The sequence below is a fragment of the Silurus meridionalis genome, chromosome 20 (assembly GCF_014805685.1).
Source record: "Silurus meridionalis isolate SWU-2019-XX chromosome 20, ASM1480568v1, whole genome shotgun sequence".
NCBI classification, from domain to species: domain Eukaryota; kingdom Metazoa; phylum Chordata; class Actinopteri; order Siluriformes; family Siluridae; genus Silurus; species Silurus meridionalis.
The window spans coordinates 2,826,078-2,887,025 of NC_060903.1; the positions used below are offsets into that span (position 1 = coordinate 2,826,078).

A 60,948-nucleotide genomic window follows, 5' to 3' on the forward strand; every position below is an offset into this window, starting at 1 on the left:
AAAATACTTTAAAGAAACAGAAAAGAAGTACTGAAGAAGTGGGAACAATGGATATTAATTTTCTGGTCACTGGTGGTGATCATTGTTTATTGGTTGGGGAAAATAGTGATTAGTGATTGTTAGTTTCAAAAAATGGTGATCAGTGCTTAGACAATCAGAATACAATGGTGATCAGTGATTGGTAGTTGTGAAAATTTGAGATCAGTGATTGGTGGTTTCAAAAATTGGTGATCATTGATTAGTGATTGGGGTATATAGTGATCAGAGATTGGTGGTTTAAAAAAATGGCGATCAGTGCTTAGACAATCAGAATCAGAATCGAATTACAACGGTGATCTGTGATTGGTGGATTCAAAAATGGTGATTGGTGGTTAAGGAAAACGTGATCAGAGATTGGTCACTGGAAACAGTGGTGATCAGTTATTGTGGTTGGGCAAAATGGTGATCAGAGATTGGTCTAGTTGTTTCAAATAACAATGATCGGCCATTGGTCGATGGGAACAATAATGATCAGTGATTGGTGATGAGAAGAAGACAGCTCAATCGGGGTTTACTTTGGGAGCGAGTACTCGTAGGACCATTAAGTAATGACAGCGGCTTGCTAGTTATCCAATTGAATGCATTAATGCAGAATAAGGGAATCGTCATTCTTTGTGTTGAGATCTGTGCTTCCCATGAGATTTCACGACCTTTAGATTATTTCTCTTGCCATTGTGCTAATACTTGATAAACAAGCTATTGTTGTTCACATTGCTCTTGGATTACATTATGCTACCAGCTGGGATTCGACATTGAAATGGCGTTATTAAATCCATTATCTCACCTACAATTGCTGAGTTTGTGCTTTGACAAATTAGAGCAGGTAGGCACTTTTTTTTCGCCAGATGTTAGTGTTGGCAAGGATGCCAGGGCAATTTTGTAAAATGAGCATGTGACAAAGAGGCCGAGCGGAATAGAAACATCTGCCTTAGGCTCTGGAGAAGAAAAAACAATTTGGCTGCTCTGGAGTCCTTGTGGCATTTGTGTCCACTCAGAGGCACTCAGGAAGTGAGGCAGTAACAACAACTGCAGCCACGCAAATAGAGGTGCATTGAATATCCGAGGGTTTCGCTGGAACATCTTTCCGTGTAAAGCGCATGTGCCTTGCACACAACCAGCTCATTTGCAAGCGGGCCTAGCACGTGCCGTCTGCTTTGTTTAGCCATACTGAAATATTTGGGAGATCTGTCTTTAAACACGAGCGGTTTGTTAGGATTGGGAGAACACCGGTTTGGAGTGGACGCTGATCATTGCAGCCAGGAAACTTGACTTGTTTAATCTGCTTACCAGTTTCATCTTAATACAAAGCAACACAACGGGAAGAAAACCTGGGCAGTTTGTAAACTAAGACCAAAAAATTAAGACTTTAGCAAATCACATAGTCTAAGGTCAGTGCGAGAGAAAGAAGTTCTCTAATCCCTCCAAGTTGTGTTTAGTAACAGTGGCATCAAGCTGTGATGGTGGTTCGCATAAACTCCATAAAGGGCCTGGGTTTTAGAGCATGGCTTCAAAAAAGGTTACCGTGCTGACAAGCGCATTCACATAGCGTTAGTGTTCGAGCCAGGCAGATCTGCCTGATAGATAAAACAACTAAAGAATCGCCACACACAGAGAGACCATTAAGTGTCCATTAAACCCAAGATTCTGCTCATTATCGCAAAGATGTCCTTTTCATCTCAAGTATATAGCAATACACAATTAGTGTGTGAAGTTTACATTCAAATTTACATTTATGGTATTTAGCAGATGATCTTTCCGGGGCAAATTAAATTTGATCTCATTCATACAACTGAGCAGCTATGGGGTTAAGGGCCATGCTCAAGGGGCCAGGAAGTGGCAGCTTGGTGTGTCGCAGATTTACATTTTTGCTTACATTTATGGCATTTTGCAGAGCTCTTTTAGTTAGAGTTACAGCAGAGCAATTGAGGGTTACGAGCTTTGGTCGAGGACCCAGAAGTGACAGCTTGGTGATTTGTACCCATGACCTTCCGATCAGAAGTCCAACATCTTATCCAATGAGAGCTGCAGTTTTGGAGATGCTCTGACCCAGGCATCTAGCCATCACAATTTGGCCCTCATCGAGCTCAATTAAATCCTTACACTTGGCCATTGTCCATATATATATATATATATATATATATATATATATATATATATATATATATATATATATATGTTTATATGAAGAACAGGAACATATAGCAATAAATATAATAACTGTTAGTTGTTTAAAATAATAAAAATAGTTCCTTTTGGCCTGAATTTCTGAATAAGGGTTCAGGGACAAATTGTTGTTCTGCAGCTGATAAGATGGAGCCCAGAGGCTGAATTTTATCCCCAGAACAATAAAAAAAGGTAAAATAAAGAAAAGACTAAACAGTCTCCAGTCTCGCTTTAGTGCAGCACAAGGTTGACCTTCGGTGTGAAGAACATGGATGACTTTAGGGAGCATGAATGTCCTTGTGGAAGAGGTACACATTGAGTCTGCTTGTCTGTTCTGTTACAGAGCACAACAGTGCAAGTAGGACAAGCTGCTTTCCTTTCCGTACCAGTATGATTTAATTCATGCTATGATTTAATTCTACATGAATTCTACATCCATGGTGATCGTTCTCGGCCGCAAAGCTTTACATGAACTCGCTGAACTTTCAAACTTCTCCATCCTAGACATCCAGGACTTTCCTGTGAGGTAAGTTGAAAATCGTAGTTTTACTGTACAGTACCTTTAACTGTAACAAAGCGCTAACACTGGAGACTCCTTCCACAAATGTCTGCTTACCAAAAAAACCCTTAATGATCAACGTGATCAATCACAACACGTTTTTAATACATTTTTGTTAGGCGTAGACGACCTGCAATACTGTATATCCCCTGTGAATGCTTTCAAACAAGGGCATTAATATAAACCTGGGATTTGTTGTTCTTTAAAATTAATCCATACCTTCTGACCAATCAGATTAAAGAAATCAACACCAGGGTTTAGTACTATGGACCATAGGGGTTTGAGAAAAGGTTGGGTTTAAGAAAAGCCAGCTGCTTTCTAGTTCATGCATTTCTCATGTCCTTGTAGTAAATAGTTTTGACCTGAGTCTGTGTATCAAGGCAGGGTGTGTAGGGGGGGTTGTTCGTGTCGGAGCTGGTAGTGATTCAGCTAAGCTACTACAGTACATAGTATTAAGTGTAACCCTTTCCTGAGAATGAGTTTTTTTCAGGTTTCGTGTGCCTTTTTAAAAACTATTTCTAGGTATCACTTCATCACTTTAATACGGATTGTGACTTCCAATTTGACAACGCCCCGACAGCAGATGAATCCTGGAGTAAGCCCAACTAACCCTCGTCTTCATCTTCATCGTAGCTGTTTGTTGGATCGTTTCCTGTAATTCATTTCGGGGGGAAAATGTAACCTAATATATGCTTTTTGTATTTTTCCATTCCTTGCGTCATGTCAGAACCAGCTAAAGATTTCAATAATAAAACCCTCAACAATGGAGATTCTTTTTCTGACAAACAAACAAAGCAGGTAATTCCTGGCCTGGTTCGGTCTGATCTGGACTGAATTTCGCATCAGATTGGCCGGCCAAAAGGGGAAGCAGACTGTAATAAACTGATTTGTGTGCATCCCATCTGTCAATATTGGCACAGGCAACTGTTTACACACAGGACACCTCTCAGCTGACCCGACTAACATGCCGAATTATTGAGACACTCTAAACAAACAGCAGTAAACAGCATTACATGGGCCAATTAACAGCATGGACTAATATTTACTACTATTTTTTTTTCCATTTTACAGCGGTCACAGACTGTGACAGGGAACCTAAGGCACAATAATTAACCCGTACAAAAGTTTTAATGTCATGCTTTTATTTAGCATTTGTCGATTATAAAAAATCTTGTTTGTGTTCTTAAATCTCTGTCATGGCGTTCTCCTGGATTTGAGATTTTACTCATCTAGCACACCATGTCAGCTTAACAATACTTATCATAAGGTTAAAATCACTTTTAAAACAAGAACACACACACACACACACACACACACACACACACACACACACACACACACACACTAAGGGAAGATTTGCTGTGTACTAGCTACTTGCCTGACTAGCCTAACACTCTTCAGTGTGTCTGAGGTATTTTTTTTTACAAAATAGTCATGAATTATGATTTGAACAGAACATTTATTCTACAAAATATGATTAAATAAAATACAATTTCTAAAGGATAGTTAGTTTAGAAGTTACCCCTAAACTAGCATACTAAAGAGTACGTAGAAATATTAGCTTGCGTATCTTTTTTTTGCTACATAGCACAGTAATATGCTATTACCACATACATACAGTATCAATTCATGTTGTTTTATGGATGTCACGTTTTATTTGAAATAAATACATAAATATTTGAAATAGGTGATTGTATATCCAAGTGGAAATGTTATATAAAAACATGAAACTGGTAAATCAACGTAAGGTATTCTATAATACTAAAGGGACATTTGTGGTAAAACATCAAGACTTAAGTGTGTAGATGGACGGTGTGGGGGTGGTGGTGGCCTTCTGTCTGACAGTGTCGTGGTATCGTCATATGTGTGACGATCATGTTAACACGACTGCAAAACCACCAAGTCATATACGCCCTTCGTGCAGCATGTCTTAGACAAACCGCAGTCTCTGATTAGGAAACATGTTAGCCTGGCTCATTCAGAGTGAGTAAAATCACTGCGGCTCCATTTACAAGTCAAACTTCCGCGCTCTTCCCACGCACCCTCAGCTGCTCGTCATCACCGAGGAAGACTCGCGCTCAGCTACAGCATGTCGCACTTTCCCCCGCAGAGAATAAGCACTTTTGTGTCTAAAACCCAAGACCTTTTACCTCACGGTTTGACCCCAACACACTCTTTTAAAAGCTATTTAACCCGGGATAGGAGCGTATAGACCGTATCTATAACCTGAACACACACTTCTAGCAATATCACAAACCACACTGATTTCTATTACACCATTAAACACAAGCCTTTAAAACACATTTATCCCATTAGAACACATTTATAAAAGCATTTATAGCCAAAAAGCTTCAAAACATGGGATAACTTCTTAATACTTCTTAATACTCATTATCTACCTGGTGTACATTTATTCCCGACACAATATACATCCTAAATGCTGGTTTTAATATCTTAAACATTGATACCTATTTTATCACTTAAAAAAAAGGCTTTTATAACCCTGCTTGATATCCTTCCTTGTATTGATAGCCAGGAAACCCTGGTTTACATCCTCACTATGTATGTTTATATCCTAACAGATGTTATATAAGTCCTGAGCACTGATTCTGATATCCTGAATGTGGACACTTTGACCTTAACCACATATCTCACCACTTTAAATAACATCTTATTTTTCCTTGTGTTGAACACCAAACATCCTTCATTCATTTCCTCAGTGTGTATTTTTATACCCTACCATACACGATATACTGATTTTTAAATCCTAAACACCAACACTTACCACTTTGAATGAGATCCTATATACTTTTATAACCTGAATATATATTTTTCCATAATTTACATCCTCACTACATACATATATATACTCTACCATACATGAGATATGTCCAGAACACAGATTTTGATGTCCTTAACACTGACAGTAAAACTTGAACAAGTATTTAAACCCTGATTTATCGAATATGACTATTTGTAACTTTATACATTCTTATACACCACAAAACCTGAAATTGCACCCTCGTGTACTGTATATACCTCGAACCCATGGTAGAAAAACACTAATTTTCTTTAAGTTATAACAGCACCCTTAGGTCGTTCTTAGTCTCATTACATAAATATAACCTTAACTCTGATTTGCACACCCTGGAAAAAATCTCAACACAACTTTATAGCTTTGTTTCGTTGATTGGACTTTACAAAAGACTGATTTTATATCCTTAGAACATTAATTTATAGCTTTAACCACATGCTGTACATATTGGTGTTGGTGTTTAATTGAATGCTGGCAGCTTTAGATAGACAGACACAGACAGACAGACAGACAGACAGACACACACAGACAGACAGACAGACAGACACAGACACAGACAAAGACACAGACAGACAGACAGACAGACAGACACAGACAGACAGACAGATTTGGCACCAGCTCTGTTCATACCAGATCACATCGTGTGCACATTTTCAAGCACTGAAAAAACCCGCAACCCGAAAACACGCACTTTTGCGCGTCTTATGCACGCGCGCGTATCATCCACACACCTGAGCTCTTTTATTTATTATTATTTATTTATTTATATACCTGTTTCCAAATCACTGCTGCTCACACACTGGGCGCGCGCTTTTCTATTTCTATCAGCCCCCAGTACAGATGTTTGAGCCCTATCCAGATGTTTTTAAAATTGTTACGTCATAATGCACATAGTAAAGTCTAGAAGTTGTTACCTTTCTTTTCCGGCGTCGCGCACGAGCCCAAAGAGATCAGCAAAGAAAAAACGAATCCGGTCTTGACCAAAATCTCCATTTCTTTCCTTGTATGAACGTATTGTTGTTTTAATACGCAGTTGATGTTACTCCATATCTCTAACCCACCTTCTTTGGCGGACGTGTGTATGAGTGTGTGAAGTTTTTGCCCCAAATCACGGAACCTCTCCCAACTTAAAACTTTTGACAGCTCCTCCTTCTGCCTTCTGTACTAAAGAGTAAGAGCGAAAGGCTCTACTCTTCAGGCTCGATCTCAAATCACTGCTTCCACCCTATCCGAGTGCACTAAAAAGTGTTACTCAAGGGTTTCTGCGCTCTATGTGGTGCACTAGACTGTCCAATAGGGTTCCAGATTGGGGCTTTTAGGCATGACGTCATATAGGAGGTTAAAAAAAAAAAAAAAAGAGGCACGTATGCAAGAGAAATGAATCAATAAATCAACAAATCAATGAAGGTATGTTAGAAAAAGGTGGGTTCTTAGATCAAGACCTGGGAACAGCAGATTTTTCTGCTGCTGCTGCAGCTGCTGCTTCTGTAGCACACCTCACTGAAGTCATCAGCTCTTTAACAAGAATCAGATGTTTGAAGTGGAAACAATTTGGAAACTATTGCAGGACCAGTCTGAGAAGCAGGTTTGAACTTGTAGTGATGTCTACACTGTGCAAAAAAAAGAAAAATCAAGTCAAACCATTCAGGGTTCTCATTTCAGGAATGCGGCTACAGGAACATGGATTGATAAAATCAACCAAATCAATCCTTCCCATCGAATAAATGCAAAATCAATTTCCTATTCCTAAGTTAGCTGTGAGTTCCATATTCCTCACTTAACAACTGAAAATGCTGCATTAAAGGTAAAAAAATATACCTTCCAGAAGTTCACTATGAACCATAGAATATAGTCCCATAGTCCCAGTCCTGATCTTTCATCCCTGTGCACATTTAAAAACAAAAGCACAAATCTATCTTCATATCTGTATATCATCTGTTTACACACTGTGTATAACCTTCTACAGTTGTACAATGTACATATTCCATATTGTAAATGTACATACCCCACATTCTCTAGACACATTGTGCCTCTCACACATCTTACACTAATATAACTTCATATAGACAATATGATAAAAAAGTATTGGGACACCTGACCTTCATGCCATATGTGGTTCTTCTCCAAGGAACCATCTTCAATTAAACATGGAAACCCAATCCCCTGTGCACAAAAACAAGCTCTATGAAGATCTGGTTTGCACGCTTTGGAGAGGAAGATCTTGAGTGGCCTTCTATAGAGCTCTGATCTCATTCCTACTGAACACCTTCGAGAAGAATGTGAACACTGACTGCACCCCAGGTCTCCTCACCTACATCAGTAATTGTCTTTACTAAAAAAACCCTTTTGGCTGATAAACACAAATTCTGTATATTTTAATAATTGTCTTATATAATTCTTAATTAAACCATATACGCACGATTATAATAATATATGGTGCACTACTTCACAAATTTTCCTGCGTTATAGCAATAAAGTGTGATGGAGAATATTCCATGATTTCCTGACTTCCCAGGGTTAGTGTCCATTATACGTCTCATCGTAGCCATTACAGATTTTGCAGTTGAGATGAAAACTAACCCGCTGTAATTAAGCGTCCTTTTATTTCCCACTTACCAAATGAAATTTCAAGCTGAGAGGCATTCTCAGGTGCCATCACCTCTAAAAATCTTAATTCATGACTTTATTGAGCTAACCAAGCATGTCGTATTGACGTATTTAGGTTGTATGGACATGCTTGTCCTCTCACCCTGTTGTCTCTAATGTCTGATGATGTGACGGCATTCGAGTTTAGAGTTTCACAGCTGGCGCACGATGGTTCCGGGGTGATGGGATTCCAGTAAAGTTCGCAGTAGAATGCACTTGGGAAAAGCTTTTATTTGAAGCAACATCCAATTCAATCCAAGTGTAAAACGAAACTATTAAGTCAACGTGCTGGAGATCCCACCTCTCAGTAAGGATTAAAGCACTAAACGGTGTGCTTTTACCGGAAAATAATCAACAACGTGATGGTGAAATGTAGTGTGACGCAAAGCAGAGTTACAGTTACTGAGCCTATGATAATTTTCCACTTACTGCACATCCAACGTTTTTTATTCCTATTTACATTACAGCAATTTTACCAGGTACAATTTGTGTTACTGGAGAACATTTAGAACTTTTTTATCCATTCATAGTTCTGTTTAATGTTCTGAAGGCTTCCTATCCCACCAACATTTGTTTTTAATTTAACCGTTGGCACGTCATTAAGAACCCTCTTGCATTGTAAAGTCACTTTCCTGTGACTTTACCGATTGTTAAATAAATGCAACTTGCATCATGAAGACTTTCCTGTGGTGTAAAACTATCCAAATGTTACAAAACTGCTAAATTTAAACCATAACCAAATGTCACTTGCATTGTGAAGACTTTCCTGTGGTGGAGAACGAACCGAATGTTATGAAATTGCTAATATAAACCACAATCAAACGTCTCTCATGTCGTGAAGAATTTCAAAAATGGAAACCAATTAATGAAATGTCACTTAAATCATGAAGATTTCCTGAAGATCGTTACGAAATGGCTTATATAATCCATAATCAAATTGTGATCGTCTTTTTAATTTCTTTTTGGCAAAACAATGTGTATGATTTGTATAGAATCTTCATATAACAATGCCTATAAATAAGTTGTTTGATAACAACAATTTTTCTATTTATAGAAATTTTGCAATAGATTTTGTGATATTTTCTTTAGTCATGCTAGATTACGCTACATGGTTGCTTGGGAAATTCCTTTACGAAGTCCATTATGCAGAATTTGTAATTGTTATCTCCTGAAGTGTCAGTCTTCCTCAGCATGACACGACCCTCATGTCCATTTCCATCTCCTGGCAGCTGAAGGATCTGTACAGCAGTTCCTTGTGAAATCTTGTCAATGTGTCAATCTGTGATAATTTCACCAGACATCCTGTTGTGGATTCATGGCATTGTATATAATATAAAAGAACATTGTAAGCACCTTGCACAATTTGTAATATAAAGCAGCTGTGTAACTACATTAATAATTATTGTCCCCAGATCTGAGGCTTGTACTCTTTCTTAAAGGAAGCAGAGTTTTCAAAAGCATTGTGAGGTTTTGATCACTGATTTACTTTATACATTTATGACATTTGGCAGATGTTTTCATCCAGAGCTACTTACATTTATCTCATTCATACAACTGAACAGCTATAGAGTTAAGGGCCTTGCCCAGGGGCCCAGGAATGGCAGCTTGGTGTGGCTGGGATTTGAACTCAAGACCTTGAGAGAACAATGCTTTAACCACTAAGCAATTATAATCAAATTGGACAGAAAAAAAGCGTAAAATAATTTGTTTTTATTACTACTATCTACAGTAAGGAGCAGTAGCAATTATAAACTACTTTATGTGATTACTTTTAATAAACGAATCATTATAAATTATTGATCAAGAATTAAATTGGTCACAAGCTGACTTTAGGTGTTGCCTTTACATTATGAGGACTAACAGTTTGTAACCGTACTTGCAGTAACATTTTGATAAATGTTGGTACACCATCAGAAATGTTTCCAAAAAGAAATGTTATAGTTCTTCACTGGAAAATCAGGAATGAAATATTTTCAGTGTTTGAATTTCTTCATATTTGTTAAGAAACCATTTTTCAGCTAAAAATTTGCTCTTTTTTTGCTTGCGATTTGATTAGTCAAAAGGCAAAAAGGCACAAATATGCCAAATCCAACAGCTCCTTTTCTGGTATAGTCTTCTTTTTAGGACACAAGTAATAGGTCGGTGAAACATGAACAGTATGGAGTTATGTAATTATCCCTCCACCATTGCACACTGTTTATTACGGCTGCATAACATATTAACAGCATGCTTACTGCATGTTGCTGGACTTTCCAACATACAGCACACACTCCAGCACATTGCAGTATCCAATACCTTTGTCATAATAATGCCATTCTGTCCTCCGATGCCTCGCCAAACTGAAATGTGCTAATGTCGGACATACATTCTCTACAGCTTCATTCCGGCAAGCCAAGCAAGACACAAATCTTGATAATGTCTCCAGCCAGACTGAGAGGGGACGTGACTGAAGCATCATATATATCTCTAGACAGTTGCACGAGCTGTTATTGCATTATAGTAGGCGTATGCCTCTGGGAATGGGGTTTCGTACGGGATATGAGGACCTGCGGACCAGTAGGTGAAAGCAGGGATGTCATCAGTATCATGATATAAATGCATTAAATAAAATGCAGGGCTGTGAGATGAAGATGTAACCGGGGGCTTCTGGATAAGATGTGATTTTTTATCAAATGCAGATTCCTCATGCAAGGTCTGAATGCATGAAGATACGAAGGCCAGGAAATGTCCACAGTACATGTCTTGGTGTTTGTGCAAGTTATCAGAAGGCTGTGAGGTTAAATCCCATGTCATAGATTATTGGGTCATTGTTGATATTGTTGATGTACAGACATTTTCCATGAGGAGACATTTATGTAAGATAAATAAACAACATGGGTAAAAAAGGAATGCATGCTTGGGACTTTCCTGGTAAAAAAAAAAAAAAGACAAAATGTGTTTTACCACTTGATTCCAAGGTCTTCTCACACCACACACTACACCACATGATCCTCTACTACTGCTCCACCCATCCCTCCATCCTCCAGTTTTTATAATACATGTACAGATGGTCCCTGAGTTATGATGGTTCGATTTTTCGATCATTTGATGACGATAGCGATACGACAAAATTGTAAAAATATAACAAATTTTGTGAACAGGTTCAGGCAGCAGCGTAAGGTGGCCTCTAAATGGTGCCTCCTCAGTAGTTTGCCCAGACTTCAGAATAGATAATTGATCCATATGGAAGAAGATGGTGAAGGTAAGAAAGACTGCAGCATTCAAATAGGTCCAAAGTTCAAAAGATAGATAGATAGATAGATAGATAGATAGATAGATAGATAGATAGATAGATAGATAGATAGATAGATAGATAGATAGATAGATAGATAGACAGCTAAATACAGACAGACAGACCGACAGACCGACAGACAGACAGATAGATAGATAGATAGATAGATAGATAGATAGATAGATAGATAGATAGATAGATAGATAGATAGATAGATAGATAGATAGATAACCCTAGATAAATTAACCCTAATTTAGGGATTAAATGCGCAACGTCCATGTAAAACAGATCATATCTGCTATATTTGAAATGCTCACTGTACCTGTGAGGTTTGTTATTTGGCATGATTGTGTAACAGTAATATTCCGAGACGTCTCGGCTCATCCAGTGTCAAGCTTCTGCTTGAGCTACCTGTGCATCATGGAAATTTACATGCTACATTTGGATGACTTCCAAATGAGTGAGCAATCTGACTGGAAATGAGAGGCTTCCTAGTGACATCACTATGCAACTTGAAGTAAAGCAGATTCCAGATAACAACACGAATGTCATACCGGAAAAAAAAAACCCTCCTACATATTCGAAACGCCTTTTTTGTTTTAGTCAAGTTTAAAGTATCTAATCCTCATGCTAACCAGGAGAGAAGCTGGAGATTAAATTGAGAAGCATATGTGCAGATAAAGTTAATAAACAGCTTCAATTGGAAGAGATTTTTTAAATCCTACAGGATTAAATGTGATCTGAGTTCTCAGTGTGCCCGGTGCTTATCCTGATTTATCTATAGTGACCACTGATTTTTAATCAAATTTTAATGTTTTTTGGTCAGGTGATGTTTTGGACCAGCTCTGAGTAAAATGTTATCATGAGGGTTTCTAGGTCTGGTTTCTGTGCATCAACTACGCAACAGTGGGCGCTTGTTTTTCTTGCCTTTCTGCACCATTTTGCACAAAATACGCTAATGGAAAATTCCACATGTAACAGCAACTGCAGATCAGCCACACAACAATCATGAACAATGTCATGTCATATATATATATATATATATATATATATATATATATATATATATATATATATATATATATATATGTGTGTGTGTGTGTGTGTGTGTGTGTGTGTGTGTGTGTGTGTGTGTATTTATATACTTTAAAATAAATCTGCATGTAAAAACACAAAAAAAACACAAAAATTAACCCAAAAAAAAAGAGATTCTTTATTGAGACCGAGTTAATCCATCAAAATTGACAGATATTCCCATTCCCACTGAGGTATTAACACACACACACACACACACACACACACACACACACACATTCTGCAGGGGTCAAGAGCAGGTTCAAGGGTGCCATCTGGGCATCCTAAATTATTTACAATCCTATTATAATATTTTTAGATCGCACAACCCAAAAAGATTAAAACAACACGTTCCGATTGTTGCAAAAGGGCATTCAAGGTTTCCTTGTGTGCTTTAAGTGTCCCGAGTCAAGTTTCATTTCACTGGAACGCTGGATGTAATTAAGTTGATTATTGATGCAGAAGGGATGATGTGCCAAGCAGGAGGTGTCTCTGAGCTCGGCTTTGATCTCACGCGACAGAGACCAGCTGGACCACGAAGACACCGTCCAAAGCACAAAAGAAGATGGACATCAACGGCTTACAACCTGCTGTGAGAGGAGTCAGTAAGCTTCCTGAAGCGCTCAGATTTTAGTTGTGAGAAATATAATAATAATTAATCAAGGGCAAGAAATGAAGGCTTTATTCCTTTTTGTTAGATAAAACCAGCACAGTCATTGTTTACTTATAGCCAATTATATTTTAATAGAAAAATGTCCCTGATTCACTTTCAACCCTGTAGCGCATTCTCTTCATCCCCTAATCAGCTACAACAGGGGAATTTTAAGCCTTCTCTTGGATCAAATATTCAAAAGTCCTAATCCATGTTCCTTATTATTTCTACTATAAATAGGGGTCTGTAATGAAGCAGCTTTCCGGACCATGTGTTGTTTCTAATTAGCCTGGACTATCAACTCTGCTGATTAGTCATTGCTGTGTTTTAGTTTGGGGCAAATCCTACATTATTTAGCTGTTTTTATGTTCTAAAAAACATGCCACTAATGGGTTGCTTGACTCAAACAAAAGTTCAGACAGTGTTGACTCAAAAACCGAGATCTTTCAGGAGATTTTTATCCACATTGACATTTTGTACATTTTCTCCCTATTTTGGTCATTCGGAAATTCCCACCAACTAGCCAGCTCTCCTCTATGATACAAAGTGGTATCAAAAAATACTGGGACTAATGGTGCTAGCTGGTGCTGTTCTGTCCACGTGCATTTCCATGTCTGCGATTTCATCATGGACAGCAAGTTAGAACAAAAAGCAAACGTGACATTTTAGGCAAATCTGCCACAGAAACATTTGACATGACTTATGTTTGACATACGACGATGCTGCAAAGTTGATCGAGGTGTTTTGAGCGGCACATGCGTTGCAAGAGCATCACTGAAAGATGACGAGAAATCGGGAAGACCTTCAACGAGCTCAACCCCCAGAAATGTTGAAATCATTCGCCAACTTGTGCATGATGATCATCGGAGAACAATGACTACAATGACCACACCCACCATACTCGCCAGATTTGGCTCCTGTGGGCTTTGCCCTTTTCCCGAAGGATGAAAATTCTGCTCAAAGGTCACTGTTTTGACACCATTGCAGAAATCCAGCACGCATCGAAAGATTTCCAGGACTAGTCCAGAAGTAGCAGAAACACTGGGAGCACTGTATTGCTGTGCAAGAGGACTATTTCGAAGGTGATAGAACTCCAAATAGACTGAAGGGCTGCCATGTGCTGCCTCCAGAAACAAGTAGTCTATTCAGTCTGCTGCTCCTGCTGTGTCACATGGCAAAGTAACTACAATCTGCCCTCTTCTGCATACCTGAGGTCATGTCCACACTAATACGTTTTTTTTTGTTTTGTTCAAAAACGAATATTTTTCTCTACGTTTTGTTTCACACGTGGTGCCGTTGTCAGTCAACATGCGCAGTACAGGCACGTAATCATTTTCAGACTGGATAAGATTTCAGTGTGGATGACTTTTGGGAAACAACTGTTTTTAAATGTATGTAAAATTGGTGTAGACGTAGCCTGAGTTTACAGATGACTATGGTTGATTGTTGTTGCTGTGATTGACATTGAAGCAAGAAAGAGATAAAACATCCAGATCTGGCACCAGCAGAAATGCTGTTTTTAAAGTGTTGTGGACATTTTACTGTTACCATTCATTTGTACTTGTAACATCAACGAGCCTAAAAAAGCACCCCAATCATGACTCAGCTTTTTTTTGTTTCTTTACAGATACAATTACTTTAATTTACATATTTTCAGCTGATTGCTTTTCTAGGGTTACGCTATAAACTGCAACAGTCTCTGTTTCCTGTTTCACTTGGGCCGACACTAAGAAGGTTCCATAAAGGTTAAATAAATAACAAGGCTGTTCTGTATGCACCGGGAACATCTTAGTAATCTCAGGAAATGATTAGCATTAAGAATAAGGGGGCGTACATTGTCACAGCAGCTGCTCGTCTTTGACCTATTTTTGGCGTAGTAATAAAAAAGCAACGATGTACAGTGGAATACACACATGGCCTATGCAGTATTTGAGTTCTGTTCCAGGATCGTGCGTAATTGAGAGTCTGCTGAGGTCAAGGCGAGAAGGATGTGTAAACGTTTGCTGAGTGTGTCCTTGCATAAACAGGAACATACAGTATACACACATAATTGCTGTGTATGTACTGTAGTAAGAAAGCAATGATATGGAAAAAAAAAAATTGTCATTCTTTGTATATAATGAGTGAATACTTGCATGACTGTATAATTAGGGAGACTTTACGTCAGTAGGTTGTGTAAAGACCTATCCAGAAATACCTGTTTCTTATATTGCCCAATATTTTGGGGCTAAAAGGGGAAAAAAATGGCAGAAGATAAGACATGTATCTTAAAAAGCATGAAAGGCCCATAGAGATGACTCTAAGAAAAAATCTCTAATCTCATTCCTGTTCTCCAAATGTAGCTGATCAGCCAACATATTAACTGACTGGTCTGTAATATATGTTTTTGTTTTGTTTTGCTTTGCTGAAAGCTTGATGTAAATTTATATTAATATGTCTGTGGCACCCAAAAGACATTATTCATGAATAGGTTCTCAAATTAGCTTCTAAAAACATTGCTTGGCTTTGACTTGGAAATCGTCTGTATCCATTTCAATGGAGCAGTTATCAATAAACCAGGGAAAGTTAGTAAATCAGAGTCAAATAAGTACAAACCCTGGAGCAATTCTGCAAATGTTCGGGGGTGGATTTTAGGGAATGAAAAAACAAAACAAAACATGAAATTGTGTTACCAAAAACGATTAGTTGTGTCCTAAACCACATAAACAAATCGTAACATTACACTGCTGAATAAGTCAATTAATATTCATTCAGATATCCAAAAATAATTAGTATTTAACAACTGGAACCTTTGTTTATTGGAGTAACATTTTAAAATGTACTACTACTACTACTAATAATAATAATATAATGTCACACCATTATGTCATCACAGGCTTGGTAGATAAAATGGAAAAAAATGGGCAAACTAAGGATTTATGCGAGATTGACGAGGGCAAAATTGTGACGTCTAGACGTCTGGGGCAGAGCATCTCCAAAACTGCAGCATCTTGTGGGATGCTCCTGGTCTGCAGTGGTCAGTATCTATCAAAAATGCTCCATGGAAGGAACAGTGGTGAACCGGCGACGGGTTCGTGGGCAGCCGAGGATCATCAATGCATGTGAGGAGCAAAGGCTGGTCCGTGTGGTTCCAATCCAACAGATGAGTTCCTGTAGCTCAAACTGCTGAAGAAGTTCCTCCTTGCATTATTATTGATATTATTTCTTTTTTTTTCTTTTTTTTTACTCAATAACGAATAGGATTTAGTAGTTAAGTACAATACTCCAAACAAAACATACTTACTTAAAAGTTAAATTTGTCATTTTTAAATTTCTACTTTTAAAAGTAGAAGGACACAAAAAAACTATAGTAATTTGTACATTCTAATAACTCTAGGTGTGAAAACATCACTGCATCTACTACAAGGGCAAACTGTAATAATGATTATTAAAGCAGTCTGTAGTACTAATTAGCAACCTAGCTCAGGTTTCAGGCATATTTCCTGGACAGAAATTCAATCATGTCAACAGTTCCAGTATCTTTAGGACATTATGCATTCTGTTTACCTTCACACACCGTTTCACGTGATGTTACACAACCGGCCTCTGAGCACCTCTGCCAAGGCACACTTGCCAGAGCATGTATGTCTCCATGGCTCCTGTGGCGGTTAAACAACAAATACTTGACTCTCTGAGAAGCTTGTGAAATCCATAAAAAAGATCTGTTGGTGCAAGCGTGCAGCTCGCTCTGTCGGCTTTCTCGGCTCTACAGTTCATACCAATGAAAACTTGACTTCAAACTAACCCGTGATATCTGACTGTTATGACACGTGCTGCATGAGGTCTTTGTTGAACGTTCATAAAAATCAAAACAGAAATATGAATGATGTAGGAAAGTGAACAACCCAGTTCTAGATATGAGGTGGGGCGTGTAATCCAGCGTTCAAGAAGTTTAGTCAAGGAGTGATTAGTGCGCTTCTTCTGCGGTTAAGTGTCTCTCTTAGAGCACAGTAATTCCCTGGGGCTCGATTCTCTGTGACGTCTTGACATAACAAACATAACAAACGAGCTCGTTTCGAAACTTTTTGTACCACCTCGTAGGTCAGGAGCTTCCTCCAAAGCAACAGACGTTGGAAATAATATATTTTCAATTCCGTTGAGATGAAATAAGATGCCAAATCCAAATCCAAATCCAAATGATTGGCCCCTTTAACCAGGGGTCCACACATGCTCACAACAATTTCATTCAGATTACATTATTCAAATTGTGTTTAGAAGCTTTATACTTTAACTATGATCATTTCCTGTTCGAAACTGAAACGCAAGCATCTATTAATTACAGTCACACACTCTCAAATACAAATGTACACCTGTAAAATCAATTTCCTACTGAAACACAAGAGGTGGAGTTGATGGCTTCAAGAACTCTCTGAATGAAACCATTTAAAATAAATTCTACAGTGCTAATTCAGACCACCTTCCAAATGCTGATGCAGCTAATAAAAGCTAAATGTTCACGGTAACTGCATCCATGTGATCCGTGGTGTTCAGTGTCTCCCAGCTGATATCGGCAGAACCTGCAGTGTGATTTACACGGCCCTGTCAGATGGAGAAAATGAAAACCAGGAGCCTGTTTTCAGTTCGGCTTCATTATTAGAGAGCAAACCGCAGCCGTCGAAGCTCGGCTTTTCATCTGCGGTGTTTAATGTGTGAAACAGATGAATTACGCGCTCCCGTGGATGCGCTTTCGTCGAGCTCGGCCATATAAATGATTTGCTTTTTCTGTGCTCTAATTGGTATCACTGGCATTTTCGTTAATCCATAACACAAGTTTAGTCTGTAGGCTTTCAAAAAAATATTTGACATGAAACTTCTCCCTGTTCCCAAAGGCGACTTTAATAGAAACTCTGGTTTCCATCTGCTCATCATGTGGCAGCCATGCAATACATCAATCCATGCTGATGCAGGTCAGGTGATTCTCCTGCACAGATTTGTAGCCATTGAGTGAAGGTTTTTAGTATCAAGGTTGCAACACTGCAGTATAAACCACCAGCTACCTTATTTAATTCAAACCCGGAGGACCTGTAGGGGGTCAACAGGGGGGTCTTGGTGCTTCTTTTGAGTAATAAATCCAGAACTTATTCGTATTTTCTATTCTTTGTCCAGGGATCTCATTGACCCTTATTGAGTTTTTTAACATTTCTACACATCACATGTATAGGAGAAATTTGCATAATGTTAATTTTCTAATGCTAATATGATGAAGAAGTGTACGAGTTTTGTGGTTTAAGTGCTGGTTCAATGTTTAAGGCTCTGCTTTACTGAGCAGGAGGCTGAAGATTCAAGCCTCAGTGCTGCCAATGTTGGGCCATGCCGGTGATTCTGCATTGAGTCTTTTGAGGCATTTTGAGTGGCTTCAAGAGCGGAAGAACATCACTGGAAGACATCAACAGATCAGGAAGACCTTCAACAAGATCAACCCCAGAAAATGTCAAAAACCATTCGGTAACCTGTGCATGATGATCGTCGGAGAACAGCTCATCCCACTCGCCAGATTTGGGTCAGCTGAAAGGTCACCGTTTTGACACCATTGCAGAGATCCAGCGCGAATCGCAGAAGGTGCTTCAGATAGAAGACTTTCAGGACACATTCCAGAAGTGGCACTAATGCTGGGAGCTTCTTCTCCTTATTTACTAATGAGACTGCTTTAAAAAACAGGCCTCGTACTGAAATCTTACACAAAAACTAAAGATTTAGCAGGACCTTATAAATGTCCTTATACCAGAAGTGTGGTTGCCAGATAACCCTAACTGGGGTCACAAACACATATTCAAGAGCAAAATGCTGCATAGTCGGCGAATAAACTAGGTCATAAAATGAGATACTTGTTGATGTACAGTATCTTACTTTTTTTTTCAAACAGATAAATGCTTAAATGGTAATGTTAGATTATAATTTATTAAATACCAAATATTTGTTAAAGCTTAACAGCTTTTCCATCATCAAACCTCCCATCATTTTTTTCTCTTTCTATTCTTAGTGGTTATGCATGTAGGTGTTGCAGCCATTCTCAGTCAACCCTCTTTTATCAGTATCGTCTTCCTTCCTTACGCAGAGAACTTGCGCCACACTTAATGCCATCCTTCCATGCAGTCCAGTGACTGGAAGGATTATCTCGTATAAATCACCTCCGTTATCTGTCAGCATTCCGTGGAAAGCACTGCTCTTGTCACAGCCTGCCTCTTCTTTATTATTCATTTCTTCTAACTATTTCAGACAGGATCTTCAGCAGCTTGGTCTTGCCCATGTGTCAATACTCATAGATATAAGAACAGATAGCGTATGTAAACAGATCGGATTTAGCAACCGACTGAGTTTCGTGAGCATTTTACATTTTGGATGATGGATTTGTTGCCAGTGAATATGCTGGTGTTATCACAGTGACATGCACTTGTAGCCTCATCATCCTTGGCTGCAGGAGGAAACCAATACATTCTGCAATTTTTTTTTACAAGGCCAAAGTTTTATTTATTATTTTTTCCATTTGGCTAGTCCTCATGTCAGAATGATACTGGTTGGTTGGATGTATTTTTGTTACAAATGCATTTCCAATGATTCAATTATGCGTGATATTCTAATCTCATATAATTTAGGTGGTGAGGTTTTTTTTAGATACTTTTTTTTGTGAATTCTCATATTTCCTGAAATATAAACTTTGCGCTCTTTTGTGATTTCTTTCATAACGAAACCTTGGATTAAACCAGGAATACTGAACATGATGAACTAAGTCTTCTTCAAATGTCCTACATGCTTCATTTGCAATAAATTCACCAATATACGTATTTTATTGATCTTCAACCAGAAGCAACCAGAATATCCTAGTTAGCACCAGTCAACACCACGGCTGAAGAATTCACCTGAGGCCACACACAAACCCAAAAACAAACACACACACACACACACACACACACACACACACACACACACATTCACTGAGTTGCCTAAGGACAGTTCAGCATACCCAGTTCACCTACTATGGACCGAACTCAGCATTATGGAGTTGTAACCATGCAGAATATATTTAAATATATTAAATATATACACAATTTTCATACAACCGTACAAATGTTCCACAATTTATTTATTGCTATTGTTATTTTTTTAATATGACATGGACAATATGATAGGACAATGTGTTTATTTCTTTATTGTTCCTTCAAATAACACTGTCACGTCAACATCTTCAAAGAAGCTCTAGTTTATGAACACTTTACTGTATTAAAGCCGATGAAACAGCGCCATCTGGCGGTTTTACTGATTATATACTTGGAATCTATATATCTATCTTTAAATTATATACAATTTCGCACGTGCTTAAACAGGTGAACCATGTATGTAAGGCAAATTATGCAAAAGATTATTGAAAATAACGTTTAATATACGTTTAATATCGTTTAATAATTAAATTTGTCTCAGGTGATATTACTGGATTAAGGCAATAAATAAAGCAGAAATTCATATTGTTTGTAATTGTAATGCTGCTGATATGATGTCGCGTTATCAGTGTGTAAAACAGTGTGTGCGCGCACGTGCGGGCACGTGTGTGTGTATCCATGCGTGCGTTTAAGTGTGCCGCACATGCACTATTTATGAATTGACAATCTCAGAATGAAAGCGCTGGACGCATGCGCAGTAGAAGCAGAGTAGGCAAACGCGCAGCATCGCAGGGAATTAAACGCGCATGCGCAGTCTCCAGCCTCCGCTCATACCATGGGATGCTGCTGATGCTGATGCTGCTGCTGCTGATGCTGCTGATGCTGATGCTGCTACGGCTGGAGAGAGATCCAGCGTGCCTGCTCGCCAGCAGGATGCCAAACTGATGCGGAAGGAAATGCGTCTGGGAGGCGTGTGTGTTCCAGAGCCAGACAGAATCCGAGGAGATGCGGTCAAACGGAAAAAACCTCACGGATGCTCTTATGTCGCGCGCTGGTTACTCCATCCCGCTTCATCCAGCGAGTCGCCCTTGATGTAGGAGCAAAGCCTTCACGTCTTCAGCCATGAACACCACCGCAGTGTGTTTTCTGCACAAACCCAAAGCGAGGCTGGCGTGTGTGTGCGCCGCGCTGTTGTGGCTCCACGCATGCTGCTGGAGCGTGTGTGTGGTGGGGGCAGAGGACCACTTCAGCCCCGAGGTGAGTGGTGTAGAGTCGGCCCCTTCGGATTTCTCTTCCAGCATCTGCTGGGGCTCTTTTGAAGAGAGAGAGAGAGAGAGAGAGAGAGAGAGAGTGATAGTTGGGGGGGGGGGGGTATAGGGGCTACGCATCACTCACGTTATCAATGTTACATGTGGATGTTATTCATTCACTTTGTCTCCGTTATTATTGAAATGCCAGAGAAGACAATTGAATGCCATCTGAGTCTTTTGTCTTCTGTTCTATTCTGTTCATTTCTTCTCCTTCATCGTGTTGGAATTCTGGGTTTCCATTTGCAGCCATGGGATTTTCTTCTGCTCTGTTTTTCTGCCGCTGTTCATTCCATTCCATTCTGTCCTGATTTATTCTTCACCATTGCTTTTGTCAGAGAATTTGAGGGCACACTTCTATTCTATTCTATTCTATTCTATTCTATTCTATTCTATTCTATTCTGGCAAATGTTTATTCCTTTTACTATTATAGAAATGTATGTTATGCTCATTACAGCCATTGTGCACTTCAAGTGTCCAAAATTACAGTTAATGCATTCTATTCTATTCTATTCTATTCTATTCTATTCTATTCTATTCTATTCTATTCTACACAAAATTATATTTCACTGTTATACCTTAGAGATCTATATTCATATCATTTCTCCATATAATTTTCATTATAACTCCCATAGATTTTTACTCAGCTTGCATTCTATTCTATTCTATTCTATTCTATTCTATTCTATTCTATTCTATTCTATTCTATTCTATTCAGAATTATATAAATGTATTTTATGTTTACTGTAGCAATTGTAGCTTCAGATTTTGAAAACATTACAGATAAGGTTATGTCTATTCTATTCTATTTTATTTTATTCTGTTCTATTCTGGCAAATGTTTATTTCTTTTACTATTATAGAAATGTATGTTATGCTCATTAGAGCCATTGTGCACTATAAGTGTCCAAACAGTTAATGCATTCTATTCTATTCTATTCTATTCTATTCTATTCTATTCTATTCTATTCTATTCTATTCTATTCTATTCTATTCACCCAGCAAACAGTGCTGATGAACGTAAAAGGAAATGTTTTATTAACACCATGTAGTCGGCTAACTCAACTCTAATGAACACAAGATCTATTCATATCGTATAATCATGGACGCCTCTTTCCATTGTGAGCACAGGCCCGGGTGCAGCGGGTGGGAGGACAAGGTGTAGGCTGCGCAATGTAATGTGACAGCTCTATTATTGGCCCAGACCCTTCATTTACACTTCTGTTGTTTTATTGTACTGTAAGCCGTTGTTCAGACAGTCATTCAGTGACGTGCCAATAACTAGCCGGATATGAACTGACAGAAAGGAGGCTTTTATTAGTCTCAGTGTCCAAATGCTGCAATTAAAAAAGTGCAGCACATAAAAAAATCATTTCTTATGTAATCTGCCTGCTTTCTCTCCTATATTTACATAATATGACAGAACAGTGTCTAACCACAAGGGACTGTGATTTTTTTTTTTATCACACTGGTGAAAACCCATCATTGGAGGCACACAGATGTATACAGTTGTGTAAGATGTCTTTGGATGTAGTAGCATGAAATTTTCCCTTCACTTGAACTAGGAGACCCGAAGCTATATCAGAATACCCTTGTGCAAAAAGAAACTTCATGAAAATATGCTTTACATGGGTTGGAGTGGAAGATTTCCAGGTATACAGTATACAGCTTTGGGATGAATTGGAACACTGACTGCACCCCAGGCCTCCTCACCCCACCTACGTCAGAACCTGTGTGGCTGAATGAGCACAAATCTCCACAAACACCTTCCCAGAATAGTGTAGTTTATTATAACGACAAATAGGGACTGAATGTGGAATGGGATGTTCAGAAAGCACATATGGTCCGGTGTCTACAAACGGATGTGTCCATATAATGTCTATAGTTTGTATGTAGTCAATGAAATGTAATTTATAGTTGTAGATAAATAGTGAGAGAACTTATGCTTTAGGGTGGGTTTCAAACACAAACATCGGTTCCTTGTTTTATTGTTGAAACACTATTTTAGGAGTGCCATGGTTAGTTTTTTAAAAGGTTTTCACATAACAGATATTGAAATGCCTTTAATCATAAAAACTTAATTTTATGATTATTATCAAACTGCTCATCCAGTGCACACTTGAGCAAAGAGCAAAGATACTACCTAGCATAAAAAATGCTAAGAATATTCATCGCATACTCCTTTATCAAGAGCAACGATTATCTTATTTAGTCAACGGGGCAGTTAAGGGTTAAGGGCCTTGTTTAGGAGCCCAGGAGCATCAGCTTAGAAACGTGTGATTTAAATGAAGAAAAATCCATGTCTTAATCACTAAGCTACCACTTTCACTAAACCAAAACACAACAAAGCTTAGCATAAAAATGAACACTGTCAACTAGGATGGTAAGATTCACTAAATCGCATCAGTGCATCATCAAAAAAGTGAAAGTCGAGAGCGTTCTCTCAGCGCCACTGCTGCTAGGTTAATACGACCGAGACCGAGAATATAGATTAACATGGCAGAGGTAAAGCTGCATCTTCCTGGAGAACAGAACAGGAAAAGAAAGCCTTTTTTTTTTTTTTTGGATTACGTTTTGTGAAAGGGTCATGCGTTAGAAGTCAGAAGGCAAAAATTGCAAGAAATCAAAGAATGAAACAAAAGTGAACTATCTGTACCATATTAAATTACATAGCATTATATATTTTTTCATTGCATCGCATTTCATTGAATCGCACTGGGTTGAATCGAATCAAATCGAAATCGGAAATCGCACTGCTTCATAATGGGGTGAATCGCATCGGATCTCTTCCGTACCTGATTCAGAAGTATCTTTAATGCATCGTTTCGTTGGCTATGCATCGAGATGGGTTCCCTCTTGAGTCTGGTTCCTCTCAAGGTTTCTTCCTTATGCCGTCTCAGGGAGTTTTTCCTTGCCACAGTCGCCACCGGCTCGTTCATCAGGGACAAACTTACTTATAAAGAACCTATTCACTTTTAATCATCACATTATCTGTGTAAAGCTGCTTTAAGACAATATTCATTGTTAAAAGCGCAATACAAATAAAAATGAATTAAATTGAATTGAATTGAATCGAATCGAGATGTGAATCGCGTAGGCCTCAGTTATTGAGATCCGCATCCCTACTGTAAACAATAGCACCAGACATGGACGACAATCATGAGACACAGAGTGTTCCAAAATAAAAGTGAGTGCCATTTAGGTGCAGAGATCATGTGACCTTATAAGGCATGTAATGGTGCTGATGGGAATTGAAGTCCAGGGCCATAATCAGTGTTACTGTTTATTTTTAAAAATTGTGTGGTTTCCTATAAGCTTTAACCTGACAAAATGAAAACATCCATCAGTTTAATCGATTTAAAAGTGCACAATGTCCAGGTTTCCAGCTGAAAGATAAATATCAAAGGGAGAAAAGATGAGTACCAATCGAGTGAGTAAGAAATGTACTACTTTATGGCTAAAACCCACACAAATACACGTACACAAATCATACGCAATTCCTCTCGCCCACTTTCTTCTCAATTGTGCCTGTGTAACACTGTCTTTTTACTTTTTGTGCTGCAGAGTCGTAGGCAGAGTTAGGAGACTACAGATCAGTGGAGTGTGTGTGTGTGTGTGTGTGTGTGTGTGTGTGTGTGTGTGTGTGTGTGAGAGAGAGATAAGAAAGGTGATGGTGCTACTCTGCAGGCAGAAATCTGCTTCATCCTGAAATACCTCTGAAGGAAAGAACCACGAGCAGACTTGAAGGGAATTATTAGAGCAAATGGGGACAAAATATGGAATGCAATGCTCAAAAAGCACCTGCCAGACTTATGACGAGGTGTCCACAAACTTTTGGCAATATAGTAACATCCACATTACAGTTACAAATATAAAAAAACATCCAAAAGTCCAGAAATCCAGAGGCTGCTTTATATAAAAGAAGGGTTTATTTTGGCTTTATATGGTATAGGTCTGCACTTCAGGGTCAAGGTTCCATGCAAGTGCCCTGAAATCCTAGGACTACATTCATACAACCTACTTTATCAAAACTAAACTCTATAAACCTTATGATATCCTTATGACAATCTGACAAAATATGAACCTTCATATGAACCTTAATCCAACACAATTTTGATGAAATCAGACCCAAACCGTCTGACCACTTTAACCCTGTAAAAGACCTTTTGGGATGAAATGTCGACTGTACCACAGACCTCCTCATCTTCTCAAAATCAACATGTTCACCAAGCAAAAATTTCAGGGTCAGGAGTGCACTTTCTTTTGCCAATCTAGTGCATTTCGCTTTTTTGGTACCATAAATAGTCCAGATATATAACACAATTTTTGAATGTATCACAACAACTGTTTGTACATTACATTGAACCTTTCATTGAATCAGCGCGAGGTGGTATCAAAATTTCGAAACTGGTACTGGTACTATTAACTGGTACTATTGGTACCGTGTGAGAACCTAAAAACAAAACTGGGCAAATCTTCCACATTTGACATGACATACGCTTGACATACCGCAACGCTGCAACGAGTCTTTCGAGGTGTTTTGAGTGGCACGAGAGTGTAAGAACGTCATCACAAAGAGATCACAAAGACCTTTAACGAGCTCCACCCCCGAAACCATTTGGCAACCTCTGCATGACGATTGTTGGGGAACAATCCACATCTCAATTCTGCACCCACTTGCTTTCACTTGCTGTGGAATTGTCCAATCAAATTCTCTTCACGTTCGTTTTTAAAGACTTGCTATCACTTTATCTATCACGCAAGAATGGGGAGGTGGAAGCTTAGTGGTTAAAGGATTGGACTTGGCAGCTGTAGGTTGTGAGTTCACTCCTGGGCCCCTGAGCAAGGCCCTTAACCCCATCCCTGCTCATTTGTAGGAATGAGATTTAATCTAAGTTGCTTTGGATGACAGAACCTGCTCAATGCTGTAAATGTACAGCTGTGACCCAGTGGAATCATTTACAACACAAAATTTTTGCGTTTTATTTTTATTTTCTTTCGACTTACATTTTCAGTATCTTACAATATTTCTGTAGGAGTTGTGCAATGCTCCCGGTTGAAGAAATGAAATAAGGATAAAACAGGATTTGGCTCTGTGACTTTGCACTTGAATCTTCAGTGCACTAGCAGCTCCTTAGCAGGCGACAGATGGAGACCAACATTTCTGTTTTGACACTTTTGATGATTGGCTGCTTCCAACCATAACCTCTAGACCATCGAGTCCTGAATGCTAACCTGGGTGATAATGTAAGCAGAAATATCGGATAGAGAAAATCTTGTCCAGTGGGCTGTTACTGAGCTATAAAGGTGTGGCTCAATTTAACTCGGTTTATCTACATTCACTTAGAATATAGAAACATTTCAAGGTTTTTTTAATGTTCAGGTGAAGCGATTTTATGTCCAGAACATCACAGAATATTAAATAGAGTCATAATAAATACTCGGAAACCATAACTCTAACTGTAACAATGGTAACTGTAACTGTGGTAACTGGTAGCTCATTAATTATCCAGTAAACATACATTAATTTAAAGTCAAATTTACAAAATAATAATTGACTCAACAGTTGATCCCAACAAACTAATAATATACCACACACAAAACAGGTGCACACAGTTGGGCAGCAAACCAGTAACCAGAGGAAAAAAGTTAGGGAAAATAAAAACTCATGGTGCTTGTCGCCATGGAAACCACGATGTCAATGAGGAATCAGTGATAATTGCCAAGCGAAACAAATCTATATTCAGTATTATTTTCTCTGCCAAAAACAAACGCAACAACAATGAGCTCCGAAGCCTTTCGCTGCGATTGGCCACACGGGAGTCGATACACACTCCTGAGTCATACAGCAATCGAAAAGTTGACAAGGAGGTCATTAAAAACAAAATTAAAATGCAAGAGCTGTGTGTAGGGCATGAAATTGAGGCCCTTTAAGCCTACACAAATATGTGATTTGCATATTGCGAGAGAAACACGCATGCAAGCAGATACACCCTCTTGTACTACTGTATTATTGGGATACAACAAGGGATCGATAAACACTGTAATGAAATTCGCTCTCCATGAAGAGAGGAAAACAGTGTAACTAGATGGGGATGGCTGAGGAAGTTGTCCCGGTTCCGAGCCAGGTGGAGGCCCAGGGGATCCATACACAAATAGAACTGGCCTATCAGTTTGTTCAAAAACTTTGGATTTGTCCCAGAAGAAGATCTTTTTTGTTCTAGACATTCCAGCAGGAGACTTATCACCATAATATAAGATTTGTCTTATGACCTAGATAGGTGTATTTTTAGCTGTACTATACATACCGTGTACATTGCTTTATAAGGCCATCTGGATTTGTTTTTTCATCACAGCAACTCTAGCCAATAGTGGGGAAATGTGAGCTTGAGTATGCGAAAGATGGCAGATTTCTGAAATTAAAAATGCATGTCTATTTTCAGGTCTGATGGATTCCTGTAGGTGTTACCAATATTAATCATGTAACTCTAGTCCAAAACTAAAATTTTTTTAATAATAAACATATCTAAGCAACTAAAACTGAAGTCTAGAGCAGGTGTCTCCAATCACATGGGCTAAGACCCAGTACCAGGCCATGAAAGAGTCAAGTAAGAGAAGCATAATATATGAATAGATAGAAAAGACTTGACACTGTATTTTTTATCATGTGTTTTGCCATTTAATAGCCAATATTCAAATTGCATAAAGCACAATTTTAGAAACCATCATTTCCACAGTTTTAGCTCTTTACATTTACGGAATTTAGCAGATGCTCTTATCCAGAGAGACTTAAAACTGTGCAGTTGAGAGTTAAGGGATTTGCTTAAGGGCCCACTAATGGCAGCTTGGTGGTGCTGGGATTTGAATTTGTGACCTTCTGATTCAGAGTCCAATGTCTTCACCCAGGGGTTCAAAAATATTATTCTGTAAGGACCACAAATTTTGTTCTTTATTGGCGGGGCCGGATCTGTAAAAGAAAATGACATGGGCCGGAGTGATTACCAAAATGATTGTGAAGATTTTACTATGATTTTTAATTAGTTTTTTATGTCCCCTAATTCTAGATTAGTTTTTTATTTTGTTATGCACCGTACAGATAAATGTACAGATCGTTACTTATTCATACGGTTGGTGGGTGAATCTAACAAATATTATATAAAATAATGATATGGTAATAACTAGAGGTCAACCGATTTGGTTTTACTGATACTGATAGCTTGGTTGGATCATACTTGCCGATAATCGATTAATTAACTGATTTTAAAATGGTTACCGGATTAAAAACAAACACTCAATGTAAAATAGTACTGAACTTTATTAGAAAATAAATTAATAAAAAAAACAGTACTGAATCATGAAAATCTGCTAAATGAAATAACCATGAATATATTCATTAATAAATATAATGACATAATTAATAAATAATAAATATAATATAGTGCTCTCTGTGCAGCACGCAGTCCCATGTGTAAAAACAAACAGCATGTAGCGCCACTGATTCACCTCTAGAGGCCGCTCTGATAATGACCGGAAGCCGGAAAAACTATCGGTATGGATTTTTGCCGATAGCTGATAGTTCCAGCAAATAACTATCGTTGCCTTAACCTCTATTAATAACTCAATAAAATAAAAATATATCCAGTATTTATAAAACCCCAACCATTTTACCAGGCGATCTGCAAGAAAATTTTCAAATCAAAACTGATCTGTAGTGTACAAAATCTTGGAGACCCCCTGGTCTAGAGCTAATTTGACACACAATTTCGCAAAGACTCACGAGCCTTACCCTTTGGCATGTGCTTCTTAATGGAAATGACATGTTACATTTCCTTTTCTTTTTGGCCTAAAACTAAGCCAGTTGGACGAATGTCTTGTGAAGAAGCCTCATTCTTATCTCAGCTCAGTACGGCTCATTTAACTGCCACAGCTAGATTAAAGTTGATGTATAGTTACTAGCATCACCTCATTATTCAGACACACACGCCACTTTTTCCAGATAAGAACTTTCCTCCGACTCAGCAGGACGAATTAAATGATGACTTGTAAAACCTGCAGGAACGAGAGAAAAGATGAAGAAGAAGAAGAAGAAGAAGAAGAAGAAGAAGAAGAAGAAGAAGAAGAAGAAGAAGAAGATGTTATTCTGGCTGATGTGAAGACAGAATTTAAACTTAAACGCAAAATATTTATTTACTGATTCATTTCTTATATGCAACATACAAGCATTATGATGTGCAAGCACATTCCTCTGAATAAAAAAAAACATCTGCATGTTCGTGTCCGCTTCAGAGCCGAACCTAATTTGATCTAATCTGAATCTGATACATAGCAAAACTAACAAGTGCTTGAGCTGCATCTTCTCCCAATGTGCTATTAAAAGCATTTTGGCAGCTACGTCAGCTTAAGAATCAACCCGCCTTCCTCAGACTGCACAACAGATCCGCTTCAGTGAGAATTTTTTTCAGACCAGTAGTTTGATGATGCACGAGTGCTAAAACAGGAAGCGCATCATCAAGAACCGATGTCAAGTTTCTGTGTATTTGTGGAACCGAACGTAATCGAACCCACCCTGGACATAAAGAGGTGAACGAGCCTCGGCTTCTTGGTGTCTGCACAAATATGGCTGGTTTAATAACATCCTCAGGGCTTCAGGTGCTTCTCTGGAGAAGGACGTTAATCGATATTAGAAGACAAGTTGTTGAAAATGTTGGCTCATTCTGTGCTTTATGCCGTACTTTGGTATTGATTTGACATTACCGCACTGGCAGCCTTTAAATATATTTAAGGCTTATTAAAGACACATTTACCTGTTGACATGAAGCGTTCACACCGGATGTGAATTAAAATAAAAAACGTTCGGCATATAAAGTGTGTTTACTTCAGGATAGATCCGCTAGCACATCAACACAAATCCATTCATATGAATCATGAACTGCTTACCTAAAAAAGAGACATCGTTTTTAGCTGCAAAATGGCTCCCAAAATGGAAATAAATAAATTGCAAATGTACATTTTAACATAAGAAATGATTCCCTAAGAGTGTATACCTAATGAGCGAGCCAGTGGCGACAATAGCAAGTAACACGCTGAAATGGAATAAGGAACAAACCAGACTCCGAAAAAAACATTTACATTTACAGCACATTTACGCTATTTGGCAGATGCTCTTATCCAGAGCGAGTTACAATTATCTCATTCATACAACTGAGCAGTTGAGGATTAAAGGCCTTACTCAAGGGGGCCCCCTTATCGGGTGAAACCGAATGTCCATTCATTATAGTTCCATCATTGTTAAGGTTATCAACTGTTCACTGCTGGGCACCTGAATGCAAAATCTGTTTCATTTTACGGCAATTGCAGTCCGAAGCCATTAAAGCAGTTGATATTAATTTTTATTAGTTATATTAGTTTTTTATATTAGTTTATATTATTCCAGATTGATCTTTTCCTGGTTCTTAAGTTTAACCTTCTATGGTAACCTCATGGATCTTTATGCTGTTCATGGGGGACGATCCTTCTATATTCTATTTTGTCATAAACATAAACCAACTTTGGGAAAAAAGGTTTCAGCATAAACATCAACAGACACTCACACACTATTTAGACCAACAAGGAATAAACAAGAGTTTTTTTGGTTTAACGTTTTGTCGAAATTAGATGTTGTTTCCCTGAAAGCATTTTTATTAACTCACATTGGAGAAGCAACGAGTAACTTTTTACTGAAAAATAAGGGGAAAAAATGACATATGACAACATCTTTTGACTTTTATTTAACTTCTGTGGATTTTTTTTAAGCTTTAATAAGTATCTATATTTATTAAGTATTTTAATTAATTAATATTAGTAGTATTATATTATTATTATTATAATATATTATTATTATTAAGTATTTTTTAAGTATTTTTATTAATTGTTTTATTAAGTGTCTATAACTATAAAAAAACTCCCTCTATACAAAGTCTGCTGGTTAGGAGAATGAAACACTGCACTGCAACTAATATTCACATAGATTTCTCATAATCAGTGCTTTTACTTTTGGTACTAAAATCGATTCAAAAGCAGGCAATTTTTTACTTTTACTCAAGTACAACTTTAGATAGAATACTTAAGTAAACAAGTAAAAAAGTTTTTTTTTTTAGTAGTATTTTTAAGAATTTTCCTCTGGTCCTCAGTCAAAATAATGTTTCTCAGTATGTTAATGCTACTACCACAGAAACTCTAGAAAGCTCTGACACTGAAGAATCCCTTCATTCAGTGCAGTCAGTGCAGCCAATTCATCCCAAAGGTGTTCAATAGATTTGAGGTCAGAGTTCCGTTGCAGGCCGCTCAAGATCTTCCACACACTTCTATCCCATGTAAAGCATATCTTCATGGCTTTGTGCACAGGGGGCATCGTCATGCTAAAACAGGTTTGGCTCGTCTATATTAAGTGAAGGGAAACTTCATGCTCCTGCATCTTAAGACATCGTAAACAATTGTGTGCTTCCAATTGTGCTAACAGTTTAAGAAAAAAACAATTAATGGCTGGAAAATTCGGGTGTCCAAATACTTTTTGTCCATATAGTGTACACCAACACATGCTCAATCAATATGGTTGGTAATCAGTGATTTAAATGATGACTAGGACACAAATCCAAACCCAAATGTTGTCTTAAGGTTTACAATATGTACAGCTAACAACTAACCTTAGCTTATTTTTAGCATGTGAAAAAAGCCGTGAAGGAAGACTGTTTAGTTGCAGCTGTGTCACAGGAACATAAGTGTAAATAGACAACACTTTATTCTCATCACAAAGCCTAAAGCGCAGGAAAGTATATATTGCAAATATAACAACGTTTTGCTATAAACCTATAAGAGCCTTGGTGTTAGCCACAATGTTGTACATACATGCTTTCCTAAAATTTTGTCAAGGTTTTTGTATTCTGCCATCACTGAATACAAATCTGCCAGCTTGCTACATTACGTTTTTTCCATTTTTCTTGTCAGGTTTGGCTACAAAGGTATGGCTACCTCCAGCCCACACAGCCCAACATGGGCGTCCTGCGTTCTGCTGGAACTGTTGATTCAGCCATCGCCGCCATGCAGCGTGTCTATGGCCTTAACGTCACGGGACATTTAGACCTGAGCACTATAGAGTGAGTACACACACACACCCCCTAGGGATGGTAAGATTCGCCGATTTGCATCAGTGCATTAGGATAAAAGTTTACGATGTGATGCATCTATCTAAAAAAGTGTGCATGGGATACAAGTCAGCATTTGTTTCATGAAGCATCATTTTTGACATCGGTAAAAAACGATTTATTTATACAGTCATAAATGTATTACGACATTCCGGAGCTATATATATATTTATTTATTTATTATTATTTTTATTTTTTTGTTGGAGGTGATCGTTGTATCTCCGAAATGTCGAGTGGTCGTAGGTTGAGGTCTGATTATTTAAATAAATATTTTTTTACCGATGCAATTATGTTCAAAATGATGCTTCCTGAAACAAATGCTGACTTGAATCCCATGCACACACACAAAAAAAAAAAAAAATATATATATATATATATATATATATATATATATATATATATATATATATATATATATATATAAATAAAATTATTTGTACTTTGTAAAAAAAAAAAGTAATGTGTTTACAGTGCTTCTTTATGTCTGCGTCGAGTTTTTAATAATCTAAAAAATATATATGGGCAAATATGAATGCTTTATGCAAATACATGTTTATTATTAGTGAATCCAAATTCAACATAGACCATGAAGACAAAATATTCTTGTAAATGTTTTAAAGTAATTATGGTGAATTACGTAAATCATCAGAACACCGAACGGAACTTTTGCTGTGTTTCCACACGGACGGTTTTAATTGCCGGATGTGTGCATCATGGTGTATTTTGGGGCTTGATTTGAGTCTTGGCACATCAAACAGAAATGCTCACTACATTAATCGCACGTTAAGAAAATTAGTCACATTAAAATAAATGTGCGTTAACGAGTTATTAACGCTGTAATTTTGACAGCTGTAATTTATATCTTAAATTATTAGTAATGATATAACAAATCGTATTTGTTTACATTCACTGTATAGACAAAAGTATTTGGACACCTGACTTTTCCAGCCAAATGCAGTCCATCCCTAAACTGTTGAAGACACAATTGTATAGGGCGTCTCTGCATGAGGTACGATAAAATTTGATAAAAACCTGTTCCAACATGACAGTGGGTTGGAGTGGAAAATCTCCTGCTATAGAGCTCTTTGTCGCTAAATGATCATAAATCTCCACAAGCACACTCCAAAAGCTTGTGGAACATCTTCCCAGAAGAATGGAGAAATATATATATAAAATTTGTTATAATATATATTATAACAGAAATAAGGACTAAATGTGGAATGGAATGTACAAAAAGCAGAAACCAATCTTGTTCACAAACTTTTGTCCATCTAGTGTATGTATGTCGGTAATTTGACTTACCTTTATCTTTTTAAACATTTTTTATAATTAAACTTTCCCTTTTCTACTTTCAATGTGTACACTGAAATGTGTGCTTTTTCTGACAGATTTCAACATCATCATCATCACCATCAACACCTTAGACGTTTATATTTGCTGAGTCATGCTATAATCCCAGAACAGGATGTGCTTTTAAAAGCACGCACAAATGACTCATATGTATGCTTTGGCATTAAACTCAGGTATCTAAGGCAATTATATTAACAAAAAAAAAAAAAACATTTATTGGTACCTCAGGATACTGGTTTTTTCCATAATGCATTGATGGCACAATAAAGTGGCACACTAAAGTGTATAAAATCGCTGAGTAGTCAGTAATGAACAGCTCGAAAACAGACACAGCAAAACCCAGCTACCAATCAATGGTTTAACCTTCGAGGGCATTTCACAATCTCTTCAAAGCTTAGATCTCCAAAAAAAATGATATTCAGCATCTTTGACTGCTACCAGCTATGCAATACAGTCAATCTGTGCCCGGAACAGCTGTGTGTGTGCGTGTGTGTGTGTGTGTGTGTGTGTGTGTGTGTGTGTGTCTTTTTAGAATACTTCTGAAATCAGTGTTTTCTAAGGAAGTATCTGTATATTTAAAAAGTTTTGAGGTTTTTGGCAACACTATAATTCAGTGCAAAAGACTTAGCATTGTTTGTTGATAAGTGAATAATCATTTAATTTGAACTTATCTAATAAAAGTGATAAGCAGTGCTTGTAATATCAGACTAATACTGAGCTTTATCATTTGGCCTGTACACACGGCAGTCACTGTGAATCTTTAGACTGCTAGTTTGCTTTATTAACCATCCTGGAGTTTCTTTTAGGTGGATGAAGAAGCCCAGGTGTGGAGTTCCAGATCAGGTCAGGAGACTGTCCGGCTCACCGTCACGGACACGTCGATACGCGCTCACGGGACAAAAGTGGCAGCGCACGCACATCACTTACAGGTGAGCGTTTTGTATTGGATATAATGAAATAACAACTACGTCATCAAAGATAACATTATAGAGGCAAAAGTATTGTGACACCTGACTTTTTCAGTCATGTGTGGTTTCTTTTTCCACACTTTTCCCACAAAGTTAAAAAACATATGGACGTCTTTGAATGCAAAAGCATTCAATTTTCCCTTCACTTAAACTGGGATACCCAAACCTGATCCAACATGACAAAGCCACTGTGCATTTATATTTACAGCCATTTACATTTACATTCTTATCCAGAGTGACTTACATTTATCTCAACTGAGCAGCTATGGGTTTAAGGGCCTTGCTCAGGGGCCCGGGTGTAGCAGCTTGGTGTTAACCACTAAGCTACCACCTGTGCACAAAGCCAGTTCCACACAAATCTGCTTTTCATGTCTAAAATGTGTGTGAAAGATCTTCAGTAGCCTGCTACAGAGCTCTGATCCCAACCCTATTGAACATCTCATCCTCATCAGGAGGAACTTTAATGCTGATTGCAACACGGGCCTCCTCAAGTCACCTAAGTCAAGCTAAATGAGCACAAATCTCCAGAAGCACAGTCCAAAATCTATTGGTTTTGAACTATAATACCTTATTTCTGTGGGAAAAAAATAGTAAAGTTACAACTTTACTCCTAATCCTTATAAGGGGTCCTTCCATAAATATTAGTGAATATTTTGTCTAATCACATTTAAAAATTAACTGAGCCCAAACCTAATATGACCTAGATCAGAGGTTCATAACTACTGGGTTATTGCCGGGGAGGAGATGCTACTGGGTCACAAGGACGTTCTGGGGAAAGTATATATATTACCCAAATATAAAAACTAAACTGGCAAAACATTCTAAGTTCACTAAACATTTAATAATAAACATGTACTGATTTCTTGTTTTCACATTTTCGTTTAAACAGAAATGCTCAAATATACAATGTGAAAACTCTTTTGACCTGAACTGAGAGCACATCTTGTCCTCAGAAGGAGTTACAGTCCTAACTATAGGCCAGCAAACTGACTCAAGGACATTCGATTGTGTCCAATGGCTGCAAAATCCTTGACTACTTTCCAATCCTTCACACTGCACTGGAGATATACTCAAGCATAAAATAACCTCCACCAGTGACTTTAGCCTTTCTAATTTACTGGAGATTAGTCTTTGAAGGGAAATGGAGGGAGTTCTCACCTCAATTTAGAATAGCCTGGTTACAGTGGGCGATAACGGGAAAATGATTTATTAAAAATCTGCTGCTTTTTTCTCTCCTCTTGACGAGCCGCCTATGCAGACGGAACGTGAATGAGGCCAAAATCTGGCAGCTGTTGACGACTCTTTAACGAGAGAGAGAGAGAGAGAGAGAGAGAGAGAGAGAGAGAGAGAGAGAAGTGAATGAATGAGCTAAAGGAGATTTTCAGCTTCTTCCCGTCTGTCAGCCAGAGATTAAGCCTTCGTGGTGCAAAGTTCGGCAAAGCGCGCCACTTCCTAAACTTTACTGTTGAGTTCTTAGAAACTGAAAAAAACAAAAAAACAAATCACTTTTCTGTTTGTTCTATGTGCAGGCAATCCATCATCCTAATAGGCTGCTATGAAATTTGTGCCGGTGCTTGGCCTTTTGTGCTGGTATTTTTTTATAATGGTTATGATAACAATGTAGAAAGAAGAAACTGTACCTTGGTCAGAAGCAAAAAGAAAAAAAAAAAAAAGAAAATCAATAGTCTTTGCACCTGTTGTGAAGCAGAGGGAATATATCATAGAAAAGATGGTTGTGTTTTTTCAGTGAACCATTTAACATTGAGCTGTTCCATGTGAATGTAATTGGGTGTAGGTTATTTATTTCATTCTGCGCCTGTCAAACGATGTTCTAATGGTACAACTGTTTCACACTTTTTTTATGTGATGCCCAAATGAAAGAGCACTTGAGCACAAAGTGCATTGGGGTTACGAGAGGTTTGCGGTTTGAATCTCCAGCCATAGAAACTTTGAACTTTTTAAGCTGTAAATGCCCTCTGAACAATGCCAAAGACATATTTTGAAAATGTAATTTTGAAAATCTCATATCATATCTGTATTTGTTAATAAAGGTTGGCTTTCAAATTAAAATTTCCGGGTAGTTATCAATAGAGGTCGAGGCACCAGAACTATCAGCTATTGGCAAAAATTCATACCTATAGTTTTTCCGGGTTTCGGTCCGCCGTAATTACAAGAGCAGCCTCTTTAGGCGATTTATTGACACTACATGCTGTTTGTTATGACACATGTGATAGTGGGCTGCACAGATATATCATATAATATATATATATATATATATATATATATATATATATATATATATATATATATATATATATATTAATGATAACTTATTAATTCAATAATTATATTGAATATGTGAATATATTTATATTTCTTTCTTTCTTTTTTTATCCAGTATCCAATTTAAAAACTCGGTTGTCGAATCAGTTATCGGCAAGTACGATCCAACCTAGCTATCGGTATATAAGTATTTACCTTGCCTAATTATTTGTTAGAGTCACCCTCCAAACAAATGCTTATGCATAGGAAAGTTAGTGTTTTGATTTGTTTCAATAGCAATGAATATAAAACAATGTCAATATATTAATAATAATGCTCTTAATGCTCCTAATCTAGCATTAGGAGGCATCATAAATATATTTATCATAAATCATAATAAATTCTCCACAATAATACTGGTAGTCACTCTGGCTAATGTCATTTATTGTTACAGACCAACCGAAACCCCATTAAAGAAAAAAAAAATGGTGAGGCCTCAGAAATAAGTTTGAAGACCACTGCTTTAAACCACAAGGCAACTTAAATGCTCAAATCTGATTGGTCAGATGTCAAGGGCCCAGCAGTGACAGCTTGGTGGTGCTGGCATTTGAACTTGTGACCTTCTGATCTAGAGTCCAATCCTTTAACCACAAGCTACCCCTTCTTGTATACATGACAAGAAGATACATGACATATCTCAGTTCCATGTTTAAATGAAAGAGAAATTTCATCCGTAACCTTTACTAATAAACCATGTTTTTCCTTCAGTATTAAGAATGTGACCCCAAAGGTGGGCGCACGGGAGACTCACGAAGCCATCCGGAGGGCATTTGACGTGTGGCAGAGCGTTACGCCTCTGAACTTCGAGGCTGTTCCATACAGTGCGCTGGAGAGCGGTAAGCGCGATGTAGACATCACCATTATCTTTGCATCCGGTTTCCATGGTGACAGCTCTCCGTTCGATGGAGAAGGTGGCTTCCTGGCTCACGCATACTTCCCCGGGCCTGGGATAGGGGGTGATACGCATTTTGACTCTGATGAACCCTGGACCTTGGGCAACCCCAACCATGATGGTGAGAGAACGGCAGGTTAGGGGCTTTTTGTTGTTTGTTTGTGCAAGTCGTTCCATCTTTCTCAATCCAGATGACATTAACAAATGAATTTAAGGACCTAAATAAAGAATTTTTCTTTTTAATTAAATAGGTATAATGCTATGGCAGTAAAAATTGTGCATATACATATGTGTTTGTGTGGACTCTTTATACCACAAGGCAATTTAATACACAATTTTAATTTGGTCAGATGGTGCCAATCTACCACAACTCTTGGAAGTTGCGAACACTACAATACAGTTTCAGACAGAACCAAAATATAAACCAAAATAATTGCTGCTTTAAAAAAAATTATATAAAAAGAAAAAGCATGATAGCAAGTCAATGAGGTATTTCAAAATAGATGAGATTAACTTCAAACTATTATCTGCATTAATTTATTAGCGAATGTCAGGTGCTAAAGACATCTTGTATGATCAATCAACTTTCTTTGTTTAGTTTGTGGTTTTGTAAATGTTCTGTCCATGTTTGTTTGTGTGTCAGAGAGCCTATGTTTGTATAGCGAAATTCGACAAGACAATGTTGTTCTTGTTCCAGACATGTTGTTTGTAATGCACATCCATTAGCCGAGAGGTAATCAGATTGTCATTGTGCCGTGAGCCATAATAACTAGTCTGGCTTATCGAAAAAGGGCTTTTAAGATGCTCCTGTGCCTGTGCTGAACATCTCCATCATGGCCATAATGGATACTGACAGCTACGCTTCATACTGCAGTCTGCCTAAAAAACAGATAAAGCTCTGGCATGCCTGTCTGCTTTTATACAATCTTTATCGCTACATGACATTAAATTTTATGGACTTCCATATGTTTTGTATTCAAGGCTCTGTAAAAATGTTCGAATTAGAAACCTGGGAGTTGTTTGTTTGGATCCTACACACTGTTAGACTTTTGTGACAAACTTATAACATTGATTTTACTTCTGATTTCTATATTCAAATTATTATAAATTATTCCCAAGGTCATGAATTATTACTATTATGTAGTTAAGCTTGTTATAGGCTTGGCAGCATGCCATGTAGGAGCTTCTCATAATGAGGATCTCATGTCAAATAGTGTCGAAGGTATTATTTGATTTCTCTCTTTATTCATTTCTTGCTAGCATTAGATATACACAGAGAAAGTTTACAAAAAAAAAAAATCATAAAAAAACATAATCTGGGAGTGAGAAATGCTTGAGATCACTTATAATAGCTAGTTGGATATAACAGCTAGTCACATGTGCTATTTAGCTACACTTTCCCAGCAGCTATTATGGTCTGTTTAGCTAGCTGGAAAAATTAGTAAGTTACGTTTATAGCTAGCTACTTCTACAAATTATGTAGACCCGAGTGTTTAACCAATATATATATCCTGTTTTATTTTAGCTAAATTTTCCCAATTATTTACAAGCACTTCCTATTTCACTTCCTTAGTTCCTAGCTTTATAATGCTAAAAAGCTGCATCCTGATAACACTGGAATTGTTTCTGTGTTTTCTCCTTCATCCATTATTCATAAAAAGAAAAAAAGCTTGTCTCTGCTGTGCTTTTTGTAGCCATTACCATAATCTGCTCTACTTTTGTGTGTCTGAGTGTGTACTTCAGAGTGATCACGCAGCTCAATTGCCCTTGTGCGTTATCACAGGGAATGACCTGTTCTTGGTGGCCGTCCATGAGCTGGGCCACGCTCTGGGTCTGGAGCACTCAAACGACCCCACCGCGATAATGGCCCCATTTTACCAGTACATGGACACAGAGAGCTTCAAATTGCCTCACGATGATCTACAAGGCATCCAGAAAATATACGGTAATATAAAAAGAAATCTAAATTGCAATTTAGAACAGGATTTCTCTCATTGTTTGACCTTTGTTACATTATTGAAATTGAACAATCAATATATATTGCTTTATAGGCGAAAGTTTGTTAGCTGCAATTTTAACTTCTTTTCACTTCTCAAAAACTCAGAAATCAACATTTATACAGGATACTAAATAGAACAGGACACTAGGGACAGGAGAGTGATCTAATCAATCTAATCAACAAAGGCAAATTTATATAAATGGATCCAAATGCAGACAGTTTACTTGTAAATGAAAAACATTTTCTATGGCTAAACCAAATTAAAATATATGTGCTTTTCAGAGGTTTTATCATCGCTGATTTTCTCATCATTTAAACATATGTTGATAAATACAGAATATAAACAAAATTAATGGGACACCTGACTTTTTTAGACATATCTGGTTCCATTCCAATCTATTACCGTACAATTGGAGGCTCTGGATAATATAACACACAATCTTCCCTTCACTTGAACTAGGAGACCCAAACCTGTTCCATCAGGTCAATACCCCTATGCGCCAAGACAGCTCCATGAAGATCTGCTTTACATGGGTTGAAATGAAAGATCTTGAGTGACCTGCTGTAGAGCTCTGACTCTCAAACCTATTGAACACCTTTTGGTTGAATTGGAACACACCCCAGGGCTTCTCACCTCACCTTCATCAGTATTTGACTTTACTAACAACCTTGTGGATGAATGAATCTCACACATATCTCCACAAAATCTAGTGGTACATCTTCCTAGAAGAGTGGAGGTTATTATGAAAGCAAATGGGGACTAAATCTAAAATGGTATGTTCAAAAAAGCACATACTAATCTTCTGGTGAGGTGTCCACCAATGTCCATATATCTTAATCATTAGCTATGAATAAAAATGACAAAAAGATTAATAGACACCGAAGTAGTCTTCATCATAATTGTTGTGTAAATGCCCATGCAACATGTTTTACGAATAAATTCCTGGATATCCCGCTTATTGAATTAAGCACATGGTCCATATCCGATCAGATAACACAGGCAGACAAAGCTAATGAAGGTAAATTCAATCTCTTGATAATTCCAGGTCCTCCAGATAGAAACCCTCAGCCAACCCGCTTGTTCACGACGGCGCCACCTCCTCGCCTTCACCCTCCATCGGATCCTCGGAAGCACGACCGGCAGAGCCGTCCTCATAGGCCGCCACAGAAATCCAAACCCTCCAACCCCAACTCCAAACCTAGCATCTGCGATGGTGGTTTCAACACCCTGGCCATCCTGCGCCAAGAGCTGTTTGTCTTCAAGGTAACTGCCCTGGAACCTCACTAGGACTAATTCATTTTCAGATATTTTATTTTGCACTTGTAACTCATCAAGATACATCAACTCAAATGACCCCATGGAATAATGCATCACAGGGTGTGCGTTCACATTAAACTTTAATAAGTGCATTATCGTGCATTAATATGCCGTATAATGGCTTTCTGAATAGGATCAGTGGTTCTGGAGGGTGCGTGATAACTCGGTGGTGCCCGGCTACCCCATGCAGATCAGTTACTTCTGGAAAGGGTTGCCCCCCAAAATCGACGCTGTCTATGAGAACAGTGAGGGCAAGTTTGTCTTCTTCAAAGGTGAGGCCACTTTCTGCCTACATCATTTGTTTTAATGAAACTTGGTACATGGTTAGAAGAGAACAGGTTTCAGATAAAACCTGTTCGGAGGAGCTGAACTTACCAGAAGGCTGATTTGGATTTGATACACCAGCTGATGACATTTCACGATTCTTGTGTTCCTTGGCAAATACTAATTAACGTACAAGGTGGATTCCTTACTCTTTTTTCCTTAAAGGCCATCGCTTCTGGGTGTTCAAGGACACCACTCTGCAGCCCACGTACCCTCAGGACATCTCTCTGTTCGGCACTGGGATGCCTTCTCAGAACATCGAGACGGCGGTGTGGTGGGAAGAAGTGGCTAAAACCTATTTTTTCAAAGGGGACAGGTGAGTCAAATCAGCGTCCTATTTTCGACACTGTGATGTAAAGAGGACGGAGCTGAGTCACTGCTGTTTTCATGTCTCCTTTAAATGCCTCTGAACAACCCCAAACACATTAATGTCCTATCGAGGGAGGACTTCAAGAAAATATATTCTTTGGGTCAGTGGACATCAAACAAACAAGAGTTACACAATCAAAGATATGTTATATAATTTTTAGTAGCATGATATTAGTTTCTTGGGAATTTTTCAAGAAAATCTAGCAAGATAGGGCTTTTCATTAATCATATATCAAGAAATTAGCTAGTTCCAATTAGGGGGTGACCCTGAAGAGTTGAGGATTTGATGCTTTGATAGGAGAAGACTCGAATCTTTGCGGAGGTGTTATAAAACGAGGATCGTACCATTTTGTTTAAATGGGGGTTCTCAATGTCTGATTTCACATTGACCTACCGGTTTTCTTCCAATAAGTTAATATACAGCCTATTATGATAATGCTGTTAAAAAAAGTGACAAAAATACGCCTTTACTAAATATTTTTAACACGTACAACTAAATGCAACCTCCCCTGACAGTTTCACTTTCCTCAATCTCTGACACAGATTTAAATATTTAACAGTGTATGGAAGATTCTAAAAGGTATATTCTGTTCTAAATTAATTATGTAAATAAATATTTTGATTGTTTTCCAATGCGCCGATATTGCTCAGTACTTAGAGCGCGCTCAGACAAGCGATTTCATTCGACACGTGACACGTGAAATGCAAATTCTGTCTGCCGTTTGGCCTTTCTGCAGCTATTTGTTATTTTTTAGCTTTATTGAACAAAATTATTTTAACACATTTTATTCGATTTTTTTGTGCGATATTTCTTTACAACATGGCTTTAAAACGTTAAAAAAATTATTGAAGTTATTTATTTGATCATTTTTTGTTTGTAACAAGTATGAGGTAGTACTGAAAGAGTGTTTATATAGTAACTTAAATGTTAAAAATGGCCTTGGTTCAGGTACTGGAGGTACAATGAAGACATTCGGAGTATGGATCCTGGTTATCCCAAACCAATCACTATTTGGAAGGGCATCCCAGATTCTCCTCAGGGTGCCTTTGTGGATAAAGCTAATGGTGGGTCCATTTCTTTCAGTTTCTACTGTTGAACTTAAAATTGATAGGAAAACACTCCTGGAGAGCATTAATGAAGTGAATGAAATTTTGATACTGTACTTAAGTAGCTTTTTTATTGCGTATCGGTACTTTACTGAAGTATGTCCATTTGGGGAGACTTTTACTTTAACTTTACTACACGACGCTACATTTTAAAATCAAATAACTTACTACTAAAACTTAACTGGTCAAACATGCAGCAATCCACCAATCAGGGTCGCTGTGTTTTGAATTTGTTTTGATTGCCGCTTGGTGTATCTACTGATCACCAACAGTTCAGCATCAGTTCAACAGCAACTAGAACACTTTGAGAGGAATAAATGATGGAAGAAACCTCTGAATCGAACTCACCACAACACACGTGGCCTCATTTATTTTTCTTACTTGTTTTTTTAAGAAGGTTTTGGGCTCATGATAATTTTAATAGAAATCAATCAGTGTTTGAGTCATTAATATCATTCTATTAATAGATCAGTGCGCTGAGAGTCACATTTGAGTCTTTTTACATAAACTGAGTTGATGAAGTTGAGAGTCTTGTGATAAAAATGATAATAGAAACATTATAGCCATAATAAATCATAGTAATTTAGATACCTAAGTACATTTAAAGGCAAAAATCTTTGTACTTTTACTCAAGTTTCAATGGAGCACGTTTACCTTTACTGGGTAATATTTTATCGAGTGTATCTCTTCTTTAACTCAAGTACACCGTTTGTGTACTTCATCCACCACTGCTGGAGAATATAGTTATAGGTCAAGAGCCGAAGAACCTGTAATTGTTATTGTGTGTGTATTTGTGTTGCGTAATTCTATTTATTACATAATGCATTTTTATGTGTAAGTTAAATTTTAAAGATGTTTAAAATTTGTTATTATTAACATTAATCACTTGTCTGACTGATGTGGTACAATAGCAATTAACACATTAATATTAACATTGATATTTTGAATTCATTCTGTAAAAACACAGGCTTCACATATTTCTACAAGGGAAAAGAGTACTGGAAGTTCAATAACAGGAGGCTGCGGGTAGAACCGGGGTACCCCAGGTCCATCCTGCGAGATTTCATGGGCTGCGACGGCCTGCCTTCGGACCCCGACTGGGACTGGCGGCTGCCCCAGGATGATGAGCCACCACATTACGAGCATGACGACGTGGATATCGTGCGCAAACCCGAGGGCACGGGCGGCACAGAAAAAGCTGTGGCCATCGCCATACCCTGCGTGCTAGCCCTATGCCTCATGGTCCTACTGCACACTGTTTTCCGAGTCAAGCGTAAGGACACCAAGCGCCACATACTGTACTGCAAGCGCTCTATGCAGGAATGGGTTTAAAAAGTGGGGGGTTCTGACTTCCCCATTCTAAGACATGTGGGATGTGCCAATGTGTCTTACCCGAGGGTTGGTGTTGAACCTCAGTCTCTCATGAGAGGGAGGAGGAAAGGTATGGACAGCATGCCCACGTCCTAATTGTGGTGTCGGCTTTTCCCAGGAGCGCCGTGTCGTTATGTGTGTGTCATGTCAGGCCTCCGTTCTCGACTGTCCGCAGTCGTTTTTTTTCAAACTAGAACCAGATCTCAATGAAATAATCACTAAAGGACAGACATTTTCGAATTAAAAAAAAAAAGAAAAGAATCTCTTACTGCTTATCAGCTTCACATAAAGTGTGGACTCTTACGTTCCTTACGTATGTTTTAAGAACTGATACTCGAACCAAAACACCTTTGGTTTCCAAAGACAATGCTTTTTTTCTCAGATCTTACCATAGATCTTAGTCAGAACATAAATTAACTGTGCATACGTTTTCAGGTTTCGTGCGTTCTATATTTCTATCATCAGCTTTTACAATCTCCAACTCTATCTGCAATATTTAGTTGAATGCCTTAAGCACATATTTCTTTTTCTGTATATGTGTGCTCGTGTGTAAGGGTAAGGTGTGTTATACATGTACGATAACAAATGGCTTGGAACCTATTGTCAAGTGCAAAGGTTTGCATACCTTTAGTCCAAAACAAGAGATAAAATGCTTAGGTTTAGAGATCAGATCTCACAACACCTGAAACTAATTTCTTGGAGAAAATGTGACCTTCTGTATAATTCAATATGTTTTAATATGGTATTGAGATATGCTACAAATTTCTAGCAAATCTCTAACATTCAACAAACTTCACTAAGGTAATATTGTCATTCACATTATTTTGGGAGACTAAACAAAAAAAAACCGTAATGAAATAATTTTTATATTTTGTCTTCATTTGGGAAAACAGGGTTTGTGCAAATTAAGTACCAGCCGCATTCATTTATACAGCGTTTGTTCCTGAAATGACTTTCAAGCTGCGGGAAGTCACAAAGCAGGTGCTAAATGAATCAGATGACAGAATCTGCACTGCATTGTGAACTTTTGGGTTATTTATTGATACATGCAGAAGCAGATAATATGTTAATGTTATCTTATTTGCAGTCGTCCATCAAGCCTCAGTAGAAACTGTTAAAAAATCAGGGTTTTGGTTTGTTTTTGTCATTTTGAAAACAGAAATTCAAGTCTTTACATCAGGGATTTTATGGTTTTTTTTTTAAATATTTATTTAAATATTTTTCTGTTGTTTTTGCCTTATAGTTTGTATTGTCAAAGGTCACACACCCTTAAATTTTTACTTGTTCTAAATTTTTTTTTCGTTGTTTTTCTTCCAAAATTGTTTTTTTCCCACTAAAATGTTATTGTAGATACACATTTTTTTTGCACTCAATTGTACTAGATGCTTAAATGTATTTATTTCACGTTTGTTTTATTTAGGAAAGGTCTTCCAGGTTCAAATATGTGAAAGAAGCAGTAAAAATCCGACATGTTGTTTAGCATTCAGAATAATCTATTAATCGAATATACTGGAAATATTATGATGTAGAATACAAAATGTAGGAACGTGTAGAAACGTCGGAGCCATTAAAGAAATTTTAGCGTAGCACTATATTTGATGAGAAAATGCACTGAACTAAACATTACAGTAATATTAACCACAATAATTCAAAAAAATTACTTTTAATAAGCTCAGATGGATGCGTATGGCTTTATTATAGGTTTTATACTGAAACTGGTTTAGTGATAGAAAAAAATTGTCTGATGAAATCAAGAATTAACGAGTATCATAATTAAAAAAACAATAATATGATTTTTTCTATTTTAAATTTTTCATTCATCCTTTTGTTCTGCTGTTTTTTTTTTTTTTTAATGTTTGATTTCTGACATCTTCAGAAGTCATTCAAGCTCTCCAGGATTCATTAATGAGCTGATGGGGGGCTGTGTGGCTGTTAGAAATCTCCAGCGAGCGTCATTGGCACCGCTCCAATCCAATTAACAACTTCCTGAAATGCGAGATCACACGGGGATGGAACACACAGACTTCACATTGTTATCGATATGGCAACTTTCTGAACTCTGCCTTTGGAAACAAGATGTATATATTTGAACATGCTGTAAATATCTCATATACTGTCTTGAATATGGATGTAAAGGGCAGATTATACAGTATTAAATACTAAGATATCAGTCGGATCTGTTGTGTGTCTTGGTGTATCTTCGTGTGTGTGTGTGTGTGTGTGTGAGATTCTTTTGAATGTGATTAATGATTTTTGAATCAGCAACCTCATGTATTTGTGTTGTTCCAATCTCAGTAGCTCACGGAGGAAGAAATGGGAGCCAGGAGACAAGTGACCTATTAATGGAAATTGATGTTTGCGGATGATATTGTGATTTGTGGTGAGAGCAGGGAGCAGGTGGAGAAGAGCCTGGAGAGGTGGAGGTAGACGCTGGAGAGAAGGGAAATGAAAGTCATTAAGAGTAAGACAGAGTACATGTGTGTGAATGAGAGAGAGGGCAGTGGAGTGATGCGGTTGCAGGGAGAAGAGGTGGAGAAGGTGGAGGAGTTCAGGTACCTGGGGTCAACGGTGCAAAGTAATGGAGAGTGTGTTAGAGAAGTGAAGAAAAGAGTGCAGGCAGGGTGGAGTGGGTGGAGAAGAGTGATAGCAGGAGTGATTTGTGATAGAAGAGTATCTGTGAGAGTGAAAGGGAAAGTTTATAGGACTGTGGTGAGACCTGCGATGTTGTATGGTTAAGGGACAGTGACATTGAGTAAAAGACAGGAAATGGAGCTGGAGGTAGCAGAGATGAAGATGTTGAGGTTTTCGGAGACGGAAGATCTGCTGTGGTGACCCTCTAAAGGAAGAAGCCGAAAGAAGAAGATAAAAACATACCATCCTTACCACTTACCTCCTCAGGCTTCGTTCTCCATTCACAACCGGGCGCTAGTTAATAACATTTTCTATCACTTCCATTAGTACCATTAGGTTTTTCGGGTGATTCATCAACAAGGTTGGTGAGCTTTATTTAAACCGTAGAACCACATCAGGACTTTCTTTACCTAACTGAGATTCATCTAATAGTTGTTAACTAACTGGGCTGCTAGACTTCATTCATTCCGACACCGAGAACATGTTCAATCCAACTTTTAAATCAGTGTAATGTCAAAGAGAATGAGATTTACCGGGTCATGAACGTCACCAAGGCAATATTTAAGGTTATAGAACCTGCGATTTTCTCCTGTGGAGCTACTTCGAGAGGTTCTCAGCAACTTTACAAACATTATCCTTCAGAAGTCTGTGCATTCCATTCGTTTCATTTCCCTATGTAATAAGTACAATTTGTTTCAATAAATTCATTATTATATAAGAAATAGGTTCTTTATCACCAACTTTTGATGCCTAGTTAATTTTCCCCCACCCTGTACTTAGTTTTGACACCTGGTAATAATCATACCATGGCCCTTCTAATATTTCCTTGTGATGAACCATATACCTGGTTTCTCTTCCATAATCACCTAAAGGTTATAAATTGTGTCCCTTATGTTGTTCAGCTGGTCTATAAATATTAACCATAATCCAGATCTGCTTATCGAGTTGCTTTTAAAGGTTACAGCAGCTAACTGTATTAATCCAGACACCCAAAAGCTGATAAAAACCTCTTTAAAATGGCTGATATCAATTCCTTATTGTCGTTTAGATATCAGCATCTCCTTATGCGGCGTCTCTAATAACAGTAATGAAAAGATTAATATTTTTTAATGCAGCGTAACTCAATATTTAAGATTCTATTTAAAAGTTTATTGTCACATATACAGAAAATGTAAAATTCTTGCTCTGCTAATCTTCCAGTGGCCAGAAATATAATCAAAGTTTTATTTGTCACATACACATTCAATATTATAAAAAATAATTAAATGCTTTTAATGACTGTCCAATATGTAAATAAAAATATTAATAAAAAAATTAAGTATGAATGTTTGAAGTGTAAATAAAAGTATAACTATAAAGTATAAAATATAATTATAAAAACTATATACTATACTGTAAAATATTTATACAAAAAATAAGACAGAACGGCATGGGTCTGGATATGACAGAGATATTGACAGTAGTCCAAATTGAAAGTGTTGGAAATTATGTTATATAATTCTACAATTATAGTGAAAATGTAAAATAAATATAAAGCCTAAATAAATAAATTCAAAGTGCAATATATTAATATAATATAGTTAATATAAAGGGGGGGTGGTTGGTGTGCAAATCTTATTTTTCTATTTATTTTTATTTCAATATTGTTGTCCCTAAAAGCATCTTTCATCAAAAAAAATGTTCTAAACAATAAAACCCTTTTGTTTTACATCTCTGTTTAATGATAATAAGATGCACTTACACAGGTATAACCAGTAGAGGGCAGTAGTTCTTTAAAAAAAAAAAAAGTGCCGTAGACAAGTTTTTTTTTCTAGTTTTTCGTGTTATCAAAAATTCACAATGACACTTCTGTTTCCAAAAAAAGTAAAACTAAAAAAATGATTAATGTGAATTGACAGCCATATTTTATATAGTTATTGCTGAACCTGTTGTTCATAGGTTTACTTATGTTTTCCACATTTAAAACCCTTATTATAATCTTGCATAATAATTATCTTTCATAAATTTATTGATCTGTAAAATTAAATTAGTATATACTGTATAAAAAGGTCTTGCCCTATGAATAGGTTTTTTTGGTCGTTCCCTTTTTGCTTTAGTATTGACACTTTGTCTTTTGCATCCTTTTGAAACCTAAACTGACTAATGATGAAGCTAAATTTGCGCTCATATGCATGTTTTTATCTCTGTGAAGCTGCTTTGAGACAATGTCCACTGTCAAAAGTGCGATACAGATTAATTGAATTGGAATGAATTGAAACCATGTCATTAGAACGAGTGAATGAATATAATCCTGAGAATATCTTCCCACTCTCATGCGTTCACTCAGGTTTGTTGAGAGTGGTCTGGCTGGGCGTATCTTATCCCAGCGATCCCACATGTTTGTGATACCTTTTGTCTCTCCATTTTAGTTATGTTGCAATAGTTATTCTTCCAGGAGTCTCTGCTTGCATCCTGATGTACACACTGTATTTCTCTCTCTCTCTCTCTCTCTCTCTCTGTCGAGTTAAACATGCTCCTGACGTTCCAGTCACCAGCGTTCCTGTCCCTTTCTTCTCTTCAGATCTGCCTTATTCATGAGTTTCTAATTCAGAGCAAAAACCAAGGCCTAGGATCTCAATGTAAACACCAGCATCTAAGATCTCAGAGCAACCACCAGGGCCTAGGATCTCAGTGCAACCACCAGGGCCTAGGATCTCAGAGCAACCACCAGGGCCTAGGATCTCAGAGCAACCACCAGGGTCTAGGATCTCAGAGCAACCACCAGGGCCTAGGATCTCAGCGCAACCACCAGGGCCTAGGATCTCAGAGCAACCACCAGGGTCTAGGATCTCAGAGCAACCACCAGGGCCTAGGATCTCAGAGCAACCACCAGGGTCTAGGATCTCAGAGCAACCACCAGGGCCTAGGATCTCAGCGCAACCACCAGGGCCTAGGATCTCAGCGCAACCACCAGGGCCTAGGATCTCAGAGCAACCACCAGGGTCTAGGATCTCAGAGCAACCACCAGGGCCTAGGATCCTCCACCTACTGTACCGTCTCCATGCAACTGCCAGAACCCGACGTCTCTCCACTATTATTTCTCTTTAATCTATCAAATTTATATCTATTATATCATTTACATCAAATTATCCAGACAGCTATTACATTCTCTACATGTGTTCTGTCCCATATTTTGGTCCTTAATGGTTATTTTCTTCTCATTTGGTAATATCTGGGGGATTTTTACCTAAGAAAATACCAATTTTGCTTATCTTATGGGTTTTTTTTTTTTTTTTTTGACAATTTAAGTCTGGTTGTATGTAATAGGATAAAAAAAAAACTTTTAAATATAAACTTTTAAATATAGTATATAATTTATAACTATGTAAGAACAGTCTGTCAAAATTATTTATCAATTCCCAAAAAATAAGGCAAATGCAATTTTATTGACTTTAGTGTTTATTTCATATGGTTTTTTCCCATTTATGTTTGGATGCAATAAATGAGGTATGTAATAATAAAACCCTGTAAACTTGCAGATAAATCAGCAAAATGGCGAAGGCACTGGCTCATGATATTCTCGCGATATTTCAGAGTTCAAGTCGCGAGAGTTGCTGCTGCTCCGGCTGTAATACAAACCACTGTCTTCCTTCTGCACAAATGCACTACACAGGGTTTCAAGTGGGCGGCGTTTGCGCCCTAAGTAGTGCACTTTGATTATAATAGAGTGCTTTTTGGATTACAGCCACCGTGCGAGGACTTGCGCTTCAAACCGGAAAAAAGTCTGTTGTTTGATCCAAAGGTATATATTAGTTGCACTGATTTGGTTTGTCGTTTATATGATCATTAAATAAAAGTGAATTTGATTTCATATGCAACGCTTTTGTGCTTGTGCACGTCTCTGAAACTTTGTCCGTGATTTGTCCTGTTGTATTGTTAGATATTTTGGGCATGCATTATTACTGAGAGTATACATTTAATAAAAATAAAGTATCCTGTGCTGTGTTTAATAGTCTATATACCCTATACAGGGCATAGGAATCAGGAATGTATGCAAGAATTCGATCCGGAAAGAAAAAATATTATTTAAAAAAATGCGTGCATGAATTTAGAAATCACAAAAAGCAGCTAAGAATTAAGTTAAGGAATCAAGAATGCATTCAAGAATTTTGCCAGTAGTAATCAAAAGAATGCATGCAAGAATTCAGTGTAGAAATCAATCTAGAATTCATTAATGCATGCGAGACGATAGTCCGGAAATCATGCAAGAATTCAGTGTAGAAATCAAGAATGCATTCAAGAATTTAGACTATAGTAACCAAGAAGGCATGCAGGAGTTTACTCTAGAAATCAAGAGTGCATGCAAGAATTCAGTGTAGAAATCAATCTAGATATCATTAATGCATGCGAGAATTTAGTGTAGAAATCAAGAGTGCATTCAAGAATTAAGTGTAGAAATCAAGACAGCATGCAAGAATTCAGTGTATGAATAAAGAATGCATGCAAGAATACACTGTAAAAACCGAGATACATTCAAGAATTAAGACTATAGTAACCAAGGAGGAATGTGAAAATTTAGTGTAGAAACCAAGAGTGCATGCAAGAATTCATTGTATGAATGAAGAATGCATGCAAGAGTTCACTATATAAATCGAGACAGCATGCTATAATTCAGTCTGGAAAACAAAAAGCATGTAAGTATCCAGTGCAATGTTCAAAGTCCGTAGTGTGCGAATAGGTGACTCTTTATAAGAGCAGGAAGACTTGTTTATATATGATTTACAGAGCAGATCTCTGCAACCTTGTCATTACTGTTCTGCTGATATACCACATTACTCTTCCATTCAGACGGGCCTGAAGCTGGTGGTTCAGCAGATCCAATCATTAGAAGAATTCTGTCACTGAAACAGTCTGCTGTTTTTATATCTATCTCAAGTCATGTCTTCTTCGAGCGGGAAGGTTCAGACAGTCCTGGGCTTAATGAATCCAGACCAACTGGGTCGCACTATGACCCACGAGCACTTGACCATGAGCTTTGAGTGTTGCTTTGTACCCCCAACTTCGGGACACGAGGACAAATCCACCGCACCCATCCAGCTGCAAAACGTGCACTGGCTCCAGCAGAACCCATACAGCCACCGGGAGAACCTCCTGCTGTGCCAGGAGCTTGAGGCAGTCCGAGAAGAACTGTTAAGCTTCAAGAACGCTGGAGGAGGCACCATTGTGGAGAACACGACGACAGGTATAACTAGAAATCTGCCCGCTTTACGCCAGCTGGCCAAGGACACCGGGGTCAACATCGTGGCTGGAGCTGGCTACTATGTGGATGTCACTCATTCTGATGAGACCAGGAAGATGACAGTGGAGAAGGTGTGTGGTTGTGGTAGCTCTCATAATCTGGTCTGTTTTATTTAATCGTGTGTATATATATCGTAAATATCATTTACATTCCTGTAATTCAGATTAATGATTTTTACTCTACTTACTGTTGAGATTAATAAGATTCCTGCTTTTTTTGCTTTATCCCTCTGAAGCTGACTGATGTTATAATTAGCGAGGTGTCACATGGAGCTGATGGAACAGATATCCGGTGTGGCGTGATTGGAGAGATTGGCACCGGCTGGCCAATCACAGAGAGCGAAAAGAAAGTACTGCGTGCCACCGCACATGCTCAGAGACAGCTGGGATGTCCGGTTATCATCCATCCGGGCCGAAACAGCGCCGCCCCTGATGAGATCATACGAATCCTTCAGGAGGCTGGAGGAGACATCTCTAAAACTGTGATGTCTCATCTGGACAGGTGAGAAAACACTGTGTGGTTAAATGGAAAAAAACAGTCATGAATCTCATACAAACTGTACAAAATCCTCAATTTCTTTACGTGAAACAATCTGAAATATATCAAATATTTAATAGGCAACTTGTGCGACACTCTCACTCTACTATTTATTCATTTTAGACAATTTCCTCATGTCTGTCGGATTTTTTCTTCTGAATAAATTCAATTCCTGCAGAACTGCTGCGGTGTTGATTTACTAATGATTCCATGCTGAAGAACCAAAAGAAAAGATTCCTCATTAATAAATCCTAAACTAAAGTAGCATTAAACCAAACCCTTCACATCCATTTAATGCAAAACAGCGAAACATTTCTTGCAATTCCTGCAATTTTTCTCAAAATATTTTTTTTTCTCGTATTGGTACGAATTTATTCTCGTAATCTCAGATTGCTTTGAATTTTTTTAATGTGGCACCAAAATGCCTTCATACTTTTCCTACATAAATGTCTATTATTGGTATTTTATTTCTGTTGTATTAATTGCTGACTTGTATTTTTAACATCAGTTTACCTCATCTACATATTTTCTACACGACATTCTTTTTATCCAGGACCATATTTGACCACGGCGAGTTGCTGGAGTTTGCAAAATTAGGAAGCTACCTGGAGTACGATCTCTTCGGCACGGAAATGTTGGACTACCCTTTTAATATGGACATTGACATGCCGAGTGACAGCCAGAGGGTTGAAACGTAAGTAGCAAATAAGTAACACAAACTGTATATATATATACACAAATGTATTGGGTCACCTTCTATATGTGGTTCTTCTCCAAACTGTTACCACAAAGCAGGAGGCACGCATTTGTGCAGGACGTTTCTTGATGCGCTATAATAAAACCTTTTATTCACTTGAACTTGGAAACCCAAACCTGCTCCAGCATGGCGATGCCCCTGTGCATAAAGTGAGCTCCTTGAAGATCTGGTTTACATGCTTTGGAGAGGAAGCTCTTGAATGGCCTGCGATAGAGCTCTGATCTCATCCCTACTGAACACCTTTGGGATGAATCTGAATGCTGACTGCACCCCAGGTTTCCTCACCTACATCAGTACCTTCCTTTCGTAATACCCTTGTGTCTGCACAAATGTCTACAAGCACACTCAAACATCTAGTGGAACATCTTCTCAGAAGATTGGAGTGGATTAAAAGAGTAAATTGGGACTAAATGTGGAATGCAACACTTAAAAATCACATACTGTACTTATGACCAGGTGACCCAATACTTTTGGAAATATAGTGTATATACAGATGTTCCACTTGTTTTTTTTTTTTAAATCCTACCTTATTATGAAGAACAGACACTCTTGGTATCCGGACAGTTTGTTTCTCCAAACGTTCAGCTAAAATACTTTAACGTGCCTGCTATAAAACTTGCCAAAAATTTTCTTCACTAGTTGGAGATTTCTTTATGATCCAGTTCATCCCAGAGAAGTTCAATAGATTAAGATGCGGTGACTGGGCAGGTCATTCCATGATAGATATCACTCCAGACGATGTATTTGTCGCTTTGGCTCATCGTCTCGTTGTTTGCTAAAGTCAGTTCCAACGAGACGCAGTCCAGACGGAATTGCATTGTGTTGAAGTTTGGGATGGTTGCCATATTGGTTCCTTTCACTTTCTGGAATAAGTCTCCAACATTCCCTGCTCCAAAACAACCCCAAACCATTAGGCTTACACCTCCATGTTTGACTGTGGGGGTGATGCAGTCTGCTAACATCTTCTCTCCTGTTTTCCGTCTTACACAAGTTCATTTTTAGAGGCATACCCTCAAATTTTGTCCACAGAACTTTCTTCCATACACGTTTTACCTTCCATTTATTCGCAGTTTACCGAGTTTGTTGCATAGAAACAGAGTTTTCTGTGGTACATTTACTGTTTAGTTTCCCTCTTAAATTAAGCATGGTCATGTTTAATATATTCTTTTTTCCATTAATGTCCATTATTTTCTTACCAGCCTGGCGTTTCTAATTAAAAACGGCTATGAGGACAGGATCGTCATCTCCCATGACATTCACACCAAGAACCGACTGACCAAATACGGAGGCCACGGTTACTCCCACATCCTGAACAACATTGTTCCCAAAATGCTTTCCAGAGGCATCAGCCAGAAGCAGGTGGACAAGATACTGATAGACAACCCCAAGCAGTGGCTAACCTTTAAATAGATCTGATATTTCAGTCTGATGATGGGATTATACTCAACCAAAGAGTCATGTGATCATGGTCATGTTGAGCTGTGTGACTAGAAATAACTGCTTGGAATGTTTGCAATAATATATATTTTTTGCAATGAATCTCAGAATTAATGTGTGTGTGTGTGTGTGTGTGTGTGTGTGTGTGTGTGTGTGTGTGTGTGTGTGTGTGTGTGTGTAATTTGCCGTTACCTTGGCTATTCAGTCATTACCCAATTAAGGTAAATCAAAATAGATTTCAAGGCTGTTGTTTTTGTGGAACTCATCAGGGAGTCAGAAACGTCTGCATTCGATTAATTAGGAAACAATTATACAATTAAAGGAGGTTTTCGGGACATCGTTCAATTCCCCAGATGCGAAAAAAGAATAGGAAACCTTTTGATTTCAGACAAATACCTTCAGCTAATCATTCTGCCTCAATGAGACATCACGTCAGCGCAACGTCTGGACCGCGATTGTTGTTTTTTTTGGTTTGTTTGTTTGATTTCGTCTTGTTTGGGTTTTTTTTCAATCCGGTACTAATTAAAAACACAATCCAACAATGGCTCGTTTAATCGCAATAACAACATACGAACTGCACGTTGGGGAACAAAAGACTTATTTTGCAAGTTTGATCTTAATAAATTTGCTGTATATGTATTTCTATCTGCACTGATAGATTTTATTGTTTAATATTTACAATGAATAATCAGTAGTCAAAATTAGTTGGTATGTAAATGAGGCATAGTTAAAATATTTTTTAGAAGTTAGTTCATAAATTGTTTTACAAATCAAAAATGAATGCAATGTACACGGACATATACTATATGGACGAAGGTATGGGGACACCTGATTTCCAGCTATATGTCCCATGGATTGGAAGTGTGTGGAAGATCTTGAGTGTCCTGCTATACAGCTCAAACTCTATTCAACAGCATGAATGTGAACGCTGACTGCAGCCTAGGCCTCCTCACCCCAGGCCTCCTCGCCTCACCTACATCACTCACAACTAACTCCCTTGTGGCTGAAATCTCACAAATCTAGTGGAACATCTTTCCAGAAGACTGGCGGTTATTATAACAGCAAACAGGGACTAAATGTGGAATTTGATGTACATATGACTCCATATGTCTTATGGTCAGGTGTCCACAAACGTTTGTCCATAAAGTGTACGGGAGGTGCAGTTTTGTATTTTAGATTTTAAAACTCGTCATCTCAGCGCTTTCACTATATAATTTGCGATTAATCTTGTTTAGTTTTTTGTTTCTTTCTTTTGGCAAATGTATATCACATTTAAAATAAAAAGCAAGAAATCAAATGATCCAATCTGTAGTATTTTGTAGTTTGTAAATGAAAAACATTCTTATTTTCTGGTGCTTCTATTTTCTTGTACATGTATGTAAATGTGTAATTTTGTGAGCAAATACACCTTTTTTTTTTGCTTTAGAAAATTTCGAAAGAATTACCAGAAATACAGGAATTCTTTAGAGTTTGGAAATGGTGGAGCCTTAATTAAAGGATGTATTAGCAACCAACTGGGGAGTGTGAAGATCGACATATGCATCCTTTAAAACAGTGGTCCTCAACCCCCTGGTCCGCGGATTGGTACCAGTCCGTGGGCCAATTGGTACCGGACCGCACAGAATGAATACATAACTTACATTATTTCCGTTTAATTATTATCTGATTCTGAACGTGTTTTATTTTGGAAAATTACCGAATTCTTTCCTCCACATCTGTCTATGACTCACTCATGATGCATGTAAAGATGCCTCGGTCACATGTCTTACCAAAATCTGCTACCTTCTTAAAGGGGCTCCGGCCACTAACATATAAAACATTACAGCCAAATTGAAACCCCAAAGCGAGCAAAATGAACAAAAAAAACACAGTGGATTTATGTTATTATTAAATTTAGAAAATACAAGTTTTTATGCCGGTCGTATCTTTTTATTTTGTTATATTTATCCACCACATGTTAAAGGCCGGTCCGTAAAAATATTATCTGACATTAATCCGATCCGTGGCGCAAAAAAGGTTGTGGACCACTGATCTACAACACGAAAGCCTGGCCAGTTGTTGTTGTTTTTTTTAACTGCTGCTCCTGCTGCATCACAGGGCAATGCAACGTTTCCCAAGGAAAAAGCTATCTGCCTTCTTCTGCATACCTGACCTGACAGATGCCCCTGATTTCTCGTGTTACAATGATTGACATCGAAAGAGTTTATGCTCCTTCAATGTAAATAGCAGGGTCAGTTCAACCCCTTTGGTTCTCTGCCAAGGGTGGCTGTGGCGTCACTGAGATTCGAGAATCATAATGGAAATGCTTGAAAATTATTCAGTGAAGAAGTATTAGGATTAACAACAGCGATCCTCCACTGATTAATGCTCAAGCTGGTCCTAGTCTTGTGCCACACATAGACACAGAAATCCTGCTGACCCATAATAACGCTTTGAAAAACCAGCCGTGGAGATGCATTTGTAATTTTATTGTATATTACACAATGTTATGTAATCCAATAACAAAGCAATACAAAGATCAGATGAGGTACAGCGTTTCAGTGCTGGCGTGACTCGTCGCAGGTTGTCGTGATAAAATTTGAAATGAAGCTCAGCAGAAATGTGACACTGTCACCAACAACATGCGATTAAACGCATGTTGAGGCTCGAAAACTGACCCACAAACAAACACAACATTGTTACTTAACCCCATTTTCTTCCCTGTAACTCACAGTGATTCGTCTACAATCTAACCGGTGGATGAAGTCGTCACATGCTTAAGGTCACTAAGTCCTTTTTTTTCCCCCAACCTCACAAAACGATCCTTTTTAAAGGATTTTACACGACATGTTATGCTAACCATGATTTAAACCGCCATGTCCAGTTTTAGGGATGCTAACCTTTAATCACAAGTGAACACTGTAATTGCACGATGTAACTGCATTTATCTGCAGCGTTTCCTTTCATTCTAATGTCTCCTCATTGGAAAAAAATAACAAAACAGCTTTCATGTTAGCAGCAAGTTCCTGTCACTTGTTAATCTGCGTAAATCATGAACCCAGAGAAGGTGCTGTATTTGTTGTTGTTCCCGCCGTGAGCTTTTCCGCCGTCCAGCTTAATGTAGATTTCGTCTCCACTCTCCAAGTGTAGCACCACGCTGTTGCTGGCATAGTCATAGTTCTGATCTGCATCCTGAGCAATGGCACTCGCCCTGACCTAAAGAAAAACATCACGCAGTAATACACAGATGCATCAAGAACTCTTCTATGATTTTTTTTTTTTTTGCATAATTTCACAGCATTGGCCTTTTATTACAATACATTACATTGCAGTAACATTGCAGTAACATTGCAGTAAAATTGCAGTGAATTCAGAGATTTTTGTAAACCTGCAATAATTTACTGTATATTGCAGACTGATTTTTGTCTGGATGACGAGCTGGAAAGGTTGCAATATTTTATTTGTTACATTATTTATATGATACTGAAGGCAAATGTTTTACTGGAAATGTACCTACAGTATTTATTTATTTATTTTATAAAATAAAAAACAATATAAAGTTTACGAAACTTTGACACCAATTAAAAAAAGAGTGATATTTAGATTCTAATTAAAGTATATATATATATATATATATATATATATATATATATATATATATATGATGCATGAGTACATCTTTTCAACTGATCTTTCAGCTGGAAACATGGATATAATGTACCTTTCAAATAAATCATATGTTGTGGTATTTATTTATTTGTTTGTTTGTTTGTTTTATTAATAATGTTTGGGAGATTTAGAGCAAGGAAGTTTTTATTATTAGCAGTAATGTTGTTACAGATGATATTTGCTAAGGTGCAAGAAGAAGAAGATAATGATGATGATGATGATGATGATTATTATTATTATTATTATTATTATCATTATTATTATTATTACCTGGTTATTTTTGCACAGATCAGCCCACATGCTCGTGCCGTCGCCTCCCCGCATGAGCACGTGGTACACGAAGAAATAGATACCCGGGATGGAGCAGGTGAACTTGCCGGTGGTCGGGTCGTAGTGGTTACCCAGATTAGTGACTACATCATCGAACTTGAGGACCTCATAGCCTTCGTGCTGCTTCTTGAGCCCCGCGTAAAAAGCCACTTTGGGTACCGTGGTGTACGTGGCCGCGTTTACGACGCCGCCGCTCACCCCGAGCACCCCCGGGGGTCCGGGTAACCCGGGCGGTCCTGGATTGCCAACTTTACCCGGCGGCCCTGGTGGTCCAGGTGGACCTGGTTCACCTCTCGGTCCAATGCGGCCGGTGCGTCCTGGGTCCCCTTTCGGACCGCGCAGGAAAGTGGTCGGGGGCTGGACGGAGCGCGGGTCGTTACCGGTGGCACGCGCCGGCGGCTTAATGGTGCCGTAGGGATCGCAGACCATCCTGCAGGCGTTTAGCGTCTCGTAGCGCGCGTCCGTCCCGGCCGCGTTCACCAGCACCGGAATGAGGATGACCAGCACCAGCACCATGACCACGCCGAGGATGCCGGCCGCCACCGCGCGCGTCCTCGCGCCCAGGCCGGACAGCGCCCGGCGCTCGTCGCGCTGCGTCTTGCGCGCTATCTTGCTCCTGCACGCGGAGCCGGTCCAAATCAGGGGTCAGGAGGAACCACTCTTTTAGTGATGCGCTCTCAGGATTTCGTGAAGGAAAACGTGAAGCGAGGAAAAGCCCATGACATCTCTTTTTAGTTGGAGAGCTTGAGGAAACGTGCGAGATAATGAAAAGGAGAGGAAGGAAAGCGAAGGTGATGTGAGAAGAGAGAGGGAGGGGGAGAACATGTTTTGCCAACAGCTTGATTGTGAAGGTTTAAATAACCAGCGATTCCTTGGAAATGGCCCAACTGAATTCATTCCCATAAGTAAAAAGTAGGTATGGAGCTCACTCCATGACTATTAACTTCCTTCTGCTGTTCTTCATGCTTACAAATGACTCTTTCTAAGTATTTACAAATACATGCTTTGAATGACACGATGTTTATACCTTCTCCAAGATCTGAAAAAAAAAGATGTAACAAAAAAATATTTCATTTGCAATATGCAATGGATCGGGCCACATGCTTTCTTTCTTCTGTTGACATTTTTCTAGGTCAGAAATCGCCTCCACCACCAGCCAAGCAAAGCTGCTCAGCTCCACCTCCTTTCCTCCTTTCCTCCTTTCCCAAAAATCCAATCCGGGAAGCAAGCATAGATTGTGAAGCATACACATTTGACAACATTTAACTGTAAACTAATTAAAAGTAGGATGATCAACACCTGTGAAAAGTATTGATACACCTATTATTTTGTGTTTTTTTGGACACAAACATGTTCCTGTTGTTTCTATATGACAAACTAGGTCAAAGACAAAAACACACAAGAATTGGACAATGAATAACTGGAAGATGGGTTTGTGGACAGATGAGTCAAATTTGGACATTTTTTTGTTTCTAACTTAAGAACTTATGTAAAACTGAAAACAGGAGAGAAGATGTTAGCAGAGTCCCTCACCGAAGCATAAGCTCTGTAAGCATTATTTAGAAAGCAAACAGATGTCTGGTGTGATATCTATCATGGAATGACCTGCCCAGTTAACTCAAATAAATGTATTTAACTGCTCAGGGATGGATGACTGGATGACAAGGTCAAAAATAAATCTCCAATTAAT

At 38.1% G+C, this 60,948-nt stretch overlaps 4 protein-coding genes across 5 annotated transcripts in view; 2 read left to right on the plus strand and 2 right to left on the minus strand.

Annotated features, from left to right (window-relative positions):
- egfra (epidermal growth factor receptor a (erythroblastic leukemia viral (v-erb-b) oncogene homolog, avian)) overlaps positions 1 to 6,824 on the minus strand; it is a 58,623-nt gene extending 51,799 nt beyond the window's left edge. Inside the window, exon 1 of the mRNA XM_046876768.1 lies at positions 6,491 to 6,824. Coding sequence (XP_046732724.1) covers positions 6,491 to 6,569 — 79 coding nt within the window. The 5' untranslated portion in view covers positions 6,570 to 6,824. The remainder of the gene's footprint in view (positions 1 to 6,490) is intronic.
- A 13,986-nt stretch (positions 6,825 to 20,810) lies between these two features.
- mmp16b (matrix metallopeptidase 16b (membrane-inserted)) lies at positions 20,811 to 46,810 on the plus strand. 2 transcript variants are annotated; one of them, XM_046877216.1, is made up of 10 exons: positions 20,811 to 21,390; positions 32,424 to 32,572; positions 34,777 to 34,899; positions 37,969 to 38,288; positions 39,936 to 40,097; positions 41,198 to 41,415; positions 41,603 to 41,741; positions 41,959 to 42,109; positions 43,112 to 43,227; positions 44,237 to 46,810. In XM_046877216.1, the coding sequence occupies exons 1-10, from the start codon at positions 21,256 to 21,258 to the stop codon at positions 44,599 to 44,601; spliced, it is 1,878 nt and encodes a 625-aa protein (XP_046733172.1). In that variant the 5' UTR covers positions 20,811 to 21,255; the 3' UTR covers positions 44,602 to 46,810. The 2 variants fall into 2 exon arrangements, with proteins under 2 accessions (XP_046733172.1, XP_046733173.1); XM_046877217.1 differs by having other exon boundaries at positions 20,815 to 21,390; positions 37,969 to 38,273.
- A 4,153-nt stretch (positions 46,811 to 50,963) lies between these two features.
- pter (phosphotriesterase related) lies at positions 50,964 to 55,382 on the plus strand. Its single transcript, XM_046875823.1, has 5 exons — positions 50,964 to 51,052; positions 52,099 to 52,620; positions 52,785 to 53,050; positions 53,640 to 53,780; positions 55,043 to 55,382. The coding sequence occupies exons 2-5, from the start codon at positions 52,189 to 52,191 to the stop codon at positions 55,251 to 55,253; spliced, it is 1,050 nt and encodes a 349-aa protein (XP_046731779.1). The 5' UTR covers positions 50,964 to 51,052; positions 52,099 to 52,188; the 3' UTR covers positions 55,254 to 55,382.
- Positions 55,383 to 57,557: 2,175 nt separating this feature from the next.
- c1ql3b (complement component 1, q subcomponent-like 3b) lies at positions 57,558 to 59,900 on the minus strand. The gene is made up of 2 exons (XM_046876004.1): positions 59,199 to 59,900; positions 57,558 to 58,475 (listed from the first exon to the last, which is right to left on the minus strand). The coding sequence occupies exons 1-2, from the start codon at positions 59,772 to 59,774 to the stop codon at positions 58,296 to 58,298; spliced, it is 756 nt and encodes a 251-aa protein (XP_046731960.1). The 5' UTR covers positions 59,775 to 59,900; the 3' UTR covers positions 57,558 to 58,295.
- Between the last annotated feature and the right edge of the window lie 1,048 nt (positions 59,901 to 60,948).

What these genes read in the sequence shown, in the direction of transcription:
- mmp16b (XM_046877216.1), top strand. Translation starts at nt 21,256, where the DNA reads ATGAACACCACCGCAGTGTGTTTTCTGCACAAACCCAAAGCGAGGCTG. An exon ending in AGGCATCCAGAAAATATACG is followed by an intron (nt 40,098 to 41,197) that starts GTAATATAAAAA and finishes TGATAATTCCAG; the next exon opens with GTCCTCCAGATAGAAACCCT. An exon ending in TATTTTTTCAAAGGGGACAG is followed by an intron (nt 42,110 to 43,111) that starts GTGAGTCAAATC and finishes GCCTTGGTTCAG; the next exon opens with GTACTGGAGGTACAATGAAG.
- pter (XM_046875823.1), top strand. Translation starts at nt 52,189, where the DNA reads ATGTCTTCTTCGAGCGGGAAGGTTCAGACAGTCCTGGGCTTAATGAAT. An exon ending in GTGATGTCTCATCTGGACAG is followed by an intron (nt 53,051 to 53,639) that starts GTGAGAAAACAC and finishes CTTTTTATCCAG; the next exon opens with GACCATATTTGACCACGGCG. An exon ending in GACAGCCAGAGGGTTGAAAC is followed by an intron (nt 53,781 to 55,042) that starts GTAAGTAGCAAA and finishes TTTTCTTACCAG; the next exon opens with CCTGGCGTTTCTAATTAAAA.
- c1ql3b (XM_046876004.1), bottom strand. Translation starts at nt 59,774, where the DNA reads ATGGTGCTGGTGCTGGTCATCCTCATTCCGGTGCTGGTGAACGCGGCC. An exon ending in ATCTGTGCAAAAATAACCAG is followed by an intron (nt 58,476 to 59,198) that starts GTAATAATAATA and finishes GTTTTTCTTTAG; the next exon opens with GTCAGGGCGAGTGCCATTGC.